The 72089-nt window shown below is 32.5% G+C and overlaps 5 protein-coding genes across 9 annotated transcripts; 3 read left to right on the plus strand and 2 right to left on the minus strand.

The window, feature by feature from the left end:
- The first annotated feature begins 654 nt into the window (after positions 1 to 654).
- Positions 655 to 8274, plus strand: LOC133030785 (protein TIME FOR COFFEE). Of its 4 annotated transcripts, none has more exons than XM_061103669.1 (12): positions 655 to 1271; positions 1379 to 1828; positions 1927 to 2099; positions 2190 to 2538; positions 2824 to 3265; positions 3383 to 3443; positions 3564 to 3656; positions 3825 to 4134; positions 4233 to 4299; positions 4379 to 4445; positions 4550 to 4927; positions 5029 to 8274. In XM_061103669.1, exons 1-12 carry the CDS (start codon positions 1175 to 1177, stop codon positions 7513 to 7515), a joined length of 4974 nt encoding a protein of 1657 aa, XP_060959652.1. In that variant the 5' UTR covers positions 655 to 1174; the 3' UTR covers positions 7516 to 8274. The 4 variants fall into 4 exon arrangements, with proteins under 4 accessions (XP_060959652.1, XP_060959651.1, XP_060959654.1 ...); XM_061103668.1 differs by having other exon boundaries at positions 657 to 1271; positions 2187 to 2538; XM_061103671.1 differs by having other exon boundaries at positions 657 to 1271; positions 2190 to 2508.
- Positions 8275 to 32873: 24599 nt separating this feature from the next.
- On the minus strand, positions 32874 to 38477 carry LOC115722257 (vacuole membrane protein KMS1). Of its 2 annotated transcripts, XM_030651419.2 has the most exons (9): positions 38291 to 38477; positions 38070 to 38170; positions 36792 to 37003; positions 36328 to 36406; positions 35733 to 36032; positions 35158 to 35315; positions 33919 to 34035; positions 33574 to 33756; positions 32874 to 33469 (listed from the first exon to the last, which is right to left on the minus strand). In XM_030651419.2, the coding sequence occupies exons 2-9, from the start codon at positions 38131 to 38133 to the stop codon at positions 33308 to 33310; spliced, it is 1275 nt and encodes a 424-aa protein (XP_030507279.2). In that variant the 5' UTR covers positions 38134 to 38170; positions 38291 to 38477; the 3' UTR covers positions 32874 to 33307. The 2 variants fall into 2 exon arrangements, with proteins under 2 accessions (XP_030507279.2, XP_030507278.2); XM_030651418.2 differs by having other exon boundaries at positions 38070 to 38471.
- Positions 38478 to 39069: 592 nt separating this feature from the next.
- Positions 39070 to 41615, plus strand: LOC115704607 (uncharacterized). Its single transcript, XM_061104672.1, has 5 exons — positions 39070 to 39333; positions 39578 to 39622; positions 40023 to 40070; positions 40156 to 40893; positions 41016 to 41615. Exons 1-5 carry the CDS (start codon positions 39070 to 39072, stop codon positions 41427 to 41429), a joined length of 1509 nt encoding a protein of 502 aa, XP_060960655.1. The 3' UTR covers positions 41430 to 41615.
- Positions 41565 to 43750, plus strand: LOC133031223 (uncharacterized). Its single transcript, XM_061104673.1, has 6 exons — positions 41565 to 41574; positions 41615 to 41814; positions 41920 to 42263; positions 42361 to 42487; positions 42632 to 43146; positions 43226 to 43750. The coding sequence occupies exons 1-6, from the start codon at positions 41565 to 41567 to the stop codon at positions 43425 to 43427; spliced, it is 1398 nt and encodes a 465-aa protein (XP_060960656.1). The 3' UTR covers positions 43428 to 43750.
- Positions 43751 to 43861: 111 nt separating this feature from the next.
- LOC133030786 (uncharacterized) lies at positions 43862 to 44677 on the minus strand. Its single transcript, XM_061103672.1, has 2 exons — positions 44524 to 44677; positions 43862 to 44428 (listed from the first exon to the last, which is right to left on the minus strand). The coding sequence occupies exons 1-2, from the start codon at positions 44656 to 44658 to the stop codon at positions 44000 to 44002; spliced, it is 564 nt and encodes a 187-aa protein (XP_060959655.1). The 5' UTR covers positions 44659 to 44677; the 3' UTR covers positions 43862 to 43999.
- Between the last annotated feature and the right edge of the window lie 27412 nt (positions 44678 to 72089).

A 72089-nucleotide genomic window follows, 5' to 3' on the forward strand; every position in this document is an offset into this window, starting at 1 on the left:
ATATTAACGGTCTCGATGAGGCGCGCTGATCGACGCGCAAGGGCCACTTGGTTCGGCACCAGGTAGGTTCGGATATCTGGTTCGAAAATAAATAATGCCACGTCATCAAGCATCCAACGGCCAGTAAATGTTCGTGTGACGAGTAAGAGAAATATCTAGTTCGTTCAATTATTTTTTAATTAAATGCTTTTCATTTGGGCCCTACAAAGTCCAATTATAGGAATATTAAATAGATATCGTTGCTGATAATTTTTTTTTTTTGGTTAAGAATCCTAAAAATAAAATACAAAACGTGGAATGAAAATAATGAATTTGACCGGTTGAAATGATATTTTTTTGCGGTCACCTAGATTCCTTGTGATCGTCATGTTGCTTTTACCAAGGTCTTTGCAACCGGGTATAGCCGGTTCACCACATTATAATACTAATAAATAATTTTTACTTTTATTTTTATTTTTTAAAAGCATCGATTATTGGTTCGTGTACTGCAGTGTTCTCACTTTTTTTAAAAAAATGAGTAATTTAATATTTTTTAGTATATAATAATTTATCTATGGATATATTCTATTATATTTAGTACCAAATCGGTAGTGAGTAGACATGGAAGCTTGATGGGGAAGAAATGAGTTGACACGTGGCAGTACTGACATAAAAGGTTGAGAGTCGCTTAGAGTAAAATAATATAGGGTTGAGATATTGCCATGTCGGTTTGAGCTATTGACAGCCGTTGGATAAGTCTTAAAAGGACGGTCTAGATTGAAAGATGATAATCTAGGTCTAGATCTCAGCCGTCCGTTAGGGTTCGGAGTGGGTTTCGCTGATAGTGAAATAGCGAAAAGATGATGAGATGTGAGCACAAAAGGAAGACAGAGGGAGTTGGGTAGAGAGAGATAGGGAAAAAAAACGAAAAGAAAAAGAGATAGAGAGAGAGGGAAGGAGGAGGAGAAGAGGGAAGAAGATAAGTGAAAAACTAAGATCTTTCTTCGGGGAAGTAAGGAGGAAGATCTTCAGGGCTGATTGAATCAAATTCTTCTTTTGTTGCAATAGATTGGTTTCTTTTAAGACCGGTGGTCGTGACTCCATATCCGGATAATTTATGTTAGGTTTCCGGTGATGAGAGTTGGGATTAGTTATCTGGGTATATTTGATTTGGAAAGAGAAAGTAAAACCAGGGATGGATAGAAATAGAGAAGCAAGAAGAGCATCCATGGCGGCCACAAATGGCTTGTCAAGACGTAGACACAGAACTGGGAGTTTGAGAGACTCTCCAGGTTGGAAATTTACTAGATCTAAGTGCTTTGAAAAAAATACCCAGTTTTTGAAGTTTAATAAAGCGACTCGATTTTTTATTCTCTAATGTTATTTATTTTTTTTTCAGAGGAAGATGGACCAGTCGAGTTACAAGAAACGGCGAGACTAAGGGATCGAGGGAGTGGGAAGAAAGATCGAGATCGTGATCGGGATCGAGAGCGTGAACGAGAGCGAGACCGTGATAGAGACCGAGAAAGAGATCGTTTAAGCCGGAGCAAGAGGAGAAGAGGGGATAGGATGATGCACGGCAACAGAGAAGATGGTGTGGATGATAGCTCTGAGGAAAGCGTAAACGATGAAGAAGAGGACGAAGATGAAGACGGAGGTGGTGTTGGCGGTGGTAGTGGCTCCTTAAGGATGCTTCCTCCCACGAACCCACCAGCGTCTTTATCAACCTCCTCCATGCTTCATCATCAGCGGAAGAGCTTCCCACCGGCGAAGAATTTTAGAGGAGCGCCGGCGTGGAAGGTTGCAGACGAGATGATTGGTGTGTCGGTACCCAGAAAAGCACGGTCAGGTAGAGCGGCGGTGGAGATTTGAGTTTTAATTGCTCTATGGGATTTTTTGTCTGTTGAGATATGAGTTTGACATTGAGATTCTGATTTTTTTTTTCAGTTTCTACTAAGAGGTCGCACGAATGGAGCTCAGCGATTGGTATTGTTGGTGAACAAGTTCACCGGCAGGCTTCGACATCTCCAGTCCGACCGAGCGTTTCGGCGGTGCCGACTGTGGGGTGTCAAACTCCCGTCTCACCGTCTTCTTCCAATGCTTCGGTTCGGAAGAAGCTGGTGGGTCTTGGTTTCTTCTCTCAATTCTAGTTTTTCCGTGGATTTTGTTAGCTTCCGATTTTACTGACGACTTCTCTGCTGTTGTAGAAGTCTAATGGACCAAAACTCCGACAACCAAAAACGACGACGTCTTCGTCTAAGTCGCCTTCTTCAGCTCAGGACGAGATCGAGATAGAGATCGCCGAGGTCTTGTATGGAATGATGAGGCAGCCACAAGGACCCACGAAGCAAGATATCATGGCTTCCGATTCAATAAAATTTGAATCAAGAGAAACGAACCACAAATCAACAAGTGAAGCAAACAAATCCTCTGGTGACTCCAAATCCAGAGTTTCATCTCCGATCTCGGGCTCACAGCAATACGGAATTCCTCAATCATCGTCTCGTTCATCTCTGACTGCTGTTGAAGGTGCGGTGCCCGCTTGGGCGTTTTGTGTTGGTGGGTCTAAATTTGAGCTCTTGTAGAGCTCAATTTTTGCTATTCACTATGTTGTATTCTCTACCTCAAAAATGCTCCGCTTGACTTCTGAGAAACTGGAAAGGAAAGGAAAAAAGAAAATGGAAGTTTGGGCCTCGTAGTTGGATTCCTAGTTTTTTTTTTCCACTTTCTTCCTTGTGGTTTCTCAGAAAGCAAAACAGAGTACCGCCTTGGTCGTTTATGACTGTTCTTGAATCTTGATGGAAACGATTAAGCTGATAATTTGTTTTTTTTCCGAATTTGCAGCACCCAAGAGAAAAAAGCCTCGACTGGTTAAGGGTGACTCTAAGTATGAAGAAATGACCAAATCTTCCTTTTTAACGGTTCAGATCAATCCCAATCCTTCTACAAGCCGGCTTCCAGCTGATCAGACGGAGAAAACAGAGACCTCATCTGCTAATTTGGAGAAAGCTGGTGGATCAGCCACTGAAAACGGAGTAGTTGCCTCCAATATAGCTCAATCCCACTCTATATCCGCTATGTCAGAGGCGGGGACAGCCTCTGCTTCGGCGGTGCAGCCCGAGCCAATTAAGGTAGAGAACAGCCTCGTATCAGAGTCGAAGCTGGTTTCTGATAAATTAGAGAATCGGGATTTGGGAGTGAACAAAGAAGAACCTCAATCGCCCAAGAAGGAATTTTCTGGGCACAGATTGGACGACAAGCGCGAGACTTCAACTGCTACTAAACCGTAAGCATACTCTTATCTTTATCTATCTCTCCCCCCCAAAAGAAAAAGATTCGAATTTTCATCTTCTGAATAAAAAAATCTCGTCTTAACTTTTCACCTGGTGTTGTTTATTTTCAGGAATTCAACAACTTCCGATGTTGAGAGACAGCGAGAAGAAAAATTCCAGATAGATCTGATGGTGCGGATCTTGTTCTTGCTGCAAGATTTTTTTTTTTATTCTTTTTCAAAAAAAAAAAAAAAACTCATAAATATTTCTATATTAATTTTTTAATATGAATTATATATTAATTTTTCGCAGGCACCACCTCCGTCTAGATCGTCTCCGGAAAGAGATAGTGAGATTGATTTTGTGGCTGTAGATGCTAAAGCTATGGCAGTAGATACAGAAATGGTGCGTGTGGGGCCCACTCTCTTTCTGCCAGTTGCAATCAGATAGCTTTCCTTTGTTTTACTGTTCTAGTCTGATGATAATGCGCCTAGAAATTAATTAGAATGGGGTCTCTCATTCATTCACTCACTCCTTCTCTCTCTCCCTCTATGTATTTATTTCTTTTAACAGGAAACAAAGCCTGTGATAAAAGAAGATGCCAAGGCATTGAAAACCAGTAGAGAAGAGGCTTCAAATGTGGAACCTGATAAGTCGAAAGCTATTACTCCTATTCTTACTTCTATTCCCCCAGTTGATGAAGAATCCAAGAAGCACCAGCCGCCTACAACTGTTGGCAAGGAGAGGAATATTGATTTGCGGCTTGATTTGGAAAAGGTTGATAGAGATACAGCCGCTGCTGCCCTCGTCCCCGGCAATAAGCAACAACATATTACGAGACAGCAGCAGCAGCAGCAGCAGTTACACGCCAGTGACAAAAATGGTAGCTAAATTTGAATGTTCTGTTTGTTTTTTAGCTCTATTTGCCTATTGTTTTCCTCCTGGTATGCTGATTTTTTCACTTTCCGTTTTCTTCTCCAGCTCAATCAGGCCCTCTACCAATGCCAATGTCCATGGCTGGCTGGCCGAGTGGGCTTTCACCAATGGGGTACGTTGGTTTTGTTTTGCTTTGTTTTTAGGTTCTTTTCACCTCTTTTCTGGAAAAATAACTTGGTTGTTATTAGCAGATATATGGCACCTTTACAGGGAGTGGTATCTATGGATGGAACATCTGTTTCTTCTGCTGCTATACAAGTAAGTCAATTTTTCGGTTCAACTATTTCTATCTTCTTACTGACCATTCTGAGCTTCTTTTCTTGATTCTTTCCTCATGAGAATTCTCATTCTGTTTCTGACAGTCACCGCCTTATCTCTTTACTCAACCACGGCCAAAGAGGTGTGCTACCCATTGCTACATTGCAAGAAGTATATGCTGTCACCAACAAATTGCAAGGATGAACTCTTTCTGGCCAGCAGCAGCCGCTGCAGCAGGTTCTGGTTCTCTATATGGGGCCAAGGCTTGTAATCTCAATGTTTTGCCGTCGCCAGATTTGCATGGAAACATTTCTGGCCGAGGATTGAACGCAGTTCAGGACAAGGGTCAGGGTCTTGCTATGTTTGCTGGCCATACTGGAAAAGACAAGTCTTCCCAGGCATCCAACGTTGTTGATGCTGCCCAGAGAAAGCAAATTATGCTCCAGCAAGCTCTGCCCCCTGGTGCACCTAGTAATATATTGGTACGTCTTTCTTTTCCGTCTCTTTGTTTTTAAAATGACGTCTTATTCTTCTTTTTGGGAATGGTTTCTTATTCTTGTTTGGGTCTTTTTTGGTATATCAGCAAGGCCCTGCTATCATTTTCCCTTTGAGTCAGCAGCAGGCGGTTGCTGCTGCTTCTGTCAGACCTCCTGGATCTGTGAAGTCTCCTCCAGCTCCTGGAAATGCAAATACCTCGAGTGCATCTAATCCTACTACAGCAACAGCACCGGCAATGACCTTTAATTACCCACCTATGTCTGGAAACGAAACTCAGTATCTTGCTATCAATGCCTATCCGTTTCCTATTCCTGCACATGTTGGAGCTCCACCAGCTTATAGAGGGAGTCCTCAGGCAATGCCTTTTTTCAACGGCTCATTTTATTCTACCTTCCATCCTTCACAACTTCAACAGCAACAGCTCTCTCATTCACAGCAAAGTCAACAAGGTCACCAGAACCCAAGTATTTCTAGTGGTTCTTCCTCGTCTCAGAAACATTTGCAGAATCAACAACAGAGGCCGCCACATCCCAGTGGTGGTGTAAATGGTGGTGGAAGTCTACAAGGCTATCCCACCTCGAAAAACCAGTCTTCACAGCCCCTACAGCTTCAACAGCAACAACAGCAGCAGCAGCAGCAGCAGCAGCAGCGGCATCAGCAAAACCAGCATATTTCGCATGCAGCTCGCCAGCTTGAATCTGAGATGGGTGGTGAAGATAGCCCTTCAACTGCTGATAGTCGTGTTTCACGACCAAGTATGAGCATTTATGGACAGAATTTTACTATGCCTTTGCATGCGCCAAACTTTGCTTTAATGGGTCCTGCATCTATGGGCAATGCAAGTGGCCCAAATGGTGCTGGTGGCAGTAATGGGGAAAAGAAGCAGCAGCAACAGGGATCGAAGAGTGTGGTAGAGCCGCCTCATGCTTTTGCCATGTCTTTCGCTCCCATCAATGGTGCTGCAAATGCTCCCGGCATTGACATTTCTTCTATTGCACAGCAGCAAGCTATTTTAACAGATGTTAGACAAGGATATCAGTACATGGCAGTTGCACAAGCTTCAGCACAACAGAAGAAGAATTACCGTGGTTCCGAAGATGGAAAAAATGGTGGGGACTCTTCTAATTTGGAAGAAGAAAGAAAGAACATGGCAGGGAAGGGTTCATCAACGTTGGGGCAGTCTATAGCTTTTTCGAGGCCAGATTTGTCCGATGTATCTGGTTCGACAATGCCAGGTAGTTCTGTAGTTGATAGCTCTGCGAGAAATATCAACCTTGGCTCTACTCAACATCGACCTGGTTCCGTTATGACTGCCACATCTAATGCCCAGCAGCAACTTCATCGGACTCATCAACAGCAGCAGTTGCAGCAGCAACAACAACAGCAGATGCTTCAGCTCCAGAAGCACCACCACCATCAGCAACAGCAACAACAACAGCAGCAACAACAGCAGCAGCAGCAGCAACAATTCACCAATGCAGCATCCCGATCCAAGACACCAGCAACAAGTAATGGCAATGTGTACTCTGATCACCACAACAATTCATCAATGGCTGCTAAGTTCCCCAATGCCTTATCCACCTTTCCCTCAAACCTTGTTCATAGCAATAATAGTCCAGCTCATTCTCCTCAGTGGAAAAATTCTGGAAGGTCAACGACTTCTCAAGCTCCCTCTCCATCTATGACCTCATCAACCTCATCTTCCCTTAAAAATCTATCTCAGCAGCCAAATCGCACTCAACAGACACATACACAAATATCTTTTGCAGCCAATCCTAAACAACCAGGGCAATCTCAAGTGCTGCAGAATAGCAATAGCAATCAATCTCCATCTCCTCCAATAATGGTAGGGTCCCCCACGACTTCCTCGGTGTCAAAAAGTGCTGGTGGGAGCCCAAGGACAACTACTTCCACATCCACAGCAAACAAAGTTGGCCAAGCTTCTTCATTGTCATCTCAGCAGGCCAAGAACTCCCCATCCGTCTCCAACATGAAGTCTTCTCCTGGTCCTGGAAAAAATGTACAGTCAATCCTTGGCAATCCACACATCACCTCTTCCTCCAGCACAGGATCCAAGAATTTAATGTCGCAGCAGCAGCAGCAGCAAATGCACTCTAAGCAATCACTACAGCATGCTCAACTATATTTCTCTTACAACATTCCTAATCAAACACCACATTCTAATAGCAACACCCCAACTACAGCATCTGCAGCTGCTGCTGCAGCAGGAGCTTATTATTCTCAAAGACGTCGACCTGAGCAACAACAGCAGCAACATAGTGGATCAGGGACATCGTCAAGTGGAATGTTAACATTGTGTCCTTCGGTTTCTCTAGGGAACACTAGCACATCTGATCCTGCCAAGGCTGTGGCGGCTGCAGCTGCTGCTGCTGCTGCTGGCAACATGAAAGGTGGTGGCTTACCTTCTCAGGCACTTATGCATCCCCAATATGCTGCTGCACAATCAGGGAGCCCACATCAGCTTTTGCCGGCTGGCTTCCCTTATGCCCATGCTGTTCCAACTGCAGTTCAGGTGAAGCCAACCGAGCAGAAACAACCTGCTGGTGAGTAAGAATGATGTCAATTAGATCTTTTTCCATTGCAACCCCATTTCCACAATGGCAATTCTGTTTTAAACAATAAAAAGATAAAAAAGAGTTGCGGAAAAAGGTTGTTTCGGTGGGGGTTGCCAAAATTTTGAAGGGAATGACAGGTTTTCCCCCAGGGAATGATAATTTGCATGACTTCTGGCAGCCTGAGAAATGAAATATTGCAACCTTTTGAAGAAGCACAACCAAGAGGAAGCAAAAACAAGTCAGAGCTTGAAGAAGCCACAAACCATATTGGCGCTTTCTGACAAATGGGGAAGATAAAAACAAATATATTAGCCTTTTGGAATGGAATGTGCTTGAAAACTTGGAAGTGTATTTATCTACGTACACCCTTTTGTGTTTATAAAATCTGACAGGGTTGATGGTGAAAGTCTAATTGAATTTGATTGGTACGGTGGGTGAAGAGGATGGGGAATGCTTGGAATAGAGCTCTGATAAATGTTTTCCTTTTTGTTAATTCAAATATATATATATGGATGGAAGAACAATAGAGAGGGTAAGAGCAAAGACCCACCTTTCTTTCTTTTGGGGATGTAACGAAGGTTTCTTTTTATTTCTTCTTTTACTCATCTCAATTACATTTTCTTTTATTGTCCTCACTCTTGGAGGTCTAATTTTTCCAGGAAAAAAAACCCTCAGCTTTTGGCGTATATATTTATTATTATGTGTATCCCAATGTGTATATGTCTTGGCACATATTAAAGCAACCCTTTCTCAAATTTTCTTGCCTTATTTCGTTCCCTGTTGAGGCTGGTTATTGATTGGTTATTTATTAGAATTCAGAGATGGAGAGAAATGTGTATATATTAAGAAGAAAAAAAAAAGAAATAATACAAAACAAAACAAAAATGGTGTCTCTTATTCATGTGGGCTTGCCTTTGAAACTTTATTCCAAATGAAAAATCTGTCTAGATAGAGTAAATGCTTCCCCCATTGATAAAGTAAAAGGAAAATGTTATCATTGATGATGAGGTCCTCAATTTCATCTTTATTTATTTTTCTGGATTTTTTTTTCTTTTTCTTTTATCTTCTGTGTATTTGGTGATGAAAAAGAGACTGAGATAATGAGCAGGAAAGTTGGTGAGGTGGATGAATAAGAGCCTGAGAAAGTTCAAATGGTACAAACTCCAATTTGAGACTCGTTGTTTGGTTTTATATGGGGGTGGATTCATGTGGGCCATGAGTTCTCATTTCATTTTCTATTTGTCTTTGAATGTTATAATTCTACCCAAAAATAAATAAATAAAAAACTTTTTTGCATAAACAAATAATAGTTAATATTTACTCATTTGACAAAAGTTAGTTGTTGAAAAGGGCACGTCTCTTTATTGTCTGTATCTGACACGTGGATCTTTCATCTTTTTTTTTTTAGAGAGATCTTCTCTCTCTAATCTCTTTATATATCTATCAAAGAAAAATCTCTCTCTATATAGCTTTATCTTTCTTGTATGGCTTATTATATTAGTATATTAACTTTTTTTTAGTTATTATTTTAATCATTACTTTACTACTACGACTCACCAGTCACCATTATATAGAATAAAATAACAATTTAGGCTGGATTATTCGGGTTAATCAATCATTTGCCCCTCAAAATTGTAAGTTGACACATTCACCCCTCAAAATTTCACTATCGAGAACAAGGTGGTTTTAGTCTTCCTCTTCCGGAAGAACCAACCACTCAATTCTATTTAAGTAACGTTTAATTAGGAGAAATGAAAATATAAAAATAGGAATGAGAATGAGAATTAAAATAGGAATAAAATGAAATAAAATTTAAAATGTATAAAAAAAATTAATTAAAAAATTATTAAATTTTTTCAAATCTTGCATTGGAATTAGGGATGACAATTATACCTGCGGGTTCGCGTACCCGCCCTTAATGGGGCAAGTACGGGGGTCGACTTTCGGGAGCGGAGGTGAGTATGGGTTTAAAAGTTCATACCCGAGTCGAAAACGAAGCGGGGGCAGGAGAATAGATACCCGTCCCGAACCCGCCCCAATATGATATATATATTTAAGTTTTAAAATCATAATTGCTACAATTAAAATAAATTCATACTTTAGGCTTTCTATTGATTACACTCTTTTTTTTACAATACATACTATTCCACTTAAGTTTACTGTTTTATTAAGTTTTTATGATATTTTTTTTTAATTCTCTTTGAGACATCATTTTTTTTTTCAAAAATATATATGTAATGAGTACGCGATGGGAATCCTTCTCTCGTGGGTAATCCCCGCCCCGTCCCTACTTTAATTTAAACGGGTATTGGGGCAGGTACTGGATTTAAGAAACGGGTATAGGGGTGGGGGAGCGATTCCCGCCGCGTTTACATCCCTAATTAAAATGGTCTTTCTTTCCATTTTAAAATAGAATAGTCATTCTACAAAAATAATGGTAATTTTAAATGTAACCAAACAAAAAAATAAAATAAAATTATTTTCTTTCTATTTCATTCCATTTCATTACCTCCAACTAAACACCACCTAATTCACTATTCCATTCCATTCTATTCTTTGTGAATTATGTATGGTGTATTGGTGTGGGGACATAACATTTCCCTTCTGACATTTCATGTCTCTGAACTATAATATACATACAAGGATGACTTTGTGTGTATTACTCTTAACTATACACGTGTTCGCATTTTCTTCTGCTTCACTATCTCATTAAAAATACATTTTTATTTATTTATTTTTAAAAAATATATAGCAAACCTTTATTCCACTTAACCTCAACTATTCTATTCCAAGTATATATAGCTTGTGATGGTACAAAAAGAAGAGTTGATTAGAACTCCCTTTTGTCTGTTTTTTATGTAGGCTTGAGATTTTTCTTTTTAAATAATAAATTAATATAGAAAAGTGAATAATTTACAATGATAAATACTGGAGAGAGACATAAAATCTACCTATACTCATGTGTAAACCAATTTCAACCATACAAGTTTAAATGATGTGGTCTCAACTAAAATTATTAATGGTTAGAATTGATTACACATAAGTATATACGTGTGTAAATTCTGTGAGATTCTATCATTACTCAATTTGTAATGTATACATAAAATAAACATCCTAGAGAGTAGAGTCTAATAAATGAGATTTCTTGATTAAGAAAGTGTATTTATCTAATAATTTTTTTTGTATTTTTTTTATTAAATTCTCTTTATATCATATTTTTGAGTTAAATGGTTGAGATTCGATTGAGTTACACCCTAAACACATACTCTAATACTCTCTCAATATGGTCACTTGAGCTTGCATGGTTTCCACTTTTATCCTTAACATTATGTTAGCTAGGTTAATGTCATAATATACAATGCGGAAATAAGCAGGGGAAGAATTTTGTTACAAATATGACTGAAAATAAAATCATAATGATCATCATATATGAAATTACATTGAATATTCAAAATTAATTTTCATTTGACTACTCCCTATGAGTTCTCTCTCTCTCTCTCTCTCTCTCTCTCTCTCTCTCTCTCTCTCTCTCTCTCTCTCTCACACACACACACACACACACACACACACACATTGTAAATGGATTTTTTTTTAACTAGGAACTCAATGTAAGTGGATTGGTGATTGGTCAATCTTGTTGTAAGTTGAGAAATTAGACTGATATATAATATATATATATATATATATATATATGTTAGGAGTCTTAGGAGATAAAATTCTATTTCAAAATAATTAGCCATGATTATAAATTTTTTAAACGTGAGACATTGTTATAAGCTTTAAACTATTTTATGATAAGTTTTCCATTACTTTCAATTATGATCAAAATTATTGAAAACACATAATAATAATAATAATAATAATAATAATAATAATAATAATAATAATAATAATAATAATAATAATAATAATAATAATAACAACAATAATTTACGGCATAAATATTAAATTTAAAATACGATTGCAAATAAATATTAAATTTAATTTTTTACGATAATAATACCTAAGATATAATTCTGAAATTTCTGTAAGTATATGACGATTAAATATTAAGTAAATTTTCAAGTATCAATTTTTGATTGGTCTAAGTCATTAAATTTTTTTACTTATTTTTAAATAGTTTAAATATACCAATAAGATAATGACACGTGAATAATGAATTGATATCTAACGGCTAGATGCTTACGGAAATTTTAGAAATATAATTTAAGTATTATTACTGTTAAAAATTAAACTTAAATATTTATTTATAATTAAAAATTAAGCATAAGTATATATACTTTAAATGACTCTAATAATAAATTATTATTGGCATTATTATCAAAATGATGGAAACAAATTGATGATTGCCCAAACAAATTAATTGACATCTCTAAAGACCACTACAAAATTGATAACTAGATTTTGCTAAATTTAAAGCAAAATAGACCAGTGACTTCAACCAACAAAAATAAATAAATAAAAAAAGAAAGAAGCAAAATAGAGCCAAAACAATTAATTGAGAGCAAATTGAAGGAAGAGTGGGTTGATGACTTGTCCTAAATCAAATATAGGTAGGTGGCTAAGGTCTAAATGGCCCCTTTAATAAAACTAGTTGAGTTCCCTTATATATACGAAGAAACATGCAATATCAATGAATCAATCTTCTTGTCATTAAGAGAAAATGACAAGTATTTACATAAATCGCTAAACTAGGACACATAGGGGTGTTCATTCGATCTAATCCACACTTTTTTGATCAAACAACATTCAATCCGCACTAAGTGCGGATTTCATATTTTGGATCCAATCCGATTTGCATAAGAGTTTAAATCCAATCCAATCAAATCCGCAATAGTGCGGATTGGATCGGTTATTTTTTTAATAATAAATTATTTAATATTTTATAGAAAAAAATTAAAAAAAAAGACTATTGTTTTTTAATCTCCAATAATAATCTATTTTCATCTCTATTTATATACAAATTAAACCAATATACATATATATCAATATATATACTTATCTTTAGATTTACACTAAAATATATATGTATCTAATTACAAAAATAAATAAACTAGTATATATATATTTAAACTTTATGTGTATGTGTCTATGTGAATAAGAATTATTTTTCTTGTGTTTTTATTACAAAATAAATAAATTGCACCAACTCAATATATTACTAAAAAAGATTAAGAAATGAGAAGTTTGTGTCTTTTTTTAATTAATATATATTACATATTATAATTTTTTTAAAATATATATAATTAAGTGTGGATTGGATTTGATCGGTTACTTTTTGAGGTCAAACAACATCCAATCCGTACAAGTGCGGATTTTAGATTTTTCAATCCAATTCAATCCGCACAAGTGCGGATATCCGCATTTTGCGGATTAGATTGGATTGAATCGTACGGATTGGATTAGATCGGATATTTTGTGAACACTCCTAAGGACACATATCATTTTCTTTTTTGTTTTTCTTTTTTATTTTGAGGGGTAGATGGAGAACATTTTAATATATATATATTTTGCTTAGTAAAACATTTTAATAGTTGGTTTCTATTTATTGGGAAGACACTCACAAGTCCAACCCTAGGAAAAAAAGCTCCCTCTCTCTCTCTCTCTAATTTGGATGGAGAATTTTATGTGATTTATAATGGTATGGACCATGTGAAAGGGCCAATCCCAAAAGAAAGAAAGAGAGAAGAAAATTACAAAATAAGATTTCTTTGCGAGATCTACAACCCCATCATCCCAAAGGTTTTAAAAAAAGTAATAAAATAAAATAAGAATATGGTGAGAATATTTGAAATGTTTCCAATGCTAATATTTATATATATATATAAAGATTATTTAATTGTTGAGATTGTTCCCTTTGTATTTCATTTTGATAATATGAGAAAGACACTTGCATTTCTTTCTTTTTAACTACAAAAAATGGACCCTACTTGAGGTTGAGAGCATCAATAAATTATTTCCTTATCATATATATTAGGAAATGTAAAACCCATGCTTGCACCATACATATAGTTTACAAATCTTTATATTGCCCAAAAAACCTGATTTTTTCGAAAACAAGTGTGTTTTCAGACACCCAAATATGTAAATGACACAGCACTGACCTGATATGGGCCCACCAACCACTTATAATATAAAGAGTAAAAAAACAAATCTGAATGTGTTGTACTAACTCTACATAACATATATATAAATATTTATTTATTATATACACAAATGATTTGGCAACTTGAGAGGTTATCAGTAAGTGACAACCTTTTTCTTATTATTGTTTTATTAAATAAAGAATTATTTATTATAAGCAGCTTGATTCTCCCTGTCCCACTTCTATAGTTCCCATAGTACTAGCTACCTATCACATTTTTATTGGACCTTTTAGTTTGGTAAGAATATAAAACTACTCAAATTTTTTCACATCAGAATTTTATTTTCTCTTTTACCAATTTAAGATTCAGTGTATTTTTCTTTTATTTTTTGAGAGAATTCATTGTGTTTGTTAAGAAAAAAAAGAAGATTTTTGTGTTTAATTTTTGTTTCTTAAATAATAACTATTGGATAATGATAATGATAAAGAGACCAAATTATTTTGCAAAAGGAGTAGTAGTAGTTCGACACTATTCATAAAATTATGGATAAAAATCTATTTTGGCCATGAAAAAATCATGCCCATTAACTTATATGTGTAACGCCCTAAATAATTAGGCACGCTACCCAAAATACTTATGAAACCCTAATCCCCTAAACAGGATTACTAATCAAAATAGCGCAGAATTTAAACTTTTATATTAAACAGAAAGAAAATAAACTTGTAATATATTTAAAACTTTTAAAATAGTTGGGATCCCAAAAATATTTACAAACGCTATTACAAGTCATTTATTTCTAGCCGACCTAAACGGCAAAATAGAATTCAAAAGTTCATCACTGATAGACCCTTAACCCGCTTGGTCTGATATGGCTTGAACATGTACATTCTTCATCTGCCTCCTCAAACTCATGGTTGATCGCCCACCGACTTACCCTTTCCCGCACAAGAGAGCACCCGTGAGCCAAGCCCAAGAAGACAAGATAAAACATATCAATAATATGCTCATCATACAATATAAACAACAATGCTATTCAAATTTGTCTGTGTGACACAGACCTGCATGTTACGCTCACATGCCTATTTATGTCTACGTGGCGTAGACCTAAGTATTGCGCTCACATGCCTATTTATGTCTACGTGGCGTAGACCCACGTGTTGCTCTCACACGTCTATTTACAATAAGGCCTTAGATCAGTTCATCTCGGTTCTTGTTGCCGAGTCCAACCTGGTTATGCCTTGAGCGCATAACCCTTAGTCTCAACATATATATTTATCATATAATTATTGGTGCCACTGCACTATTTGTCTATTTGCTATGTAATTCCGCGTGTTACGCTCACACGCCTATATATGTCTATGTAGCATAGATACCTACGTGTTGCTCCCACACGTCTATATATGTCTATGTAGCATGTACACTACGTGTTGCGCACACACGTCTATTTACAATAAGTCCTTAGTAAGGTTTATATCGATTATAATTACCGAGTTTAACCTCGGTTATGCCTCGCTTCGCATAACCCTATTCATATATATATTTACGTAATCCATACATTACGTTCTTTCAAAGGGTTTATCCTAGTAATATACTAGTCTAACCAAGTTATGACTTATGCACATAACTCTTGAAATATATGCATGTATTCAATAACATATCAAAACACAGATAGAATCTTAGGGTAAGAACCCTAAATTACATACCAAATAGTCTATCATATAACATATCATTGCATGCTCAAAATATCACTTATAGAGATTAATAACTCTAATTCATGCTTTCACTTGATTAGCAATATTATTGTACATCATGACTTTCTTACCTTCACATAAATTCTAGGGTAATAACCCTAGACTGCATTACTATCAAACTCAAGGTACTGATTTACCGAGTCTAACTTAATTATGCCTTGTGCGCACAATTCTTTATTACAATATATTTAGCATGGCATAGCATTTACACATTAATAATTACTGTGGTAATAACCCTAGTGCCATTAAACCGCTCACTTTAGTGGTAATAACCCTAATCTCTATTTCTAATTATCACCAATATAATATTCAATATAAGCACCACCGTGCATATCTCTACGTGTAACTACTGTCTTACCCGCTGTCCCGTAAAGGCAGAGATTCCGAATCCCCGGTGCTCCCGACTGTGTCAAAGCCGTAATCCTAGTCACACAATCCAGGATTTTCACAAATAGGGTTAACCCCTGATTTCACATTCATAAAATAAATTCATGGCATTTCAAATACAGATAATCACATAGAGCTTGAAAAGAGCTTTCTAACGGTATAAAGAACGTCCCAAACGGAGTCCCGAGTCAAAAGTTATGGCCGAAACAAAATTCAGTATTTCCCGATGAACTCCAACCGGAATTCCGGATGAACCAACCAGAATTCCGGTTGTCTGGGCAGAGAACACGAAATTTCTCAATCTTTAAACCCCCAAAACTCACTCAAATCATCCCCAAACATTCCCAAACTTTCCGTAGCATCAATATATGTCATAATAAACATATTTCACAACTTAAACACAACAATTGCACTAAAAATCAAAAAGTGCCATTAAAGCACCAAGCTTGAGTTCCATGAACTCAAGCTTGCTTTTCACAACCAAAATCACAATTAATCCACTTACAGCAGCTAGACAATATTATAGGATTAAAAACATATATTTATGCATCCAAAATCCCACAATTTAGTTCATAATTTCAGATTGTAAAAACACATAAAATCCATGCCTTAACTCCATAAAATTGAAGCTCAAACCCAAGAAGCTCAACTTAACCAAGTTCATAATTCCAGCTGCAAACACAATCAATTCACAAAGGTTTGACCTAGAAAAATACTCAATAATCACAACCAACAACTCAAAACCACATCTTGCAATTTCTCACTCAAAATCCACAAAGTTCAACACCAAAATTCAACCTACATCAAGAACATGCAACTCTAAATTCCAAACATGCTTTTTCAACAATTAAAATCAACAAGAATCACAGCAATAATTCTAAATCACTTCAGCTAGAAGATACCTCAATTCCAAGCTTAAAATCCTTCCAATTTCAAGCTTCAAAGCCAAGTAATTCACTCAATATCTCAACAATTTCACTTGAAGTTCAAGAAAGGGTTAGAGAGGGAGAGAGGGTTCGGTTGAGAGGGTGAAGCCACCAGAAAATTATCAATCTATTTCCCTCAAAAATCACATTTTCCAAACATAGTAATTAGGGGTCAAATGACCAAAATGCCCTTAGGGCTTAAATACCCACATACACCCTCACAAGGGTAAAATAGTCATTCAATACTCAATTAATTTCAAATAAATTTCAGATTATCATTTATCAAATAAAATGCCAAATAATCAATTCAATTTACATTTCGGGCCCGAACCCGGTTCGGCTCGAAATTCCCAGTTGTGACTATACCGCGCTAACCTGTCAGAACACACCTGAAAAGACAACACATGCATACTATATAATAATATAGTTCTATTAAGCACGTAATTAAATTAATTTCATCATTTTACCCTTCTCGGGTCATAATTACCAAAATGCCCCTGGCTCACCAACGGGGTCTATAATATATTAAAATTCATATAAATCACATATATTGAACTATATAATAATATAATTCCTCCATTATACATAATTATCTAGTTAGGGTTTTGCTAATCCATTTCTTAATTCCGGGTATTACAATATGAGTATTACTTATATTCCTTAAATTTTAAACAGTTTTTTTTGACAGCATATTCATTCAAACGAAACAAATAATTATTACAAAGGATTTGGCAAGTCTTGCCGAATAGCTTGATTTACACACGGGAGAGAAATTCCAATCCACATGGTACTAATTTTGTTAATTAAAGCATGATTGGCTAATACATGAGTTACAACATTTGCTTCACGAAATACAAATGAAAGATTGTCAACGTTAGCATAATTCAAAAGATGTCGAATATATGTTCAAGCACTCTGTCAATGTCACGACAACCATCCTCCTTTTGTTGGATTAATTGGATCGCTGCCATACAATCAGACTCGATGAAAAAATGTGGGATTCTTCGTTGTATTCCAGCTTGGAGACCTGCGTGAATCGCGAAAAGTTTAACTTGAACAGAAGCATACTCACAAGGTAGAACAGTAGATGATGCATACACCTCCTGCCCCTGATGGTTTCGTATCACACAATCGATTCCAGAGCAATTTGTACATTTTTTTAACCCCTGCATCAACATTAATCTTCATCACACCAGCAACTGGTGCTTCCCAGCGAGCAGTTGGCCTTGCTTCTCCTCTATTTTCTTGGACACGTTGTCTTTTAAAATCATCAATATAATTAGTACACCAGTCCAAGATCTCAGTTGGTTTCGGCCTCACACCACCATGTTTGGTTTTGTTACGAATGAACCATAACTGCCATGACAAAACCAGAAATAACTCAAACATATTTTGAGCCATATGTTGTGACAAGTTGACCAAAAAAGATAACACATCTTCATTCCCAACTCTTCGTACTTGTTGTTGCAGTCCAGAATTTTTCCACACCCCCGAAGTGCTTTACAATACCATAAGGCATGAAACACATTCTCACGTGCACCAGTAGAGCAGTTGGTACAACTAGGATCAATTTGTAATCCTCTAGCAGCTAAAACCGAGTTCGTAGGTAACCAAGAATGGGCCAACTTCTAAACAAAATGTCTCACTTTGGATGGAATTTGCAATTTCCACAAGTATTTCCACCATGCTTCCATTTTAGTCTCATTAGATTAGGTCACCACTTTCTTGAAAGTAGCTGCCATACAGTAGCCACTCTTGACAGTGTATTCTCCATCACGTGTATAATGCCAAAGAATATTATCGTCGAGATCCCATCCCATGCATGGAAGCTTAAGTATGACTTCTCCATCCTCCTCATTGAAAATAGCTCTAATGAAAGTCTCATCCCAAACTCCCTCAGCATTTTTCAGATCAATAACATACAACCCCCTAGGGATGCTCGACTTGTCATATATTTTGAAATATAGAGGTCTTGGCATCCATGGATCCTTTAAAATGCGCACCCCATTGCCGTTACCAATACGCCACCAATAGCATCCCAAAATAATTTTCCTCCTCCAATGGAGACTTCTCCAAACAAATGATGCATTAGATCCACATTTAGCTTCCAGCACACCTCCATTTGGGAAATAGCTAGCCTACAAAACTTAACTACATTATGACAATGGAAAATGGATACATCTCCATATTTGTTTAGCGAGAAGCGCTTGATTAAAAAGCTCCAAATCACGGAACCCTGACCCCCCTTGCTCTTTTGGTTTGCGTAGAATAGGCCATTTACACCAATGTATGCGTTGATTTGTACTTGAGGATCCTCACTAAAACTGTGCAGCCATTCTGTGAATATTATTAATAGTGCTTTTTGTCAATCAAAAACAGCTCATTGTGTAAGTCGGGATGGCCTGAACAATGGCTTTAATGAGCACCTCCTTCCCAGTCATAGAGAACTATGACCCTTTCTAGCCACGCAGCTTGTTCCAGATCCTATTTTTGATCACATCAAATAATTGTTTTTTATTTCTACCCACAAAGGAAGGTAGCCCCAAATATTTGCCATGATTATCTACCACCTTCATGCCCATAAACGTAGCCAAATTAGTCTTGACAGCAACCGATACCTTTCTTCCAAAACTAATTTCAAATTTGTGAAAGTTGCCAACTTGGCTTAAAGCTTGTGAATACTTCTCCAAAACATTTGTGAAATGGTGACATGCTTCCCTTGATGCATCAAAAAACACTAGACTGTCATCCAGAAAGAAGACATGAGAGACCGTTGGACCATTTCTACCAAATTTTATGCCCATAAACTGCCCATTTATTTCCACTTTCTGCAATAACCCCACGAAAGCTTGGAATTATGTTCTCGGATATCTAACCTATAAATCTGGAAGGAGTCTCATGGAATGATAGTTGCCACCCAGAAGGGAGTTCCCAGATATTATACCCAAAATTCGGCCATCATTTCAAAGGAGGACACGTGTCAAATTAGGAAGAATATGAATTAATGTATGTAACGCTAATTAAATTTGAAAATGGAATAACTCATTAATGCGGAAGTAACATAGTATATTTACAACTTGCTGACTGAAAGATCTTGCACGAGATAAAGCTATACAAACTGTTGTCACGTGCGTTAACAAGAAATCATATGCCCTCGAATGTGTGAGGCGAGGCATCAACCTCGTTACGCATGACGCGACATAGGTGAGATATAATGACTGTTAAGACACTTAGCGTATAATGCACAACATACAAACTAAGTGTAATAGTCGGGCAAACCCAAACAACTAATAGCGAGGCGTCCATCTCGCTATAGGAAGGCACGCTTCTGGTAACTTCACTAATCAACTCTAGACATATTTCAATGAGATTCATAGTCTCATTGAGGCAGTTCTCTCGGATAAAAGCTGACATCCAAATGATGTTGGCTGTTAAAGTTCACCTTGTCGCCAAGAGTTGCGGTTGTCAGATGGAGCATTATGTCTTCAAGCGTAGAAGCGACAAGACTTACATTATTAACCTCGAAAAAGATGTGTTAAAAGCTCTAGCTCGCTACCAAGATTATCGATCATGTGTTCCCATCGAGGCATCCCAGAACGTTATGATTTACAACGTGTTTCATACACGATTACCTTGACCCGGTAAAAGTGGACCTATCACAGCTGTGATTTTCAAATATTAACCGTATTTATTTTACGTGGTATGTAATCAAACTCCACACTTTCAGGAGATAATTGTTGTAAAGATACCAGTCAACTATGTAATTAACGGCCCTATGATGTAATTATAATTAGAGGCAAGTCGGACTGAAAAAGTAACGAAAAATTCATAAGAGAAAAAGCCCTAGAACTATATCAGAGATCTAATAAGATTGACTCGTGGACTATGCAGAATTTTAACTGCAAAACCACGTAAAAACTTTAGTGTTCTTACTATTTTTGCTTCACTATTTCTATTTTCTGTGCAAGTCTATCACCATTTAGGCTCAAATCTAGTTAACAAAAATATGCGTTAACACTAGATGACTATCATGTCCATTCCAAGTGTAGTCCTCAGGAAAGTTAGCCTTCCTCTGGAAAGGAGTTTCAGATGGATGGCTCTTCTTCCTGGAAGGGAGTCTCTAGTAGTTAAATCCAGCTACCTCTATCCTATCTGAATGCTCCTTTAACGAGTAACTTTGGTCTAGTTTCCGGAAGCCGTCATATACGCTCCCGGATGCACTTTTATGTTGACGTGGAGATCTCGCTGAAAGGGGAGTTGGTTAAGTTGGTTATTTCCTAACAAACTTAACAATCTCGCTTCTTGCAGCCACTGACTTTAGGATCTTGATTCTAAGCCTATATATACCACCAACACTTATCATTTTAAAGAGAATGATTAGATTGAGTTTCGAGAGAGAGAGAGAGAGAGAGAGAGAGAGAGAGAGAGAGAGAGAGAGAGAGAGAGAGAGAGAGAGAGAGAGAGAGAGAGAGAGAGAGAGAGAGAGAGAGAGAGAGAGAGATATAGAGAAAAGAGAGCTAGATAGGGTTTGGGTTTTGTATGAAGAATCTTCTGTAGATGAAGAAGATTCTTGGGTAAGAGTGTGAGAGTTGAAACACTTTGAGAGAACTCATCGGGGAATCAATCTCGACTGTATTGTACCTGTTCTTGCTTAATCAATAAAGAGGATTTGGTGGTGTTCTAAAACTAGAGTAGAGCCATAGATCACATTGATCTATCGGACTTGAACTAGTATATATCTTGGTATTGATTTCTTAGTTTTACTACTTTAATTATTTCTGGTTATTCATACTCTGTTCAATCCTATTTTTCCTCTGATTACTACTTGTGTTTGTTAATCTTGCCATTGCTAATCGTTGATTATTTAAAATTTAGTTGATTTGATTTTGCACCATTAGTTATAATTTTCCTACAAATATAATTTCTTGAAGTATGAAAATTAGAAACGCTCATACGGTAGAAGCAAAAGTGATGCCCACTTAAAGTCCCTTCAATTTGTTATTCAAACAATTAACTGTTAGAATAATTGTATGTAAACATGAAGCATATATGATCATGTATGAAGTGCGAAATTAATCAAACATACATTGATTATGAACAAAGAATCGAAATATCTCTAGCCATTGATTCTTTGAGCTTTAGTCCTACACTAGTTTTGGTTCTGCAAAAGAAAAGAATGATTAGTGTGGGTAATCGGGCTTCCAAGCTCTCTATACTCTCTTTAGATGGATTTACTGTGTTCACATAATCAGTAGTGAGCTCGGGGACCTTGACCCTATATTTATATAAGTGAGACCTTCCATCAAAGTCTCTGCCACAATTACACTATAAAGAATCTTACTCTTAGTCATAACAAAATTTGTGACTAAAAGCAAAGAAATTGTGAGTAATTATAAATTATCATTTTTATGTTGTGACTAAAAAGTCCGTGGCTAAAAGTATTAGTCACAAATATTACAATTTGTTGTGACTAAATGTACTTTTTTAGTCACAGCTTGTTGTGACTAAAAGTAAATTAGTGACAATTTCTATCTAAAAATTATATTTTAGTCACAAGTAACATTTTATTGTGACTAAAAGTCATATTTAATCACAAAAAATTTATGTTGTGACTAAAAGTTTGTCACTAAAGGTAGCTATTTTTTGTAGTATTAATTGTCAGAATATTTTGACAATCAATTAAGAAGTAAATTAATTAGTAAATCATAATCTGATTATATTTAGAATATTCACTCTTATCACATTTTGATTTGTAATAATATACAGTCAACAAGCAGTCAGTAAGATAAAACAAAATCGATTTAAATGATTTTGTACTAATAATAAAAATATTCTAATATTAAATAGAAATATTTTAATATTAACTTTAACAAAAAAATAATTCATAGTAGGGTTGTTCATATAAATCGGAAAATCGCGATTTAAATTCGGACCACGACAAATTGAACCACTGTAAACCGTAACCGGAGAAACCGTTTTTGGTGGTTTGGTCAATCCGGACCGTTTACGGCGTAATAGTTCGGTTGCGGTTCGTAATAAATAATTAATGGTTAAACCGGACCGGACCGTTTATAATAAATAATGAATTTATTTATATTTTTTTATATATGACTATGTCTAATTTTGAACTTTTTTGTGTGTTAAGTTTTTTATTGCATGAATTTTGAATTTTTATGGTTAAACTGGACCGGACCGTTTATAATAAATAATGAATTTATATATATCTATATTTTTTATATATGACTATATGTCTAATTTTGAACTTTTTAGTGTGTCAAGTTTTTTATTGCATGAATTTTGAATTTTTATGTTATGTTTGACTTTTGAGAATGTTTTTATATCGTTATTTATATGTTATAGATTTATTACTTATCATGTTAAATATATATTTTGAAAAATAAAATTAAAAACTTAGTAAAAATAGTACAATTACTTAAAAAATATAAATAATTATAAATTCCACTTAAACTGTAGTTTCGAACCAAACCAAATCGTTCTTAATGGTTTGGTTTGAAAAATTTATTGGTCTGGTTCGTTTTCTAATATTCGAAAAACCGTTATACTGGTTTGGTTCAAAAACTATGAAAATTCGATCCAAACTAATCCGTGAACACTCTTAATTTATAGTAGGAGTGGAAGAATCGTAACAATGATTTTTATTCTATTCATTTGTTAAGTGATATTTCTTATTTTGGTAGTTGATACTTTATCTTACTTGCTGTCGGGTTAAATTTGATGTGCATAGAAATTCAAATAGATTAATTATATCTACAAAATCTAATACATGACAATTTTTATGGCCAAACCTCTCATAATCATTTTCTAACTGCATGTAGTTTTTTTATATTTATTTACTCTTAAAGCATATGTACTTTCATTAATTATTAAATTATATTCATTAACTTAAATAAGTAATATACATATAAATACTTTGATTTGTATCAATTAAAGCAAATAATACATAAAATGTTATAATTTATATGGGTAAATGAGTCAATACCTAGCCAAATAGGACATAACATAATATTCTTTAATTTCAGAATCTTCTGGGTGTTATTCCATTATTACAAATTAACAACACTACATACATAATTATATCATAATGAGTTTTATATTTTAATTAAAATTATACTATTAATATATATAATATTTCTTAATAATAATCTTCTTTTTTGGACCACCGAATACTTAAAATATAAAATAAGGTTAATTAAGAGGAGCACCAATCAAATGAAGATCTTAGCAACGTGAACACAAATTTCAATAACAAAACAGATTGGACTACTTATATAAATATAATATAGATATATTTAATTAAATAGTATTATTTAGCATTAATTTTAGATAATGCTGATGTAGATTAATTAAAATATAATACCATTTAATATAGTAACATACTTGATTACGGAACTCATGATGTTTGTCTTGTCTTATTCTAATATTATAATTAAGTAATATTATTATATAAATTAGGGACTTTTTCACTTTTATATTTTAATATATATATTTTTTTATATTTTATGAAATTTCACATAAATTTTTTATAATTTTTTTTATAATTAACGGAGCAACTTAAATCACAATTAAAATTCATATAACAACTTACATGAAAATTACCGAAATAACTCAACTCGTAAATTTAAAAAAAAAATTAAGAAATAATATATAAAATACTTTCCCAATAAACTAAACTATGTATCTAATAGAATTTAAGGGTTTATGCATTATAGTTTTTAATTTCTTAAAAATATATAGTCTATTCCATGTTGCCTTACATATCCACTAACAATCCTTATTTTACTTATAATATTATTATATTCCCTTAAAAAGAAACATTATTATATTAAAGGTGGGGAAGGAAAAAGGAAGTCTTTAATTATTTATCTGAAATACAATTGTTTAAGCAATTAAAGCTTTGAAATCAATTTGTGGAAGGACAAGGAAAATTTGTAATTAATGGGTGTCTCTCTAATCATATGATAATGCTTTAACTAATACCAATCTAGAATTAATATATAAGCTTTTATTGGCTCTTCATTACTCCTTTCAGTTTTTTACTCCCAAAGGAAACTATGCATGTACTACTCCAAACTTTTAAATTGATTTATGTGATCTTGTTTTGGTCTAATTTCACTTTCTTTCTTTTGATATTTAATTAGAGAAAATTATTTGGGACGACACTTTACCCAGAAACCAGTTTACTCATTGGTATCCTGCTCGTATAAGTAGAGTATTACTTATTGAATTAGTGTTTAGAGTAGGTCCGTAAGAATATAAAAATGTGTACCTCATTCGGGTATAGGACAGGGTACGGGTATAGGTATAGGTGTACCCTGCCCCATGGACAATTTACAACCTATCAAGCACTTGTATAACAAAACAAGCATGCTTCTCTATTTATAGAGATTCAAACCATTCTCTATCTATTTGACTTATTTTCTTAGGCAAAAATAATCTTAACCTATTCTTTACATCCTCTTTAATTTTGTGTACAAGAGTCATTACTGTTGGACTTTTTTCATTTCATAAACTATCATTTCTATTTTACTACAATCTATATACCATAGCAGCCATAACAATTGCATATACTTATTTGCAAAATCTACTTAATCTTGGCTGAGTTATCCACTTGATCAACTGAGGGATTGTAATGAGCTTTGTGTGCCATTGCGGCCAACTTTTAACCTCCAAAATACACTTGGAAACTACACTGACAGTCAAAGAATAAATGCTTAGTAGAATCTGTTAAAAATTTATATGAATAATATGAAGCATATATGACTGTGTATAAAATGTATAATTAAATCGAACATATACATGATATAACTAAAAGATCGAAATACCTCCAACCATTCATTCTTTGAGCTTCAATTCCACACGATCTTTGGATCTGCCAAAAAAAAAAAAAAAAAAAAAAAAGAAAATTAGTGTGGGTATTTTGGCTTCCGAGCTCTCTCTACTCTCTTAAGATGAAACTTGTTGTTTTAACAGAATGAGTGAGAAGTTTGGGGATCGGTACCCTATATTTATAGGTAGGATACTTTATCAGTATCTGTGCCATATTAATTGTAAAAATATTTTAACAATTAATTCGAGAAATTAAATCAGAAAACAAAATATTGGGTATATCAAAATCTGACCATAATTAAAATATTTAATTAATTATCATAAAATTAATAAAATATAATATTACTAAGTATATTTGATCGTATTCATCTAAAATCAATTGTGATAGATTTTTTTTTACTTTATTCAGAATGTTCTAATATTCGTCCACTTAGTCAGCATTTAGATTTACCTCTCAAATCCAATATTCATCACTACATAATAAACATGAATCATAGCGATATGTCCTCATTATATGTCGAGTATTATCTTCCATATATTACAATATATGCATTATATAACAATGTATTTTATGTAGCAATGTACTTAAGCGAATAAACTCAAAATCTTATGTTTATTCTGGTCCTCTGAAGATAATTTTCTCAAATAAAATTAAGGTGCACATGAATATGAAAAAATATTGAAATTAGAATTCCGTTTGAATAACTTTAGTTATAAAACCAAAAACTACGTAAGGAGTTACTGAATCCCTTAATTACTTTATGAGCATTGAATTTATGTTGTGGCATGTCTTTTGACAAGAAAATTGCGATTAGTTAATTCAGTGTTGCAAGCTTAATGACTACTTATGCTTCTTTATGGTTAAAATACTTAATGTCAATATGCTATACTTAACTTAATCCAATATTTACTTTAAGATCTTTGAATTTATGTTGCAACATGCTTTTAGTCAAGGATATTGCAATCACCCAATTCACTGTTGCTTGCTTAATTACTACTTACACTTATTTATGGCTAAATACTTAATGTCGATATGCTAGCTTCGACCAACACTTTTATAGTTCTTAACCATAAATACTGTAGCTGAATTTGTCACAAAATTTTCTTAATGGCCTAAAAATGTAACTGAACTCTTGGCCTTGTATGAAACTCTATAATACACCATACAAGATGTATTCTTAAAAATAAATCTGATTTATATAATGGAAATAAAAATTAAGGTTCTCCACAATACAACTTACTAGTAATCTTAAAGACGTAATCAAATGTTGATTTACGTGAATCAACAAAGCAAGTGAAGTACGTTGAAATCTGATTAATTAACTATATTTCCAGAATGTCAATTTATTTCAATAAAATATGTATGAATATAATCTTTAGTATCTCAAAGATACCTCATCACTTTGTATGAAAAAATAAAGCAGACTTAACTTTAGTTATTCTGTTACTACTTAACAATCCTAAAACAAATGCAATGCAAAGTCTTATTCAGACTCTTAGGCATACATTAGGATTCTAAAATAGAAGCAAATGAATGTTCTCAATTTATTCTCATTCTAGATTATTTTACAGACGTTGGTTTGAATTGAATTTTTCACTCTTAAAGATAAAAGTAACACAAGATGAATAATTCATAAATTTATTTAATCAGAGATGATGTGACTACTTTCTAACTAATTAAAATTATATATGTTATTTATATTCTTTATCACAAAATAATAATTTGAGATATGAATTATTTCACCTTACATAGAAAACTTTTATCATCACTTTCAAGTAACATATAATTTATATATAAAATAAATACTACTCACATTGACCTTCTAGCATGTAATTAATTTCATAATGCTCTTTTTAAACCTAACAAAAAAATGACATAATAAAAATACCATTTGTGAGATGTTTATTTTACTCTGTAAGTAGATTTCTTAAGCTTGCATATGTTTACCACTATAAGAGGAAAATCTTTATAATTATCTGTATACCTTCTCTTTTAATTCACTGTTTGGAACCGACTAATGAATTGAAACGACCAAAAAATAATAGAATCTTCTATAAATACAACTGAGAATGCAAATCTCATTTGTTATTGATTCTTAGTTCAAAATAAACTTCTTAACAATAAATCTAGTTTTATATCTTTATGTTTCTCCATATTGCTTAATGAGTATTTATTAGTGAAAAAATCTATGATTAATGTTCTCCACCCCATTACGTAACTTTACTAAGAGACTACATTGCTCATTAGGATATTCATTTCTTCATTCATGAAATATTATACCATTAATGTGTGTCTTAAACTAATATTGTAGTTGTACTCTTATTGTACATAATGTAAACACTAGAAACCATTGATATTTTTGTTCTAATAAGTCATCTTAAGGATGAACCAAACTCTCTTAAAAAGCGAATGGTTCAACATGTATGTTGTTTAGCAATTTGCAAGCAATTACTAATAATATGACTGGCTAGAATTTTATCAGTGACTTGTGGATCTTTAATGATTAATTGTGAAATCTCAATAACAATTAAACTTAAGGGTTGTTATAAATCACAGTCAATTTAATACTTAAGTTGGAAGTTTGAGAAAATATAGATTATCTTTCTCAAAAACTATGTTCATGGATCGATTACTCCCACTAATCAAGTTAATTCTTAATTCTGCAATTCTAGTATTGTGAGATGGATAATAAAATATGTAACCTTTAGATCTTATAGTGTTCTAAGTGAAATGCCCATTTATGGTATTTGGATCCAGATCTTTCCTTTGATAATTGTATACTAACTGTATACAAGTATTTTTAAAATGTGTACATATCATGAAATTGGTTTCCAACCTTATCACCACTCAAAATATGTTTGAGAAACAACTTTGGTTAGAATACAATTCGATATGCACACTACCGTTGAAGAGTATCAACCAACAAAAATTTAGGAAAGTTTGGAGTTTGTTATGCAGGCTCCATCCCGTGTCCAATAATGATTAGTTTTTTAAACATGTCACACACCAATATTTGGGTGTGTGGGTAATGAACCCATACCTTTTAAGAAACTTTGCAAATGGACTTGGAGTTTATCTATCCTCACATAATTTAATGCAATATTCTCTATCTATAATTGATCTCACTATCTTAATATGCAAATTGCATTTTGTTATCCCAAAATTTGTCCACCTGATGTGGCCCCTCCACGTGGCAAAAAGTAGAAAATACGTTGAAGATAGGTCAGCACTAACTTGTCAGGATTAGTGTCAAGCAGCCTCTCAATCTTTAAGATTCCATGGGTGTATTATGGTGGACACAGGCAAAGACAGATGTACAAACCTGCCATAGAGGTCCTGGCCGTACACAGCCAAGTGTGACAACTTCAAAGCACCGGGCAGCGTTCAACATGGCTACACTGCCAAGTGTACATTATTCTCACAAACCTTTCAACTTGCCTTTAGCATTCCCACGACTTCAAAACAGTTCAAACTGCCCACAAAGATAGGGACTCTCCGTCAACAAGTAACAACCCTATTCCTTAAGGATTGTTATTATTTATTTTGTATTTCAAATATACTTTGTAACTTCCCTATTTTCTAGGGATATCTCTATGTACAGCTTGTAAGTGCTACTACTATATAAAGGGTAAGATACACATGCTCACACTCACGTTTAGAACTTCAAGTACGCTCAGAAGCACTATAGCAATAAGTCCTCTCTATTTTTTCATACTTCTCACTAGCCAAACACATTCTCATTGTAATACTGAAGAGAGCCTAGCTAGAAATTATAAGGTTTCAGTCTGTACTCTGTTTGACATTATCTCAAGAGTGAATACAACTAAAAAGGGAGTAGGTCATTACCTAAACAAAAACGGTTGAACCTCTATAAATCTGTGTCTTTTACATCTATCCTTATCATGCACGTGACAGTCATAAGCGAGATTCGATCCTATTTAGACTCAACATCAATTGGCTAAATCCACAGTAAATATCTTGGTACTTTCATTGAGAGTCCAGAATTTTCATTCAAGAAGCTCTCATATTCTTCATGGATGTCACAAGACGTGAAAATTCGACTGAACCACGAGACCCTATGGTCGTGGACCCTAATGTCTAAGTGCCACCTACCGTGGACAATCCAAACTTGGCTAGCCGACCACCACGTTTTGGTCAGCTGTCCGAAACTTCCACCACGAAGGTCCAGCCAAGAGAGTAAGTTCCTGCTGGACCCATTGTCCAGCAAACAACTGAAATTACTGGCACAGGAGTGGGACCTCGTGTCTATGCTGGTGAGATTGGACCTAAGATTGGCAACCTTGAGAGAATATCAAATGAAGAGAGATAATATGGCTGACTACATGGCACGAAGCTGAGAATTTCTCCGCTCCTTCAAGAGATACATCATCCATCAAGTACCATAGGATCAAAATTTATTCGCAGAAAGTTTGGCAAAGCTGGCCACAGATACAGAAGCAAAAATTTCTGACATCATTTGGATTGACTTTCTACCCGTGCCAAATATCCAAGCCCCTGAAACAACAAGTGTCTTTGATTACTTCACCTTCTAGATGTGACCAATCGTCAAGTACGTAAGTAGTGGGGAATTGTCCACAAAAAGGGTTGCAACAAGAAGATGTAGTATCAGGTGCCTTGGCACGTTGTGATGGACAAAAAATTGTATCAAATGGGTTGTTCGTGCCTTACCTCTGATGCATAGCCAGGACCGAAATAAGTGCAAAAATTCATAAAATGCACGAGGAATTTTATAGAGATTAAACAACAAGGCTCAATTTGTCCAAGAAAATCCTTAGGCAAGGATATTTTTGTCCAATAATAAAGAGCGACTGCATATATTACTTTCGCAAATGTGACAATGATCAAGATATGTGAAGGTCTCGTAGCCTCCCCTAACGGAAACCACTACAATGACTAGTTCCTAGCCTTCTATCTAAGGAAACGATCTGGTAGGAACCCTTCCGCCCAGGAAGGGTGGGCTAAAATACGTCATTGCAGTTGTCAACTACGCCAAGTGGGTAGAGGTGGGGCCAATTAACACCATCACCTCTGAGAAGGCTTTAGACTTTGTCATTGAAATTATCGTATGTGGTTACAACCTCTCACAAAAAATATTTTCTAACAACGGGAAGCAATTTGGTAGTATCCACTTCACCTAATTTTATGAAAGACACAAAATTGTCAAGAGCTTCTTTGTAGTTGCAAGACCACAAGCTAATAGACAGTTGAAGGGTGTGAACAAAATATTAAAAGAAATGTTGAAGAAAAATCTCAATGCAATGGCCAGTAAAATTGTCCCGTGTACTCTTGGCATACTGAACCAAAGAGTGGACTTAAACAGAAGATACATCGTATTCAATGATTTATGGTGTAAGGTTGTAATTCTAGTGGACACCACAATCTTATCTCACTGGCGAGATACATACGATGCAATCATAAACCATGCTTTACTCCAGGAATCTGTAGACCTCGTCGAAGAGCTCCAAGAAGCATCACAAGTTTAACTAAAAATGTATGAAGGAAAATTCGCCTAACGTTTCAACTCAAAAGTCAAAAGTCCTCGTTTTGAGAAGAGTTTTTCCTGCAACCCAAGATTCGAAAGTCAGGGTGCTAAGACTTAACTTTAGAGGATTTTACGGGATCCAAAATGAAGTATATCTAGAAACATATCAATTGAAACGGCTAGATGGAACAAAGGTCCTGGGGGCCTAGAATGTTAAACACCTATGCTAGTACTACCAGTAGTCAAGAGGTTTTAGTCTTATCTTTTCTTTTCAGTATTTTTATTTTCAATTAATGTACGCCCCAAAGACATTCCTGATTCAAATGGTGTGAACAAAATACATAAAAAATAATTTCAAAAAATAAATCTATTATCCGTAAAATTTCTAAGTAATATTTTTTCATCTACCAAATTACTTTGCGAGCCTACTATTACTTTCAAGATTATCACATGGTTAATTTGTTTTGTAAAGATTAGAGATGGCAATTCGTGTTTCCATATCAAATTTGTGTTCGTGTTATGCAGGTTGATATATTTTATTGATCAACCCTAACTCGACCTGTCATGTTCACGTGTTGATTTATCAATTATACTTATCTACGTTAGATGGTAATCAACATGATTAGTATCTCATATTTGATTATATCGTTGACTCATTTAAATAATATACTTAATAAAAATATATAAAATTATAAATAATAATAATGATTAATTAAATAGTGTATCCTAAATATCAATACAATAAATAAAAATATACTGTTGTGTATTCATATAAATATAATAATTTAACTATAAATCAATACTCTTAATAATATATTGGATGTAAGCGAGTAAATTCATGCTGACTTCGTGTCACACGGGTTAACCTTAACCCAAGCCAAATAATTATTGTGTTATTCGAGTTCAACTTAATTTCGACTTGTGTCTAATTTGTTTGACTCTAAGTCGCAATATTTCATATCGAGTTCGTATTATGCTATCGAGTTCGTGTCATGTTATAGCAACAATATTGTATCTTTTTTAATTTTGTTTTTTTTTTTGAGAAAAATAATAAATAAAACTTTTTTTCAACGAAATATTTCTTACTAATTTTTTTTTTGAACAAATATCTCTTACTAACGTTATTAATATGTATATATGATTTTTTTGTTAACATAAATATTTGGAGTTCATAAAATCTCAATCTAATCTAATCTCTATAGTGCGAATTAGATTGAATTAGAAAATCTCAAATTTGCACTTATACAAATTGGATGCTAATTAATAGATATAAAACTAACTAATTTGATCCAATTCACACGTTTATATATACAATTAATATTTTGATGTAAAAAATAGTAATTTAAAAATCTAATACTTGTAATATAAATATATATTTCAAAACTTAATAAATCAAACGCATATTACATTCTTATTAATAAAAAAATATAATGTAAATAAAAATACATATTTCTTTATACATATATTTCTTTTTTTCTTCCTTCCAACTTATTATTTTTTGTTTTATCTGTTGTTGCGGACATAAAATAATAATAATTTATTTTATTTTGTTACTAATTATGTAAAAAAAAAAAATTAATAAACATTAAATAATTCAATATTAATAAGTAATAATACAAAATAACTAATCTAGACCACAATTTTCCAAATTGAATTATATTAAATTTGAATTATCATGCAAAATAAATTAGATCCAAAATATGAAATCGGTACTTAGTGCAAAATAGTGTGAATAAAATAGGATGAACAACTCTAATAAATATAACTAAAGACAGGAAAAGGGAAAAAAAAATATCCTGTTAAAAATCAAGAATAGAGCTTGGGTGTTTGCCTATGTTCTGAACACAATAAAATATATGAAAGATATTATCGTGCTTTGTAAAAAAATATCAAATATTTCAGTTTCCAGGATTCAATTCAACAATTTGTTGAGAAAGGGTAAAAAACCACCCAAAAATAACACATCCCCCAAAAAATAAAACAGAGAATGGCTTTTCTTCTTCTTCTTCATCATCTTCCTATACAAGCTTCTCACAATGACACTTTTATGCATGCAGAAAAGTTGGGGTGTACTGTAGACCAATTATGCCTTCTTCCTGCTCAAGTGATCAAGTAACTGCTTGCTACATCATCATAATCATCATCTACTACTAACAATTTCTATCACTAAAAATGGTAACATAGAAATAATAGAATGTATTAATTATATTTAAGAGTAAGAATCAAAGTTCCTCGCTATCAAGCAAGCAAAGAACATGGTCAGCCATGGCCAATTCCATTTTGATGCCTATGATTTACTTGTTAGCACCAACATCTCCATCTCCTTCTCCTGTTGTTTCTTCAAATACCTCTGCGCAGTTGCGTTCACAATCTTCACAAAAAAGTTCACGAGCATGAGCCACACCACCGTGTTCCATATTGAAGTGAATGAGAAATCCCACTTTTTCACCTAACAAGATTTTATATGAAAAATAAATAAGAATATGCATTAGGTGAAAGAAGACGTAATAAAATGGATGTTTTTCCCTAAAAGGTGAAGGTCAGAGACCAAACCTTGATATTTGAGGACACGGGTGTGGCTGTGGCTGTGAGATACTTCTCTTTCACTGCGTTGAGTTTGGAAATTACGTTGGGGAGCACTGATGCTAAACCAGGGATGAAACTAAGAAGCCAAATCAATTCATTCTCTATCCAATTAAGAAGTTGATTATTACAAACTCCGATTATGAAAACCGTCTGCAGGAAAGTACAAGCCAAAGGAGGACAATTTCAAAAGAGTTTCAAATCAAAGCCAAGTCCACAGAATAATAAAATTTCATATAAGCAAATCAATAAATTGCTTCTGTTTAGGGAAAACGATCATAATAATGTTCAAGCTGACAAGGGGAACTGACAAACCTGTATGTGAGTCTTGATAACTGCCTTCCCCAACAATGTTGCAAGAAAAAATGTCCAGAATGGAATTCCAAATTGTCCACACATGATGCCAGCAAGGTCAAATAGAGGATTTGGCACCTGATAACGTATCCAAGTTAGCAGGCAAAATAAATCAATGGAAAAAGATGACATAACGATTAAAATGGGTGGCATATAACTTGAAATAAGCACAAAACTCAATACAGCAGAAAGAAAAAATTTCTAAGTGCCTGGAAATAAGTCCAATCGACTCATTAGAGTACTTTATGCTTTCATGGAATTTGGATCAAATGTGAGCAGCACCATCAACTTCTAGGTCTTGTTTGGTGTGTGTGTGTGGGATATGATAGTGCATTGGATTGGATTATGAAAAATAATATAAAAACAAGGAAATAGTGAGTTGGTTATCATACTAAGTTACAAATTTGCCAAACTAAAGATAAGAAGAGGAAGATTGTGTAATATTAAAATATCCTAAATTCCTCGACAGCTTATTATCTCTCTTTAATTTGCTAGTAAGGTTAATTTTACCAATACGTTCTCTAATTTCATACCAAAAGCATATGACAAAAATTGTCAAATCCAATTCAATCATATCATACACCCCCACCCTGCCACCCTGTAAATGCAACCTTATGGATTGATCAATTGTCCCTAAATCAGAACATCTGGCTTTTCCTTGCCATGGCATACAAATGGTCCACTAAAACCATTCTAGTTCAAGTTCAGGCGAAAAATAAGTGGAAAAATAGTTGAATATTAATAATGGTAAAGAAAGAGTAATAGTTGAGCATTCCACGAATTCAGATACAAAACCCGTGAGAATAGAGGCTAAGTTGCTGAAAAGAGAAAGCATTGAAGTCAATGTAGAAGCTACATTTTCATTGTAAAAAATATCTCCCCAAGTCTTGAGGATAAGGTACACAGTAAAAAAAGACAAAAGAATATCAGTTCAGGTGCATAGAGCCATAGACTGTTGATATCTCTACTTAAATGTTAAGTAAACCAGAAATAAAAGCAGGAAACAGAAGAAGGAGAGATAGACACAAGCAATTCTGTTTGGTGTACCTTACAAATAAACAAGAATGATTTGTTGTAATAGGGAAGTGAGGACTTAAATTGCTAGTTAAAGAATAAGCTATATTTTGGAACAAATTTTTTTTTTTTTTTTGAATGAAACAAATTTTGTTACTAATGAAGCAGAATAAAATCCAGACTAACCGAAGCAAGCACTAAGATGGTGAGGAAGTTCAAATGTTGAGCATGCGATAGAAGCCAGCGCTTGATTTTGTTCAAATGAGTAGCTATAAATCCACTATCCTCATTTGAAGAGCCATCCAATTCTTCCATGGCATCCAACCTATTACCAGACATGCTAGCTGCATAAAATGGAAAGTTAAAAAATTATGTCTCGTGAATCTGGAACAGTAAACAAAAATAACATTTCTTTTTTACTAATATATTTATTCCGTTTGGGCTATTAACAAGCAACTTTGATATTTATGTAAGTAAAAAGCATTTGTTCCTGACAAGATCTTTATTAGCTTTAACTGAAAGACAGAAAATGGCCAAGATACATTGTGTACAGGCTATTCAACCTCAGTCTACCTAAAGGAATTATGATTCCAAAAAGAACCACAATATTCAAATGAAATGTAAGTTTTATGTTCACTATACAAATATAAAAGGCATATGTGATGTTAGCTTGTCAAAGTAATTTTGCAATAATCCTAGGATTAAATTTTAAACCACAAACAACTTATGGAAATTGCAAACCTACTGTTTCATCTCCGTACCTGCCCGTGAAATAAAATATGGAGGAAGCTCCCCTATTGCAGTCCCAATGCCCCATAGGACAGCCTCTATCTGGACCTGTGCTAATATGTTCCTAAGAGGAACCCGCAATCCATCGACTAACGGAAACAGTGGGGGTCCAAACTCAGAACAGTCCTTATCAAGCCACGATGGACCTTTTTTCAGTTGTATTGTGTCATATGGAGCAGTTTTTAAATCAACACGTCCACACTGCATTGCTTTAATGGTGAAGAAAGCAATATGAGGACCGAGGTAGAGGACAAAAGTGTGCAACCCAGATCCTGAGAGACATGAAAATATATGTTACATTTTGCAGTGATAAATGCTATAAGGTCATGAAAAAAACAAAAAAATACCAAACCCAAAATGTACATTATGTCACTATGCAAAACTTTCATTGCAAATGTACCAAAGCTAGTATAATGAAATGAATTTAAGAAATGGCACATGCCCTTTCTAATCTAACAGTCCCTAGCCAATGGATGGAATTTCCTCAAAATCTAAATTTTGGTAACATTAGAATTCAAATATATTAGACTACCCTTTGTCTTTTTCATCTATATGCAAAATGCTTACCAAGACCAATAGAAGATGCAACTCCGAGAGCAATCCACCACAATCCAAACTGAAAATATTTTACAAGCTCTTCTACATGCTGTATAACAAGTGTCAAAATTTATTATTTGAGAAATGGCAGATATACATGAAAGAAAAATAGATGCCAAGATAAAGCAAATGTTAATTACTCTTCTTCAATATTATGTGTCCGCTTATCCTATTTAGAGAAGGTAAAAAAAAAAAAAAAAGCTTAAGAATCTTTTAAAGCAAAAAAACAAAATCAGCTTGTATCTGTGTTGGGATTCTATAAGTAGACAGGTCCATCTGAAAGTTATCCTATTATTTAGGTGAAGTGGTTTTCAGGTAAGTCTTTATCTCAAATCCTAAGGAAAACATGCGAAAGTGTACTATTAAAAAAGAATGCAGAACTTTTTGCATAGATTTAGAGGGGAAGGAAAGGAAAAGCCCTATTCCATAACTACCTTCTCATGAGGCCCATCGATGGTCATAAGAAGAATCCCAATAGCCAATGCAACAACACTCAGAAGCATAAGCCAACCACCTTTTGCCAACAAATATGATATTGATCTCTTAATATATTGCAATACAGCCAAAACAAAAAGCTTCATAGTTCTTAAGGGTTGTGTTGCCAGTGCCAAGTTTTCTAGATCCTGCTGATGCTTTTCAGCAAGGCCTGCAAAATAAAATAATTCTTCAGAAAATAGGAGTCAAAATGAATCAATTACAATAACAAAGCCTAAAGTCTCTCTCTCTTTTTTTTTTTTTTTTTCCCTTTTGTAGCCTAAAGTCTCTCTTTTTTTTCCCAGTGCCCCAAGTTTTTGATTCGAATTCGAACCTTGGAACAATGCTTACCAGCACTTTCCAACTTTCCTCTTTACCACTAGACCACCCCTTAGGGTTAAACCTAAAGTCTCTTTGAAACAGAAATCACTGACTAGCTCATTAGTAACCCAATGTTCCAAGTTAACAAACCGAATACAGCTTATGTTAGAGTTAATGGGGTCAATAAAAGGGGCTGGCTGGAGAAAAAAACATGAACAAGTACCAGATGTGATTCATTGACCATCCGGGATAAATTTTACTTCTAAATTTCCAAGAAGAAAACTTTACGAGAGAACTTTAGGATTCAACTGTACAGCGTTCTATGATTCACATTTATAACCCAAAAAAAAACACTAAATATTCCTCAAATGTACCACATTGTTTTCTATATAAATAATAATCATTAGACAGTGTTCCATTTATGATGTACCACATATAACACAAATAAGAAAAACACACAGTACAATAAAAAGGAATGTTCAAACGTAAGTAATAAAAGTGAAATTTGATCAGCATATCTACACTTTTTTAAAATACATATATATGTTTGTGTATATCGTAATAGGCAAAAACGTTAACCAAGGCTTCCTAATAATCTCCATATTTCTTTGGTAACTCAACAGCTTGGGTAAGACCGTTTACATCAATAAAGGTCTACTTCAGTCTTCAACCAGCTATAATATGATATTTTCGTTTATACCCAATTCCAAAAAAAAAAAAAAAAAAATTGATTAAAACAAGAAAAGATTCAAAATTTCAGAGACCAAACAGAAAAAATTGAGACGAATTTTATTTAACAACGAAACTGAAACAAAAAACGATTAAGGAAGCTATACAGATTCAAATCAAATCAAATCAAATCAAATCAAAAGCTTGGGGGCAAAGGAGTAATATATACAAAATTTTGAACAGCTTACCTGATGTAGACATGTCAGTTCCGAGGGAAGAAGACGATGATGGGGTTCGTTTTCGGGAACCCATTTAGCTCTTAAAAAGCTTAGATCGCAAGCTCTATATTCTATTCATACATGAAATCAGACTATTATAGAAAGGAAAAAAAAAATCCTTGTTTCCCAGAAAATGGGCAATAGAGAATGATTAGATGAAGGCGAATGAAAAGGTTTGAAGTTAGACCCACCCAGGCTTCGTTACAGAAGAATTTGAGATCTGAAATAACGAAAAGTTGTGAGAGGACAAACAAGTTAGCGTGTAAAAAACCACATTTTATCGCTCTATCTTTCTTTCTCTCTCAAGAGGTTTTTTTTTTTTTTTTGAGCGAATTTCTCTCTGTTTTTTTTTTTTGAAACCACTCTTTCCCCTTTTCAAAAGTATACCTTTTTTAAAAAATAAAAAATTCATAACCAAGAAAAAAAATAAGAGTATCATAATAAAATTAATTATTTTAGGTTTAAACAAAAATCATTTAAGTTTACAAAATCATAATTAATTATTTATGAAATAAATAATTTTGAACTGAGTAAAAATATCTAGCATTAAAATATTATTATTATTATTATTATTAGAAATTTTTACATGAAAAATCCTTTTTACACACTTTATTACAAAATTACCCTCACACGCCTATTACTACATTTCTACTTACAAAGTTATTTTTATTACACATTTACCACTTACTCATCATACCATGCATACACGTGTGCTCTCCCCATGCATCATCAATCAAATCATACTCTCTTCCCTCTCTTTTTTCATTTTGTTTTCATTTCATTTTCGATTCTTCATTTCTGTTCTCTAAGTTCATTTTGAATTCAAGTAACCTCCATTAACCACCCATAATTTATCACGTTTTTCCCTCTTATTTTTGGTTCATCCACGAATTTTCAACTTCCTCTTAGCCCACGATTTAGCAACTGTTTTTCCCTCTCTGTTTCATTTTTTTTCAATCTTATTTATACCATGGCAATCACTCGGTCATCTTCATCCCCTTCTCCAGTTCTCAAAAAGAAATCAAAAATGGGCAAGAAATCTTTGGCCAACAAATCCAAGGGTAAACGCCCAATCATTGATGATTTTGATTCTGATTTTGAAGCTCCAATGCCGAAGCGTGTGAGACCCCAGTCTTCGAAGAAAACGAAGCTGAACTTGGAGGAGCCCACGCTTCCAGAAATTTCTGGGAAAAAATTTCAAAAATCTATTACACATGCTGAAGATCGGACTGAGGTTGGTTTTTAGTTTTATTTTCGTTTCCCCCTTTCTTCCATTTATGCTTTACCCAGATTTTGGCGTTTTCATGTTCATTATGCTTTGTGTGATTTTAGGGTTTCATTTGCGCATTTTGTTTCATGTTTTTAAATTTTTTAGTTATTTATTGTTGCTTTTGATCATTTCATTTGATTCTGGTCTGGGTGTTGTTCTTTAATTTTGTTTTGTTTTCTTTATTTTCAGTGTTTTTTTGTGCTTACAGGTTATGTGTTTTGTTTTCGTTTTTGGTGTTTTCAATCAGTCTTCGGTAGTTTCTTTTCAGTTTTTTAATAGTTTGTTACTGGTATGTTTTGATGTGTTTTCGATTTTCATTAGGTTTAGTTGTTTGCTGTTATATTTTAGATTTCAAAACGATTTTCAAATCTTTGCTCTATATTTTTCTATAGTTGTATATGTTTTTTAGTTTGTTTGTTGTTTTAATATAGTTTTGTTGTTCTTCTTATACTGCATTTTTCGATTTCTTTTAGGGTTAGTTGTTTACTGTTTTTTTTATGTTTCCAAACGATTTAAGGTCTTTGCTGTTATTTTCTGTGTAGTTGTTTGCCATTGATAGTTTGTTTTTAGTTTGTTTGTAGTTGTATTACAGTTTTCATACTGTTTTATTCAGGATTTATAATTTATCTTGGCCCTTTTTTGTTATGTTGCAGGTTTGGGACTGTAAATTTAGTCCTTCTGATTTTTACAGATCTAAGTGTGTATGCACCGTGTGTTTATTCTGTGATAAATAATATTAAAAACACTTTATCTGTTAATTTGCTTTCTTTGTTTCGTCAAACTCAGTTTGGGCATTTTCTGGATATGCCTGAGTTTGTTTTTCATCCACAAGTCGTTCATAGTTTATTACTAAGGGAAGTTTTACAGCCTAATCCTAAGGAGTTTTGGGCTAAGGTTGTTTCACGGCGTTGCATACGGTTTAGTGCCGAAGAATTTTACCTGATTTCTGGTTTAGATTGTTTCGGTGATTGCAACAAGTTGTTGTTTTCACAGGAAACAAATCAATTGGTAGAAACATGTTTCCGTGGTGTAAAAACTATTGACAACAAAGCCATCGAGGATGCTTTTTTGGGTAGTCGGTGGGGTTTGGATGAGTCTATTGGTTTGAAAATGGCTGTTTTGTATTTCATTCAGTGTTTTCTTCTTAGCAATACTCCTGACAAAGAAGTGTCTAGGTTTGTTCTAGATGTAGTTGATAGCGGTCGGTGGGATGAGTATTGTTGGGGTAGGGAATCATTTGAATTGACAATTGACTCATTCAAAGGTAGGATTGAGCATGGGATCATTATGAAAAATAGAAAGGCAGAGAAGGGAGGCCAATATGATGGCTGGTATAGGGCATTGGGATGTCCTTGGGTTTTCACTGTTTGGTTTTATGAATGCTGTCCTGCAATGGTGAACTCTTTCTGTAAGAGAGTTTCATCTTCTATTCCCAGGATTCTGAACTGGAGCAACACCATCGTCACCAAAAATCCAACCCTTCGAGACTTGAAGGGCAAGATTTTTGATTTACCTTTGGAGAAGGTACTTTACAGTTTCTTTACTGTTTTTTTCCTGTTTCTTTTCAGTTTTATATATGTTGTTGTTTTTTGGTTTTTCCAATTGTTTTAATTTTTTTTCATATTATGTTTGATTATGCTGTTCAGTTGAAGATAAAAAACATGCGTCCTACTGATGAAGAGAGGCAGCAGCTTCAACTTGACGGTCTATTTATCGATGAATCTATTGATGAACGTGGTGTAGCGAAGCAATCCTTCGAGGGTGGCTCATCTTCAAAGAAGTCTGATTCAGCAGATATTGATTGGATGAAATCTAAGCTGGAGATGCTCAGTTCGAATCAATCATCATTGGCCGAGGACTTCATTTCGTTGAGGTGTTTTGTTGATTTTAATTTCAAATCCGTAATGACTGTAATTAAGGATATCCAAGAGAAGGTTAATGCCATTCATCGTCGTCCTTCTGACGAGGTATTTATTCTTATTTTATTGTTTAGGTTTTTTTATATTTTTTTTTGTATAGTTTCTTTACTGTTTTATTTAAGTTTCATTTATGTTGGTTGATACAGGGAAAGTCATCGGATGAATTAGTAACTCAAGATTCTGATGATGATGCTGATGATGATGATGATGATGATGATGCCGAGGATGATGAGAAGCAATTGCCTGATCCAGAAAATATTGATTCCGACTCCGACGATGGTGGTGAGTTGGTTAAAGTTGGTGGGGATGCTGATGATGCTGACAAGGCTGTTCTGCTGTTCCTTCTGCTGATGTGAATCCTTCTGAGGATGTTGGAGGGAGTGATAAAAATGTTAAGGATGTTGAGAAGCCGAAGGGCGATGAGTCTCGATTGAAGGGGGACGATTTCTTTGATGGGTTGAGCCAGCTTGTAATAGATGATGATCAAGTTGTGTTGGCTGGCTTGGAGGCTGTTGCTAAAATCAATGTAAGTTTACTTTTAATTGTTTTCAAAAAAACTAGGTTTCTTTTTGGTTGCTCATTAGTTTCTAGTATGTTTTGCAACTGTTTTAATGCATTCTTTATTTTTTAGGTCCCCGCACCCAATCCAGATGTTGTTGGTGAAAAGTCAGATGCCCTTCATACTGATGAAGAAACTGAGGATACTGTCTCTGATACACCTCTGTTGGATAAGAGGAAGCGTGCTCCGGCCTTGAAATCTCCATTTGTTGATTTCGGGTCTGCTGATGTCGGGAGCACTCCAATGGAGCTTATGTCCTCAGGTTCTCAATCAGCTGGGGATGATAGGGATTTCAAAATGGTGACTTATGTGAAGGGCCTTTATGCTCTTAATGATGCTTTTGCTGATCCCGTATCTACCGAGATTGAGGCAAAATTTGACTCTTGGATTGGTGAAGGATTGCTTAAACATCCCAGGTGACTGTTTTTTATTAAATCTGTTTTTGTATTATTTTTTTTTCCAGTTTTATTCCTGTTTTAATGCTATTTTTTTGCTGTTTTTTTGTTGTTGTAGGCATTATAATTGTTATGAAGACGGCGCAAAGAAATTTACCCCGGGTTTTAGGCTAGGTGTTGATTATGTTGAGGATAAAACTTGGTTTTACCATTTGGCCACATGCGACATGTTTATGAACGACTCGGTAAAGTTTCCAATTTATATTGTACTTATGGTAGTTTGTTTTTAGTTGCTTTATAAATGTTTTTTAGTTTTGATACTACATTTCAGTTTTTTTACAGTTGTTAAACCTTTTCATTTGTGTTTCTGTGTTGTTTTTTTTTCTCAGCATATGAACACCATATTCTATTACCTTCGGAAAAAAGGTAAGTATTCTTCCGCTGTGACGTTGAATTTCGCAACTACTGATTGTCTTTTTGATGATTCCATCCAAGCATTGTACCACAAATTTAACAAGGCCAAGTCAATGAAGACTAAGATGTCACACATTCACGCTGCCCACCCAATTGCGCATTACATCCGAGGTATGCGCATTCCCTGTTCCAAGCCTTGGTATGAAGCCGATCACGTGCTTTTCATCATCAATTTAAGAAGGGAAAGTCATTGGGTTTTTGGGCGTCTTGACGTGAACGAAGGGACGTTATTTCTGTACAATTCTTTGAGAACCGCGAAGATGAATGCCGCAGCTAGGAATGCGATGAAGGCTTATTCCGTGTTGCTGCCTTTGTTTTTCGATTTACTTGGGTTCTGGAAGAATAGAGCACAAGCTCCTGCCTCAGTTTCTGACCCTACAGCTCCATTCAGAATCGTGGAGCTTAGTGGTCTTGCGTCTCAGCAGAAGAAGTGAGTGTTTCTTTTAAGTTTCTTTTATGTTGTTTTTTAGTTTCTAATCTGTTTATTTTTTCTCTATGTTTTTTAACAGTGATTGTGGAGCATATGTTGCTGCCTTTGCTGAATTCTTTATACACGGAAAGGATGTCCCTGCAGACTTTGACATCGAAGTTTATCGAACCCGACTTGCTTCACTTTTCTACTCGTACGGACAAAGGAAAATTGACGAAAGTATTGACAGCGAGGATGAGAAGCAAACCAAGTCTTCTAAGGCATCTAAATTGAAGAAATAGGATCTTTTAATTTGGTGGCTCTATTATGTTATTTGTTGAATCTATTTACTTGACAAGTTTTAGTGTTGTTGTTTCAATGTAGGTATTATATTTGATTTTATACTATGTAGCTGGTTTAAAACTTTTAGGATATTTGACATTCACTCCTTATAATATCTTTATTGTATAGGTTTGTATTTCCCAAAGTTGTGTGTTTTTTTAATTGTTCAAGTTCTTATATACGGTCGCACAACTATGGAGAAACTATTAACCAACTAAATACAAACTATGTTTTCATTTTTCCTAAATAGTGCTATGAATGTATATTTATTCTTCGTATTCCATTAACTCTTTTCCCTTATTCAAGTTATGTTTTATCAATTATTGACTGACTGCCTTTAAAACTGTAAAGAAGAAGTCATTCCGGTACTTAATATTTTACAAAGGGTCGCAACTGTAACAAAACGATTTTGAAACTATTAAAAAACTGTTTCAAATTTCATAAAAATGAAATCCCATGTATTTAGAACATCACAGATCAACCTGTTTGAATTTGCACACAAAATTAAACAATTCAAATATTTCATATGTATCTATTTTATTGCTTGATTGTTGCATGTCTTTCGATTGTGTCCGTGTTGTCCACATTTGCCGCACCTGTTATGTTTTTTTGTATCCCATTCAGATAAAAACCTTCGTTTCCTTGGTCTTCCAGATCTTATTTTTTGGTTTGGTGGCAGAACAATGATATCTTTTATGTTTTGTGGCACATCCCAAGTTGTGTGATTGTGTACCGGATATGTTGAGCCGCTGTATGTTTCAAGCCATGTTCGCGTGGTGTAATAACCCGAACAGTAGTTGTAAACATTCAAGTTCATCTCTTTTATAACAGCAAGCGCATGAGCACACGGTAACTCATCAAGTTGGAATCTGTTGCAACTGCATGTTTTCTCCTTGAGGTTGATGACCCATGATCTGGTTAGTTCAATGACTTCGAACATGGTCTCGTTTATTGGTTTTACCTGCGGATTAAGTGTAAAACTGTTAATATGTATAACAACGAAAAACAAACTATAAAGAAACTAAAATGCAACTAAAATATTTAACATGTCATTACATTTTCTGTCAATGATTCCACAAAGTTGTCGACTAATTTCTTTTCTGCTGTAGGTGTTAAAAATGTTGTTGTTTTCTGTGCTTTTTTCCTGTTTGTGTATGTCCATTGTTGAATCAATGCTCTCAATGACTCCATCAGTGTTGTGATTGGTAGCTCTCTACCTGCCAAGTTTGCTGCATTTAGAGATTCAGCAATGTTTGAAGTCATAGTTGAATACCTGTTGTTTTTGCAGTGGTATCTTGACCATTTGTGGTATCCAACTTGTTGTAAATATGGTCTTACACGGATGTCCAAGCTGTCCAACTCGCTCATATGGTATTCAAATTTCCTCTCTGTGTATGCTCTGGCTGCAGCGAAGAATGGTTTATCCAGCTTGCTTGCATTCTTCTTGAAGGTTGCTTTTAGGTTGCTTAACAGGTGGTATACACAATAGCAATGTGTGATTTCTGGAAATACTTGACAAGCTGCCTTACTTATGCTCTCATGTCTATTTGAGATCAAGCACTGGTCCTCTCTAATCCCATATGTTTCTCTCACTTTTGTGAAAAACCATTGCCATGAGTTGTTGTTTTCTGAATCCACAACAGAAAAAGCTAGTGGAAAAATGTGCCCATTTGCATCCTGTGTACAAGCAGAGAGCAGTGTACCTCCATATGTTGATTTAAGGAAAGTTCCGTCAACAACTATTATAGGTTTGCATTTCTTCCATCCTTTTATTGATGCATCCAGTGCGACAAACAAGTACTTGAAGCTGTTGTCATCCTCTGTTTCCATGTGCACTATTGTTCCGGGATTAGTTTTTTGCAACATGTGCAAAAAACCGGGCAGCAACCTGTATGATTCGTTGGCTTTTCCTCGTAATTCTTCTTGCGCGTGCTCTTTGCTTCTCCATGCTTTCATGTAGTTCATTCTCACCCCATACTTGTGTTTCATTTCTCCTCTGATGTCTTGTGGCGTTTGAGTTGTTTTTATGTTGGTGAACCGTGGCTTGATGTAGTTTCCAATCAATTTCGTTGTAGCTTGTCTCTTGTCGGCAAATCTGATGTTTAGATCACAAGTGTGTATCACCTTTCTGTCGTACTTTCGAATGATGAATGACTTTGTTGGCCCGTTTCTGGATGCTGTTAGTGCCCACTTGCATTTTGGATCCAAACAACAAATCTTGTATGTTCTTGCACATGATTTTTTAACTCTGAATTGGAAGTTGTTCCTAATTGCATAGAAACCAAGCACACTCTGCAGTGTTTCTTTGTCTTTGTATATTTGTGCTTCTTCTATTTCTGGATGATGCGGATCTGTGATTAGTAGTTCGTCATAATCTGTGATTTCTGGTTCCTTTTTTCTGTTGTTTTCCAGTTGCTCAACCATTTCCTCTGCCACAAGTTTTGCATAGTCCATGAAGTCAAAACTTTCTTCCCCAAATTCCAGTACTCTTGCTTCAATTATATGTTGTTGATTTGTTGAGTCTTCTGTTGTTGCTGCATTGTATTCGATTGGTTGGAAGGCGCTTCTATGTGTAATTAATGAATTGTCATTTCCAAAGAATGTTGCATCGATGGTTGTTGTGTTGGGTTTTATGCCCTAAATAAAACTCATTTCAATATAATCAGATTTACTTATTAATATAGATCAGAAATAACATTTAATGTTGCATGGTTCACATGATTTATTTCATGATTATATGTACATAATGTATAAATTCATCTGAAATCATTTTCACATACTTGATCCTGTTTATTGTGTCGTCAACACATTGGAAAGTAAACATGACTATGTGAATAAAGTTTCCTAGATTTATCAGACATAGGGTTTTACTGATATGATAATCTACAACAAGAGTTTACTTGTATTTGGAGAAATACTATGTTCTTTCCAGAGCATTGGTTAAAGTAAAGCTCAGGTTGGATGCATGGAGTATGCATCGGAAGGGACCGATATTGAACTTTGACTTAGATTTATTAAACTTACCGTAATATCTATTCAAGTCAATATCGCCTAGTTGATCCTAGATCAAATGATCTTAATCCTGATATGATTAGGCTCAATCTTGAAAGGCTATTCGTGTTCTTTGATTTGTTAGTTAAGCCTACTTTTAGGTCAGGGTGATACGTACATTTTGGGAACACGGTAGTGCAATTGAGTGGGAGCGCTATCATAAACATGGAATCTATAGCTTCTATCTGGCGAATAGTAAGCAAAGGATGATCTCCTTCGAGCTTGACCAAACGAACATAAATGGTGGAGTACTCATTTCACATTTGAAATATCATTTATACGGGGTCAAGTGTTTTAAGGAATAAATACATTGTAGGGTGTAACGGTAATTTAATCCCTTTACAGTGTAGATCATTCATATAGAGGATCATTGATCAAATTAGGATTATAACAATGGATAACTAATGATGTGTCTATATGGTGGAACATATAGAGCATTCTATATGCTGAGAGTGCAATTCTAAGTTCTATGCGTGGATTCAACGAAGAATTAATAAGTTAGTGAATTTTAGTGCTAAATTCTTGATCTACTTATTGGAAGCTCGGTTATATAGACCCATGGTCCCCCCACTAGTTGAGATAATATTGCTTGTAAGACTCATGTAATTGGTTTTGACTAATCAATTATAATTCACAAATTAGACTATGTCTATTTGTGAAATTTTCACTAAGTAAGGGCGAAATTGTAAAGAAAGAGTTAACATGGGCATATTTGTTAATTATGATACTTTGTATGGTGCAATTAATAAATATGATAAATGACAATATTATTTAATAATTATTTATAGTTATTAAATAGTTAGAATTGACATTTAAATGATTGAATTAGGAAATTGGCATTTTTGAGAAAAACAGATACAAAAGTGGTAAAATTGCAAAATTGCAAAAATCAAGGCCCAGTCCACCTAGCCTAGGGCCGGCCACTTATGTTATCTTTTTTAAATGTTTTTTTTCATTATTTTAATGCCAAATAATTCAAACCTAACCCTAGTGGAATGCTATAAATAGATAGTGAAGGCTTCAGGAAATTTACACTTAAATTTTCTATTTTTCCTTCAGAGAAAAACCTGAGCCTTCTCTCTCCCTATCTTTAGCTGTCACTTCTTCTCTTCCCTCTTGAGAATTTCGAAATCCTTAGTGATTACGTAGTGCCCACACACATCAAGTGATACCTCAATCATAGTGAGGAAGATCGTGAAGAAAGATCATCAAGAAAGGAGTTTCGGCATAAAAGATTCGAGAAAGAGATCCAGGTTCGTATATTGATAATGCTCGCTACGGTAAAGGAATCAAGGGCTAGATATCTGAACGGAAGGAGTCATATTATTCCGCTGCACCCAATGTAAGGTTTCTTAAACTTTATATGTGTTTAATTTATCGTTTTAGAAAGTTCTTATTTAGGATGTTAATAAACATACTTGTGAGTAGATCTAAGATCCTGGTAAAATAAATTCCAACAACTGGCCTCAGAGCCATGGTAATTGATTTACTTACATGTAATTTGGACTTTAAAACGATTGTTTGTATGTTCTTTGGATGGTATCATGTTGTATTGAGTGTTATTTGATGATTGATTGATGATTGTGAAATTTTCGTGAAAAATAATTGTTATTTCGGTTCTGGCATTATTTTTATTGGATAGTATGGAAAAAATTAAGCAAGTTAGCCTTTTACAGAACTCAATTTGGATTTTATTTGAATTAGTTATGATTTTTTGAAGATTTGACAAAATCGGTCACATTGATAGTTTCATGATCGCAGAACTGTCCGTACAGTTTCGAATTTTTTCAATTTTCTTCAATTTTTCATACTTTTTCATGGAATTAACTTCCAATTTTTTGTATGGTTTTGTATATATACTATTACTATTCCTAATTCAATTCTAATTATCATTTTGAATTAATTTAAATTTTTTTTAATTTAATTCAAGATATTAGTGTAATTTGAATTTGAATAGAATTAGTATTTATCTTTTTGCTTAAAAATCTATCTTATTTTTAAATTTGATTATATTTTTTTTTAAATTTAAGGTCAGATATTTATAATATCTTTTAAGATATTTATAATATCTTTTAAGATATTTTAAAAATATCTTATCTTTTAAGATTTTTTAATTAAATCTTTTTAGATATTTTGACCATATTTAAATTTAAAATAAGATATTTATAATCATGTAATTTTTAAATGATATAAGATATTTTGCTAATTTTTTAAAATTTTGTTATTTTATTTATTTAAATTACATTTAAAATTTGAAAAAGATATTTATTTATCTTTTCTAATTTTTTATTTAATTTTTATTTATAAAATAACATTTAAAATTTAAAAGTAGTTAGCAAATTTTTTTTTGAAATGATATTTAGGTTGGTTGAAACCTAATTTTTCAAAAATTGTAGGTTTAATTTTAAATTTAAATTTTTTAAAAAATTTTCGAATTTTTCAAATTTTTTTTTAAATTTTTCGAAAAATTATTTTTTTTATTTAATTAATTATTTTCGAAATTAAATATTTAATTTAAAATTAAATAAATCCTACATCCAACTATCCAACTAACCTTGTTGCAGGAGTATGTGTTTTAGCTTATGTGTAAGTTTTTAAAACCTATTATTACTTGATTGCAAATAGCCATGGTTACTTTTTGCCAGATCTAATGATCTGATGGCTCCCTTGGTCAAGATAATAATTTGTAACAGGTATATTTACAATCTTCTTTCATCTGTGTATAACCTGAAGAACATGATAGGACCCATCCAAAGTGTGCCTGTGTGAGCCTATGTGTTTAATTTCATTATAGATGCATATAGGTTGTTGTTGCTAAAATAAATTATCATTGTTCTTGATAGAATTTATTTAGGCCCATTTAGTTATTGGGCTTATTCAATTAATAACAGTTGTTCTTATTAAGGTTAAATTCCTCTCTTTTGGGCCTTGTGTGAGAGTTGGGAGCCATAGAAGTGGGTACGACATACTGAACTCAAAGCACTCCCTCACACAAACCACCCCAATTGTGAAGGCCCATTTGCTCGATTTGAATGATCGTACTAGGTTAATTACACTAGTTTAACCTAATTAAAATTGATTAGCAACATAATTAATTTCATTTATTTTGAAATTAATTTAAGAAAAATATAGTTTAAAGAATTATTTTTTATTCTAAGCTAAACTATATGTATTTTCTTGTATTTAATTAAATATAGAATTATAACCATCTAGATTCTTTCTGGAACTTAATTTAAATTTTTCATTAAATATTCCTATTTAAGTTGATATTTAGTTATCTTCAACTAACCAACTTAAATCTGAATATCTTTTGAATTCAAAATTTCAAAATTAAGTTGAGGAATTTTAGGCATTGGTTATTCAGATTCTTTAGATATTTTTTAAGTTAATATCTTTTCGAATATTAACTTAAAATGGAATATTTTCAAATTAAGTGGTTACAACTTAATTTTTGATATTTAATTAAATTTAAATTTGAAAAATATTTAAGTTCTAGATTTTTTCTAGTCAACTTAAATTAGATATTTTTTCAAATTTTGTGGAAAAGATACTTAGTCAAATAAGATATTTTCTAGATAGTTATTTCTAGACTACTTATTATTTCTAATATTAAATAGGAAATATTATACATTGTGAAATTAATTATTTATTAATTAATTTTGGTACAATTTACTTTAAGTATATTTTTCCTAGTATTAAACTAGAGATTAATAATTAAGTCTTCTCTACACTTAATTATTTATTTCTTGAATTTAATACATTTAATTAATTTGAAAATTAAATATCTAAGTTGATTTTTATCATCATACTTAAATATTTCTTTTTCATGACATTTAATTAAATAGAAAATTATTTTTAGTTGAAATTTAATTTTTCAACTAAATTTAAATAATTTTCAAAATATATTTTTTCTTTATTTTATTAATCAATTTTTTTCGAAATTGCATTTCTTAAATGCTAGAATTTCGAATTTTATCTTGAAAAATAGATTAAGTTGTAAATTAATTATTTATTTTAATTAATTTTGGACCAACTTAAATCAATGATTTTTTCATTTATTGATTAATTTAAAATAAATTGAATTAAAGTATATTATTAGAAATTGAATTAATTAGTCAAAGGAAAATCTAGATAGATGATATTTTTGCTTGAAGTATTTTTCTAGTGTATTTAATTAAATAGAAAATTAATATTTAAGTTGATTTTCATCATCATACTTAAATATTTAAATTTTTCTTATATATTTAATTAAATAGGAAAATTATATTTTTTTGTTGTAAATTAATTTTATTAATTAATTTTGGGCCAACATTAAATTAGAATAATTTTTCCAGGATTTATTTTTTTTATTTTAATATGCATTTTTCGAAAATTGTATTCTTATATACTTTAATTTTTCGAAATGCAATATATATTTATAGAAAATTAAATTTGAGTTGTAAATTAATTTAAATTAATTTTGTAACAACTTAAATTGAATATTTTTCTAAATATTTATTGGAAATTATTACTAAGATGGAAATAATTCATGTTATTTTCATATCCATCTAAGTAAAATTTATAAATATTAAATTAAAATTTATATTTAGAATTTTTCATTCTAAATTGGAAATTTTAATTAAATAAATATATATTTAAAATAAATAGAATAAATAAGGAGAATCAATAGAAAATACAACTCTTTTCAAATAATGAGCTTTATTATAGAGACATTCGATCTCCATTGTGGGTTTTACACCGCGTTTGTTTTAGTGAGTAATCCTCCCTAATGGAGGAACGTTCATTAGCAATTTCGCACCGTTTAACCTCGCATGATAAGTAGTTTGTAAGTGTTTTGTATGGTATGGATCACCCTAATGGTGGCGACCATACTTGACTTGCAAATTATGAAACAATGGTGGAAGCTCATAAGATAGAATTGCCTTGACTCTCGCCTAAACGGGACAACGCTGAATTCCAATCTTGATCGAATAAAAGGTTGCTAGAATGTTTAACATTTTAGACGAGCTGACAACTCTATTCAATGAATGGTAGCTTTGACTCTCGCCTAAACGGGACACGGATATCGCCTTGTTGAAAACCTTGGAAATTATTTAGTATTGTAAGTTTTAGTATTTTCACTTGTCATTCCTACTTACTATATGTTTATAATTTACGAATTGTGTATGAATTTATATTGAACCATGTTATTTTCTGTTATTAAGTTGTAGTTTAATTTCGAATCTTCATTGTTGGTCTAACTTGGCTTGTTTATCTAATGAGATAAATCCCTAGTGGATTTTCACCATTAGACATTCATAATAGTGTTAGATCTCGAAAGATAAATATTGTATATGCGACATCTAGCTGTTCATCAATTGATGACACCTTAGACTAGTATTTTTACGATATGAAACAAGAAGATTGTATAAATAAGATTACTTTGACTTTCGCTAATCGAAGCATCGTTGGATTCTTATTTATAAACGAAATTATCCTAATTCCTCTTAGCTTATTCATTTTGAATTAGCTTCAAAACATATCATTGGATGAATGGTCTATAAATCATTTCATGTCATTATATTTTCTCTTAAGAAAATGACGCATATGATTATAATCCCGAAATTCTATTCCCAATTGATATAAATCCTCAATCTTAGAAATCTCCTACTTGTATGGGAAAATCTGACTTAGAGTTTGTATTAGTAGTGCTGGTCCAAGATAGAATTACTCATTATATTTGGTATAAATTTAAGTCTTTGACTTTAATTTTAGATTCCAAATAGAAATTTTCTTAAATTTCTAATTCCAGAATACAATACAGTTACACTTTCTCAAGTGTTTAATATCCATCTTTTATTAATGGATTAAAAACCGTATGGAATATGAGTTAGGTATTCTGTGACCGGGATCCACTTGAAGTATTCTAAGAACTCTTCGATGTAACTAAACCTATGTCATCATAGACACTACCACATTTTCTTAATCTATGGCATTTGTATCTTGTTCATAGTGGATTTGACAAGATCAATCTCTGCAAAGAGTTAATATGCCTATATCCACTGAAAGTAGTTCATCTCATTCGCAGATGAATGTACATTCATGGGTGGATATGAGTTTTTCGTTGTATTCTTAAAACGATAACTCTAGATTATACCTTATGCAAAGAAATTTGAAATGTTTGAAAAATTTCATTAATTTCTAGCAATGGTTAAACACCATTAAGGTATGTGGTTAAAGATCTTGCGAACTGATAGGGGTGGAGAAATAGTTAGTAGATATGCGGCTTCAAAGATCATTACATTGATTTTTGAATTATATCCAAACTTACCTCCCGTAAATTTCGATTTGCATATTGATGATTAGTTACTAGTCGTTGCCTAAGTCCTTCTATGGTAATACAATTTCAGAATGATGTAATGGTTGTATACTTAATGTAAATCATTACTAGATTCATGGATGACCTAATCAAAATCTTAAGAAAGGCTAGAACTGTTAACCATGGTTTGTTAGCTTTTCTAAGTGATTAGGGGTGGACCATCCCATTGTCAATAGATAAGAAAGTGTTTGTTCAAACAAATACTACTTTTCTAAGAAAATGACTAAGTCTGAAAACAAGTAGCAAATAAAGGAGATATTTAATTCTTGATTCCAAAAGTGTTCTATCATCTTATATGACATATGATGATCCCACTGCCTCTGTTGTCTTGTCACAACCAAAGAGGTTAATACCATTTAGTTTTCTTCGACATAATTCGCGGTACCTTGTCGTAGTGGGAGAGTTTCTAGGAACTCACCTTCTTATGACTTGGGAGACACTAGTGATTAAAATCCATTGTGAGTTTAAACAAGTAATGGATTGTCAAGATAAGAAACTAAGAAGAAAGCCAATAGAACTATGGTTTAATCCATTCACATGGAATGACCTAAAGTTTTCTATTACAAGGACATAAAAGGAAATTTTCGTTAATAAGTCTATTCTATGGACTTAACAAAACTTCCTGTTCCTAGTATTATAGGTTTGAGTTTATCTAAACCTATGGCTTGTGGTATACCTGGTAATTACTTACTCTAATGCAAGCAACTTACTTTAGTAAGATGCTGAAGCATTTTCTTTCTAATGGCAATTTATAGAAGCTTCACAACTTCTTAGGTATAGATTTTATTTATCTAAGGAAAAGTCTTAACTATTCCAGAAAAGATAAAGCCATGAAAGAATTTCTTACATCAACAGTGAGAGGTCTTAGATATGCTTTTGTATGCCTTAGACCAGAAGTGGGAGTAATGAGTAGGTATCAGATTAATCCAGGAGAAGAACATTGGAAGACAATCAAGTAAATTCTAAGATAAAGAAGAGGAACTATATGTTAGTCTATAAGGGTGTGTTTAAAACTCTTAGACTACACCATATCAGATTTCGAAATTTGCCTATGTGCTAGTAAATATTTCTGATAAGATGGTGGTTACTCTGGGGGTGGAATAGTGATTTTGGAGAAGTGTAAAAACCTATCTGAAGTCTCTAGGTCTACCAGAGAGAGACTGAATGTTAAAGCTGCAGGAAAGGTACTTATTCAGTCTAAGGAAAGTTCTATACATCTTTGGCACCATTCCAAATTGCCTTAAACTACTAGTGTTAATTTCCTGATTAACCAAAAGTAGTTGCCAAAGGTATAGAATCCAGTATCCCAAGAGAGTAGACATATAGAGAGGAATTTCACATTATCAATGATTTTGTGATTAAAGGAAGAGTAATAGTGGAGAAAAGGTTGTGGTTAATTCAACCTTTCAGATCCTATTACGAGGAGTTTACTACTACTACACTTGATTTGTATATCAAGGTGTTGAGATTATTTGAAACGCACTTTTTGTTTTATATTAGTGCAAGTGGGAGTTTGTTGGGTTTTATGCCCTAAATAAAACTCATTTCAATATAATCAGATTTACTTATTAATATAGATCAGAAATAACATTTAATGTTGCATGGTTCACATGATTTATTTCATGATTATATGTACATAATGTATAAATTCATCTGAAATCATTTTCACATACTTGATCCTGTTTATTGTGTCGTCAACACATTGGAAAGTAAACATGACTATGTGAATAAAGTTTCCTAGATTTATCAGACATAGGGTTTTACTGATATGATAATCTACAACAAGAGTTTACTTGTATTTGGAGAAATACTATGTTCTTTCCAGAGCATTGGTTAAAGTAAAGCTCAGGTTGGATGCATGGAGTATGCATCGGAAGGGACCGATATTGAACTTTGACTTAGATTTATTAAACTTACCGTAATATCTATTCAAGTCAATATCGCCTAGTTGATCCTAGATCAAATGATCTTAATCCTGATATGATTAGGCTCAATCTTGAAAGGCTATTCGTGTTCTTTGATTTGTTAGTTAAGCCTACTTTTAGGTCAGGGTGATACGTACATTTTGGGAACACGGTAGTGCAATTGAGTGGGAGCGCTATCATAAACATGGAATCTATAGCTTCTATCTGGCGAATAGTAAGCAAAGGATGATCTCCTTCGAGCTTGACCAAACGAACATAAATGGTGGAGTACTCATTTCACATTAGCTGAAATATCATTTATACGGGGTCAAGTGTTTTAAGGAATAAATACATTGTAGGGTGTAACGGTAATTTAATCCCTTTACAGTGTAGATCATTCATATAGAGGATCATTGATCAAATTAGGATTATAACAATGGATAACTAATGATGTGTCTATATGGTGGAACATATAGAGCATTCTATATACTGAGAGTGCAATTCTAAGTTCTATGCGTGGATTCAACGAAGAATTAATAAGTTAGTGAATTTTAGTGCTAAATTCTTGATCTACTTATTGGAAGCTCGGTTATATAGACCCATGGTCCCCCCACTAGTTGAGATAATATTGCTTGTAAGACTCATGTAATTGGTTTTGACTAATCAATTATAATTCACAAATTAGACTATGTCTATTTGTGAAATTTTCACTAAGTAAGGGCGAAATTGTAAAGAAAGAGTTAACATGGGCATATTTGTTAATTATGATACTTTGTATGGTGCAATTAATAAATATGATAAATGACAATATTATTTAATAATTATTTATAGTTATTAAATAGTTAGAATTGACATTTAAATGATTGAATTAGGAAATTGGCATTTTTGAGAAAAACAGATACAAAAGTGGTAAAATTGCAAAATTGCAAAAATCAAGGCCCAGTCCACCTAGCCTAGGGCCGGCCACTTATGTTATCTTTTTTAAATGATTTTTTTTCATTATTTTAATGCCAAATAATTCAAACCTAACCCTAGTGGAATGCTATAAATAGATAGTGAAGGCTTCAGGAAATTTACACTTAAATTTTCTATTTTTCCTTCAGAGAAAAACCTGAGCCTTCTCTCTCCCTATCTTTAGCTGTCACTTCTTCTCTTCCCTCTTGAGAATTTCGAAATCCTTAGTGATTACAGTAGTGCCCACACACATCAAGTGATACCTCAATCATAGTGAGGAAGATCGTGAAGAAAGATCATCAGCAAAGGAGTTTCAGCATAAAAGATTCAGAGAAAGAGATCCAGGTTCAGATATTGATAATGCTCTGCTACAGAAAGGAATCAAGGGCTAGATATCTGAACGGAAGGAGTCATATTATTCCGCTGCACCCAATGTAAGGTTTCTTAAACTTTATATGTGTTTAATTTATCGTTTTAGAAAGTTCTTATTTAGGATGTTAATAAACATACTTGTGAGTAGATCTAAGATCCTGGTAAAATAAATTCCAACAACTGGCCTCAGAGCCATGGTAATTGATTTACTTACATGTAATTTGGACTTTAAAACGATTGTTTGTATGTTCTTTGGATGGTATCATGTTGTATTGAGTGTTATTTGATGATTGATTGATGATTGTGAAATTTTCGTGAAAAATAATTGTTATTTCGGTTCTGGCATTATTTTTATTGGATAGTATGGAAAAAATTAAGCAAGTTAGCCTTTTACAGAACTCAATTTGGATTTTATTTGAATTAGTTATGATTTTTTGAAGATTTGACAAAATCGGTAATTGTCTGATAGTTTCCTGCGATCGCAGAACTGTCCGTACAGTTTCGAATTTTTTCAATTTTCTTCAATTTTTCATACTTTTTCATGGAATTAACTTCCAATTTTTTGTATGGTTTTGTATATATACTATTACTATTCCTAATTCAATTCTAATTATCATTTTGAATTAATTTAAATTTTTTTTAATTTAATTCAAGATATTAGTGTAATTTGAATTTGAATAGAATTAGTATTTATCTTTTTGCTTAAAAATCTATCTTATTTTTAAATTTGATTATATTTTTTTAAATTTAAGGTCAGATATTTATAATATCTTTTAAGATATTTATAATATCTTTTAAGATATTTTAAAAATATCTTATCTTTTAAGATTTTTTAATTAAATCTTTTTAGATATTTTGACCATATTTAAATTTAAAATAAGATATTTATAATCATGTAATTTTTAAATGATATAAGATATTTTGCTAATTTTTTAAAATTTTGTTATTTTATTTATTTAAATTACATTTAAAATTTGAAAAAGATATTTATTTATCTTTTCTAATTTTTTATTTAATTTTTATTTATAAAATAACATTTAAAATTTAAAAGTAGTTAGCAAATTTTTTTTTGAAATGATATTTAGGTTGGTTGAAACCTAATTTTTCAAAAATTGTAGGTTTAATTTTAAATTTAAATTTTTTAAAAAATTTTCGAATTTTTCAAATTTTTTTTTAAATTTTTCGAAAAATTATTTTTTTTATTTAATTAATTATTTTCGAAATTAAATATTTAATTTAAAATTAAATAAATCCTACATCCAACTATCCAACTAACCTTGTTGCAGGAGTATGTGTTTTAGCTTATGTGTAAGTTTTTAAAACCTATTATTACTTGATTGCAAATAGCCATGGTTACTTTTTGCCAGATCTAATGATCTGATGGCTCCCTTGGTCAAGATAATAATTTGTAACAGGTATATTTACAATCTTCTTTCATCTGTGTATAACCTAGCAACATGATAGGACCCATCCAAAGTGTGCCTGTGTGAGCCTATGTGTTTAATTTCATTATAGATGCATATAGGTTGTTGTTGCTAAAATAAATTATCATTGTTCTTGATAGAATTTATTTAGGCCCATTTAGTTATTGGGCTTATTCAATTAATAACGGCTTGTTCTTATTAAGGTTAAATTCCTCTCTTTTGGGCCTTGTGTGAGAGTTGGGAGCCATAGAAGTGGGTACGACATATCCGAACCCAAGACTCCCCCTCACACAAACCACCCCAATTGTGAAGGCCCATTTGCTCGATTTGAATGATCGTACTAGGTTAATTACACTAGTTTAACCTAATTAAAATTGATTAGCAACATAATTAATTTCATTTATTTTGAAATTAATTTAAGAAAAATATAGTTTAAAGAATTATTTTTTATTCTAAGCTAAACTATATGTATTTTCTTGTATTTAATTAAATATAGAATTATAACCATCTAGATTCTTTCTGGAACTTAATTTAAATTTTTCATTAAATATTCCTATTTAAGTTGATATTTAGTTATCTTCAACTAACCAACTTAAATCTGAATATCTTTTGAATTCAAAATTTCAAAATTAAGTTGAGGAATTTTAGGCATTGGTTATTAAGATTCTTTAGATATTTTTTAAGTTAATATCTTTTCGAATATTAACTTAAAATGGAATATTTTCAAATTAAGTGGTTACAACTTAATTTTTGATATTTAATTAAATTTAAATTTGAAAAATATTTAAGTTCTAGATTTTTTTCTAGTCAACTTAAATTAGATATTTTTTCAAATTTTGTGGAAAAGATACTTAGTCAAATAAGATATTTTCTAGATAGTTATTTCTAGACTACTTATTATTTCTAATATTAAATAGGAAATATTATACATTGTGAAATTAATTATTTATTAATTAATTTTGGTACAATTTACTTTAAGTATATTTTTCCTAGTATTAAACTAGAGATTAATAATTAAGTCTTCTACACTTAATTATTTATTTCTTGAATTTAATACATTTAATTAATTTGAAAATTAAATATCTAAGTTGATTTTTATCATCATACTTAAATATTTCTTTTTCATGACATTTAATTAAATAGAAAATTATTTTTAGTTGAAATTTAATTTTTCAACTAAATTTAAATAATTTTCAAAATATATTTTTTCTTTATTTTATTAATCAATTTTTTCGAAATTGCATTTCTTAAATGCTAGAATTTCGAATTTTATCTTGAAAAATAGATTAAGTTGTAAATTAATTATTTATTTTAATTAATTTTGGACCAACTTAAATCAATGATTTTTTCATTTATTGATTAATTTAAAATAAATTGAATTAAAGTATATTATTAGAAATTGAATTAATTAGTCAAAGGAAAATCTAGATAGATGATATTTTTGCTTGAAGTATTTTTCTAGTGTATTTAATTAAATAGAAAATTAATATTTAAGTTGATTTTCATCATCATACTTAAATATTTAAATTTTTCTTATATATTTAATTAAATAGGAAAATTATATTTTTTTGTTGTAAATTAATTTTATTAATTAATTTTGGGCCAACATTAAATTAGAATAATTTTTCCAGGATTTATTTTTTATTTTAATATGCATTTTTCGAAAAATTGTATTCTTATATACTTTAATTTTTCGAAATGCAATATATATTTATAGAAAATTAAATTTGAGTTGTAAATTAATTTAAATTAATTTTGTAACAACTTAAATTGAATATTTTTCTAAATATTTATTGGAAATTATTACTAAGATGGAAATAATTCATGTTATTTTCATATCCATCTAAGTAAAATTTATAAATATTAAATTAAAATTTATATTTAGAATTTTTCATTCTAAATTGGAAATTTTAATTAAATAAATATATATTTAAAATAAATAGAATAAATAAGGAGAATCAATAGAAAATACAACTCTTTTCAAATAATGAGCTTTATTATAGAGACATTCGATCTCCATTGTGGGTTTTACACCGCGTTTGTTTTAGTGAGTAATCCTCCCTAATGGAGGAACGTTCATTAGCAATTTCGCACCGTTTAACCTCGCATGATAAGTAGTTTGTAAGTGTTTTGTATGGTATGGATCACCCTAATGGTGGCGACCATACTTGACTTGCAAATTATGAAACAATGGTGGAAGCTCATAAGATAGAATTGCCTTGACTCTCGCCTAAACGGGACAACGCTGAATTCCAATCTTGATCGAATAAAAGGTTGCTAGAATGTTTAACATTTTAGACGAGCTGACAACTCTATTCAATGAATGGTAGCTTTGACTCTCGCCTAAACGGGACACTGATATCAGTTTGTTGAAAACCTTGGAAATTATTTAGGATTGTAAGTTTTAGTATTTTCACTTGTCATTCCTACTTACTATATGTTTATAATTTCTGAATTGTGTATGAATTTATATTGAACCATGTTATTTTCTGTTATTAAGTTGTAGTTTAATTTCGAATCTTCATTGTTGGTCTAACTTGGCTTGTTTATCTAATGAGATAAATCCCTAGTGGATTTTCACCATTAGACATTCATAATAGTGTTAGATCTCGAAAGATAAATATTGTATATGCGACATCTAGCTGTTCATCAATTGATGACACCTTAGACTAGTATTTTTACGATATGAAACAAGAAGATTGTATAAATAAGATTACTTTGACTTTCGCTAATCGAAGCATCGTTGGATTCTTATTTATAAACGAAATTATCCTAATTCCTCTTAGCTTATTCATTTTGAATTAGCTTCAAAACATATCATTGGATGAATGGTCTATAAATCATTTCATGTCATTATATTTTCTCTTAAGAAAATGACGCATATGATTATAATCCCGAAATTCTATTCCCAATTGATATAAATCCTCAATCTTAGAAATCTCCTACTTGTATAGGAAAATCTGACTTAGAGTTTGTATTAGTAGTGCTGGTCCAAGATAGAATTACTCATTATATTTGGTATAAATTTAAGTCTTTGACTTTAATTTTAGATTCCAAATAGAAATTTTCTTAAATTTCTAATTCCAGAATACAATACAGTTACACTTTCTCAAGTGTTTAATATCCATCTTTTATTAATGGATTAAAACTGTATGGAATATGAGTTAGGTATTCTGTGACCAGGATCCACTTGAAGTATTCTAAGAACTCTTTGATGTAACTAAACCTATGTCATCATAGACACTACCACATTTTCTTAATCTATGGCATTTGTATCTTGTTCATAGTGGATTTGACAAGTTCAATCTCTGCAAAGAGTTAATATGCCTATATCCACTGAAAGTAGTTCATCTCATTCGCAGATGAATGTACATTCATGGGTGGATATGAGTTTTTCGTTGTATTCTTAAAACGATAACTCTAGATTATACCTTATGCAAAGAAATTTGAAATGTTTGAAAAATTTCATTAATTTCTAGCAATGGTTAAACACCATTAAGGTATGTGGTTAAAGATCTTGCGAACTGATAGGGGTGGAGAAATAGTTAGTAGATATGCAGTTCAAAGATCATTACATTGATTTTTGAATTATATCCAAACTTACCTCCCCAGAAATTTCGATTTGCATATTGATGATTAGTTACTAGTCGTTGCCTAAGTCCTTCTATGGTAATACAATTTCAGAATGATGTAATGGTTGTATACTTAATGTAAATCATTACTAGATTCATGGATGACCTAATCAAAATCTTAAGAAAGGCTAGAACTGTTAACCATGGTTTGTTAGCTTTTCTAAGTGATTAGGGGTGGACCATCCCATTGTCAATAGATAAGAAAGTGTTTGTTCAAACAAATACTACTTTTCTAAGAAAATGACTAAGTCTGAAAACAAGTAGCAAATAAAGGAGATATTTAATTCTTGATTCCAAAAGTGTTCTATCATCTTATATGACATATGATGATCCCAATCGCCTCGTTGTCTTGTCACAACCAAAGAGGTTAATACCATTTAGTTTTCTTCGACATAATTCGCGTACCTTGTCGTAGTGGGAGAGTTTCTAGAACTCACCTTCTTATGACTTGGGAGACACTAGTGATTAAAATCCATTGTGAGTTTAAACAAGTAATGGATTGTCAAGATAAGAAACTAAGAAGAAAGCCAATAGAACTATGGTTTAATCCATTCACATGGAATGACCTAAAGTTTTCTATTACAAGGACATAAAAGGAAATTTTCGTTAATAAGTCTATTCTATGGACTTAACAAAACTTCCTGTTCCTAGTATTATAGGTTTGAGTTTATCTAAACCTATGGCTTGTGGTATACCTGGTAATTACTTACTCTAATGCAAGCAACTTACTTTAGTAAGATGTCAAGCATTTTCTTTCTAATGGCAATTTATAGAAGCTTCACAACTTCTTAGGTATAGATTTTATTTATCTAAGGAAAAGTCTTAACTATTCCGTAAAAGATAAAGCCATGAAAGAATTTCTTACATCAACAAAGTGAGAGGTCTTAGATATGCTTTTGTATGCCTTAGACCAGACACACTGCTTGAGTGGGAGTAATGAGTAGGTATCAGATTAATCCAGGAGAAGAACATTGGAAGACAATCAAGTAAATTCTAAGATAAAGAAGAGGAACTATATGTTAGTCTATAAGGGTGTGTTTAAAACTCTTAGACTACACCATATCAGATTTCGAAATTTGCCTATGTGCTAGTAAATATTTCTGATAAGATGGTGGTTACTGCGGGGGTGGAATAGTGATTTTGGAGAAGTGTAAAAACCTATCCGAAGTCTCTAGGTCTACCAGAGAGAGACCGAATGTTAAAGCTGCAGAAAGGTACTTATTCGGTCTAAGGAAAGTTCTATACATCTTTGGCACCATTCCAAATTGCCTTAAACTACTAGTGTTAATTTCACCGATTAACCAAAAGTAGTTGCCAAAGGTATAGAATCCAGTATCCCAAGAGAGTAGACATATAGAGAGGAATTTCACATTATCAATGATTTTGTGATTTAAGGAAGAGTAATAGTGGAGAAAAGGTTGTGGTTAATTCAACCTTTCAGATCCTATTACGAGGAGTTTACTACTACTACACTTGATTTGTATATCAAGGTGTTGAGATTATTTGAAACGCACTTTTTGTTTTATATTAGTGCAAGTGGGAGTTTGTTGGGTTTTATGCCCTAAATAAAACTCATTTCAATATAATCAGATTTACTTATTAATATAGATCAGAAATAACATTTAATGTTGCATGGTTCACATGATTTATTTCATGATTATATGTACATAATGTATAAATTCATTCGAAATCATTTTCACATACTTGATCCTGTTTATTGTGTCGTCAACACATTGGAAAGTAAACATGACTATGTGAATAAAGTTTCCTAGATTTATCAGACATAGGGTTTTACTGATATGATAATCTACAACAAGAGTTTACTTGTATTTGGAGAAATACTATGTTCTTTCCAGAGCATTGGTTAAAGTAAAGCTCAGTTGGATGCATGGAGTATGCATCGGAAGGGACCGATATTGAACTTTGACTTAGATTTATTAAACTTACCGTAATATCTATTCAAGTCAATATCGCCTAGTTGATCCTAGATCAAATGATCTTAATCCTGATATGATTAGGCTCAATCTTGAAAGGCTATTCGTGTTCTTTGATTTGTTAGTTAAGCCTACTTTTAGGTCAGGGTGATACGTACATTTTGGGAACACGGTAGTGCAATTGAGTGGGAGCGCTATCATAAACATGGAATCTATAGCTTCTATCTGGCGAATAGTAAGCAAAGGATGATCTCCTTCGAGCTTGACCAAACGAACATAAATGGTGGAGTACTCATTTCACATTAGCTGAAATATCATTTATACGGGGTCAAGTGTTTTAAGGAATAAATACATTGTAGGGTGTAACGGTAATTTAATCCCTTTACAATGTAGATCATTCATATAGAGGATCATTGATCAAATTAGGATTATAACAATGGATAACTAATGATGTGTCTATATGGTGGAACATATAGAGCATTCTATATACTGAGAGTGCAATTCTAAGTTCTATGCGTGGATTCAACGAAGAATTAATAAGTTAGTGAATTTTAGTGCTAAATTCTTGATCTACTTATTGGAAGCTCGGTTATATAGACCCATGGTCCCCCCACTAGTTGAGATAATATTGCTTGTAAGACTCATGTAATTGGTTTTGACTAATCAATTATAATTCACAAATTAGACTATGTCTATTTGTGAAATTTTCACTAAGTAAGGGCGAAATTGTAAAGAAAGAGTTAACATGGGCATATTTGTTAATTATGATACTTTGTATGGTGCAATTAATAAATATGATAAATGACAATATTATTTAATAATTATTTATAGTTATTAAATAGTTAGAATTGACATTTAAATGATTGAATTAGGAAATTGGCATTTTTGAGAAAAACAGATACAAAAGTGGTAAAATTGCAAAATTGCAAAAATCAAGGCCCAGTCCACCTAGCCTAGGGCCGGCCACTTATGTTATCTTTTTTAAATGATTTTTTTTCATTATTTTAATGCCAAATAATTCAAACCTAACCCTAGTGGAATGCTATAAATAGATAGTGAAGGCTTCAGGAAATTTACACTTAAATTTTCTATTTTTCCTTCAGAGAAAAACCTGAGCCTTCTCTCTCCCTATCTTTAGCTGTCACTTCTTCTCTTCCCTCTTGAGAATTTCGAAATCCTTAGTGATTACAGTAGTGCCCACACACATCAAGTGATACCTCAATCATAGTGAGGAAGATCGTGAAGAAAGATCATCAGCAAAGGAGTTTCAGCATAAAAGATTCAGAGAAAGAGATCCAGGTTCAGATATTGATAATGCTCTGCTACAGAAAGGAATCAAGGGCTAGATATCTGAACGGAAGGAGTCATATTATTCCGCTGCACCCAATGTAAGGTTTCTTAAACTTTATATGTGTTTAATTTATCGTTTTAGAAAGTTCTTATTTAGGATGTTAATAAACATACTTGTGAGTAGATCTAAGATCCTGGTAAAATAAATTCCAACATGTTGTTGGGTTGTTGATGACATTCACACACATTGGGTATGTTGTGAAGTCGGGGTCTTTCAGTTTGAGTTGTATGTAGAAATGCAGGCTTTGATCATCCTTTATCCTCAATGGTTAGTATCCTTCCTTCACTTGATATTTCAGTTGCAAAACAGTGTTTTCTTGGTTGCATTCCAGGGCATCTTTGAGTTTCTGTTGCAAATCTTCATAGTTACAATTGGCAGAAATGTAGTGTCCACTGGCTTCATAATTTTCATAATTCATTCGATCATCGAATTTTCCATTGTAGAAGACTAGGAATGGAATGTCTTTCCTTTCCTGTGTTTTTGCAATGGTTATTAGTCCGAGGCAACGAATTTTAAAACTGGTTTTATTATGTTATGAAATAGAGTACAAACTTACTTCTATCTCTGTTCCTTTGTTCAAGCATTGTATTTCCTGTCCTGATTCCTGATTTTGCCATTTTTTTGGTTGTTAATAAACTACAAAGAAACGAGAATAAAACTATTAAGAAACTTCATTTAAATTTTGGGAAACTAACCATTTCTCAAACTGTTCTGTCCTCTATCTTTTCCACAATAAATTCCTGCAAAAAACGTAATGAAACTATTATTAAATGATTATGCAACTGTAAACCAACTGAAAAACCACAATTATATCCCCAAAATTACATAGTTCTTACGCATTGTCATTTTTCATCATGTTTATTCGAATCAGATCGATTTACAACTATTATAAAACTAATTTGCTACCATTAACATACATCTTACCTTGTATATATGCTAGCTCTTGGTACTTGTCATATAACACTTCTTCATGATTTCTAAACCATTTTCAAACGATAATGCAACTGTAAGCCAACGCAAAAAAAATTAAAAAAAAGTTATTAGTATCCCTTGTTTCCTTAATCAGAATCAGTTCTTGTTTATTGGTTTTACCATATGAATTGCCTGTTGCACACCATTGAATCAACCAGAATGCAACTAAAAATGCTGTGTATCATTGTTGAAAAAAAAATTCAGTTCATACCTTTTTTTTGGATTTGAGGGGGAGCTCCAGATCTGTTCAATACAGATTTACATTGCTTCAATCTGAATTTTCGACGATCGTTTGAGTGATATTGCACTATAAAAACCGAAATCAAATGTTGAATTTCAGTTTCTCCACGGTTGTCCTGCTCTTTTTTTAAAAAAATTTATGTTTAGATCGTTGGATTTGATCGTTTCCTATTGAAATTCGACGGGATTTACAGCTGTTTTACGTTCGATCTGGTTTCATTATGGTTGCGTGGCCGACTGCATCGATGGAGCTTCATTCATCCTCTCCGTTTGTGACGTGCGGCTGAAGGTAAGGGCAAGTGGTATTTTTGTAATATTTTCCTTTTGGGCTGTACAAATGTTCATTGGGCCGGCCCACAGTATTGTTGTAATATTTTTCCCTTTTTAGAATATTCCTGTTTTTTTCCCTTATTATTATGGGATTGGTAAATAAGCTTGTTAAAAAAGAAAGGTAAAATATTTTTAAAAGTTAAAGTGTGAAAGAATTTATTAGTTGTGTGCCGAAATGATGATGCGCTAAGAAAAAAAAGGTCAACGTGCAAGTTAGGTCAATAAATAAAGTAACAAGAAAGATTATTGCTAAGAGCCAATTAGATGCCCGAGTACTAGCACATTATCATGTGAGAAGGTTTATAAATAGTTAGTAATTTCTTTTAATTTTTACCAAATAAAAGGTTAATTAGAATTTTTGCTCCTTAAATTTTGACATGCATCAAATCATGCAACCTGAATTTTTAAGATCGTTAAAAATACCTTGAACTATTGAGATTGTTGGATTTAAAGACTTTTGTTCAATTTTAGTAAAAAAGTCTAACATGGAGATGAAAGTTCAGAGGATATAATTTAGTACATGTCAAAGTTCGAGGGACATGATTTGGTAGATATCAAAGTATGTAGAGTATAGTTTAGTACATGAACAATCACTAAAATAGTAAAATTGAATGAAATTAGACAAAGTCCTTAAATCCAACAATCTCAATAGTTTAAGGGGCATTTTTAACGACCTTAAAAGTTCAGGGGTCATGATTTGGTACATAAAATAAACAGGACATGATATTAAATTACACTATTAGTAATATTACACATCACAAGAACGTTAGACTCCATATATACCCTTTTAACATTTCTCAAAACAAAAAAAGTTTGTTTTAGCATCATTACTATTCCTTTTCTTATTTTATGTTTAGCTGATTTGTGGGTCTAACACCAACCATCAATAATAAGATCAGCAGTTAGAATTTAGAGACAGAAATCTTGCAAATTCTACGAGTTGAATTAGTGATAAAAAAATTAAGAGTGTTCATAAAAAATATAGTTTAAATTTGTGGTGCAATTACAGCTTGCATTTTTTTCTAAATTGTGTGGTGAGGTGCAATTTGTAGTTTTAAATTTAATAATTATTGTTCAAACGCATAGTATTATATATTATAAAAATATTAATTTTTACAATATGCTTTTTTAGGATAATTACAAGAAATACTATTATTTGTAAAAAAAAAAAAATATTTTTTTACATTAATTTTTTTTTTTTGTATTTTTATGGTATTTTATAAAATAATACAAAAATAACGAAAAAATTATATAAAAGTAATAGGAAACTAATATCCAAATAAGAACAAAAAATAACATACAAATAACAAAAAATAAATAATAAATTAACAAGAGTACAACATAAAAATAAATCAAAAGACCATATTTTCTATAAATAAAATCATAAAAATCATAAAAACATTTAAAAATCTGTACAACCGTATTTTTATAATTTTTTTTTGTTATTGTTGTGTACATGTGAAATAATATCTTTTTTCATATATGAAAAACTCATATGTTTACAAAATTCAAGTCATACAATTAAATTTAAGGGAACATCCATATCAATTATTCTTATTCCTTATGTAATATACATACTATTAACATAGTGTTTTTGATATATATATATATTCATTATATAATTTTTTTTGAGATAATTCAATACAATGACTTGATTAGTGTATATGTTAGACTCCATATATACCCTTTTAACATTTCTCAAAACAAAAAAAGTTTGTTTTAGCATCATTACTATTCCTTTTCTTATTTTATGTTTAGCTGATTTGTGGGTCTAACACCAACCATCAATAATAAGATCAGCAGTTAGAATTTGGAGACAAAAATCTTGCAAATTCTACGAGTTGAATTAGTGATAAAAAAATTAAGAGTGTTCATAAAAAATATAGTTTAAATTTGTGGTACAATTACAGCTTGCATTTTTTCTAAATTGTGTGGTGAGGTGCAATTTGTAGTTTTAAATTTAATAATCATTGTTCAAACGTATAGTATTATATATTATAAAAATATTAATTTTTACAATATGCTTTTTTAGGATAATTACAAGAAATACTAATATTTGTTAAAAAATTATATTTTTACATTAATTTTTTTTTTACATTTTTACGGTATTTTATAAAATAATACAAAATAATAAAAAAATTATATAAAAGTAACAAGAAACTAATATCAAAATTAGAACAAAAAATAACATACAAATAACAAAAAATAAACAATAAATTAACAAGAGTACAACATAAAAATAAATCAAAAGACCATATTTTCTATAAATAAAATCATAAAAATCATAAAAACATTTAAAAATCTGTACAACCGTATTTTTATAATTTTTTTTTGTTATTGTTGTGTACATGTGAAATAATATCTTTTTTCATATATGAAAAACTCATATGTTTACAAAATTCAAGTCATACAATTAAATTTAAGGGAACATCCATATCAATTATTCTTATTCCTTATGTAATATACATACTGTTAACATAGTGTTTTTGATATATATATATATTCATTATATAATTTTTTTTGAGATAATTCAATACAATGACTTGATTAGTGTATATGTTATGACGTTAAAAGTTTAATAAGATTTTTTTTATTGTTAAAGCTTTATTTAATTAATTTTTAAATTTTAATGATAATGGCGATCGTGTAAACTCCATTGCATTTTTGTGGTGTGGTTTCTACGATTTGAAGGACTTGCAGTGAGGTTGCTGTTTGAAGAATTATAAAAACCGGATTTACAGTTTGGTTTGAAAAAATAGCCAAAAGCTATATTGCCCACACCTTGAATACCCCTAATAAAAATCTTGCAAATTCTACTAGTTAGTTCACTTTAATAAATGAGTTTAAAATATAAAATAATTAAAAGTAATATTTTATTATGTTGTTTACTAAATTGATTAGAAATAAAATTAATAATATTTTATTTTATTTACATAATTAGAATAAGTAATTAAAATGGTTTAATTTAACTAAATTGATGCTATTGAAAAAAAATATATAATTACTTTTTATTTATAAATTTTTAAGGGCTATTTATCTTTTTATTATTAATTTAATTAATAAAATTATAAGTAAGTAAATTAAGAAAGGGAAGCTTCCTTATAAAAATAGGGAATATCTTTCCATTTTCTTTCTTCATAATTTATGTCGACCCTATTAAACAAATAAATGAAAATTAATATATACAATTAATTATCATTTTTTTTTCTCTAAGAATTCTCATTCCTTTTTAAGTAAACATGCATTAATGGTGATAGTATTCACATTGTAATTCCAATTTAACTATGTAAAATCCAGATGTAGGAGACATACAAGTATTGGCAAAGATGTTAAAAAAAGTATGGTGTTGATGTATTTTTTTTTTTGTTAACTGATCTAAAAAGATTGTAAAAAATAAAAAGACTATGTTGAATTAATTTAGCTAAATAAAATCGCAAAAAATAAGAAAGAACACCAGAGATTTATAGTAGCTCACTCCCATGTTGCTATGGTAATAGGGCTACCCAATACCCATAATTTGATAATAATGGTGGTTGTAATTTTTTTAAGAACAATAAGCCAATAAAGACAAGAATAGAAAACGATCTCTTCTTCTTGGTAAATGTGTATTTCAAGGGTGATATAATAATAAAGACTTGGTGTCGTACCAATATGAAGAATACCAAGAAAAAGATGAAGAGAGAAAAAGGTTTTGAGGAACAAGTGATAATGTGGCCAAGTAAATTAGAAGTCTCAGAAGCGGTCCCTAAACCCTAACCTACCATAATCTATATATAGGCTTAGGGTTTGTTAGTGATCCCCTACAAGTCGAGGTATCTTGCTTTAAATCTCGTATCTGACTCCAAAATAATGAATACAAAATATAAATAAATAAAGATATATGGAAATATCCCATACTCATAGGCAAATATTCACAATCATTGGGATTGTTGTGAAAGTGGTCATTTCCCTTGTCTCTTGAAATCACTTGTGTGGCGTTGTGCTTTGGGAATGACAAAATTGGAGAAAAGTTACCATGGGATGACACACCTTGGATAAGAAAAGTAGAGAGTCACAAGTGTTGTGACATAGCTCTCTCATCAACCTCTTGCGGTCCACACTTAGAAAAACTAATTAATTCCCGAGTAAAGTGTGCCCGCCTGTCTTGTAGCCCATTTTGAGCCTGATAACTTCATAATTATATATGCTATCACTATGAGAAATACTTAGACCCTTCTTAAAAATATCTTTCAAATAAATTTGAACCAAGTCATTTGGATAAAAATTGAGTGAGTTATGCCTACTGAAGGGTTGTAAGTACATTTTAGCTCTAAATCTCACTAGTGCCATGTCATTGCGAGTTATGCCACCTCATTATGGCACAGGTCAGCCATGCATGTTGTTGAACAACTTTGGGTGTGTTTTTACTTATTTTTTATGGTGATTCATATTTTTGGGGGTTATATGATCCCACAACCTCATGTCAACGTCTGAAACCCTATTGAGAGACTTGTGCCATCTTTTCGTGCCAAAAGATGGCACACGTCAGTCAGGTCTTATGAGAAGCCTTTGATGGTATTTCTTGCTTAGTTTTGTCATATGGATGCTAGAAAATCACATTGTTCACATTAGTTCTTGGCCATTTGGTGGGAGAGACATGTGCCATCTTTTAAGTCACAAAGATGGCACAAGTCGACTATAGGTGTTTTACACCTCTTGGTTACTTTTCTCACTTGTGTTTTGGTACCTTTATGTTGGAAATATACTTTGGTCAAAAAACCTCTTCCCCATTTGATGTGGTCGAATTGTGCCACTTTCTAGTGCACAAAGATAGCACATGTCGGCTAGGTGGTTTCTACACCACTTGGTGGCCTCCCTTACTTGGTTTTGATGTCTTGATGATGAATATGTACTTTTGGCAAATAATATCTTTCCCATTTGGTGTGGTCGACATGTGCCACTTGTTTGTGCACAAAGATGGCATAGGTCGGCTAGCTTGATTATTGAGTGAAAAATAGTTTCTTTCACTTGTGTTATACTCCTTGGTGTTGAAGGACTACATTTGACAAGTTTCTTTTGGTGGTTTGAGAGTAGAGACATGTGCCATCTTTTTGTGCCAAAAGATGGCACAGGTCGGCCATGCATTGTGGAGTGGCCTCCTTGTGCAATCTTGACTTTATGTTCAATATCTAGCCTTTTATGCCAAAATAAATTATGTCCTTATTAGTTTCCTTGTCGGATTGGGGTCTTTAGGATGAAAATCCTTGCGCGAGTCCATAAACCCTAGGTTGGGCACACTTGGGTGTGAGTCCCAGCACCAAATGGTTAGTTAATATTCTCATAAGTTTCCTAGAGGTGTCATGGGATCCTCAAATAAGATATCTTAACTTATTTAGCCTTTGTAAATCTTAGTCAAAGTTGCTGGGTTGACTTGAGTGTCTTCAAGGTACTCTTGGCTTGTGGGCCCCTGTGCAAGAGTGGTCATCTTATTTTTTTGCAAAAAATTGGGAATAATATTTGCCCCCAAAAGTATTTACTTGTAAGCCTTCAAGCAATACTTTTGCACTTTTCCCCAGGCTTGCACAAAAAATACTTTTTTGTGGAGTGCATGAATGTTACTTCTCTTTTAGAGATGTGTGCATTAGCACGAACAATGTCATTAATTGTTGTGAAGAGGTGTGCATGGGCACGAACAATGTCCTTGGACTTATATATGTGGAGTTTTTAAGGCACATGGCTTCTCCCTAGAATGTAAGTTGAGTTATATCTAATATCTCATGCGGTACTCGAGTAAAGTTATGTCTCTTGCTCGATTTTGGGACTTTTACAAGGTTTAAAACTTTTTGCTTAAGTTTTTTTTAATTCAGAGTAGAGTTTATCTCTTGCTTTAATTTGAAACTTTTATGGAGTTTCGAAATCTCTTGCTTAAGTTTTGAGCGTTGAATAGAGTTATATCCCTTTCTCAAACTTATCATTGAGTAGAATTAAATATCTTGCTCAAGTTGGTTGGCAAGTAAGGTCTTCTAGTGAGGTGTTCTCAATATGGTGGAGAAAATTTTGGGGTTTAAAAATTTCGCGGAAAATTCTTTGTTTTGCATGGCGAGATTTCCATGAGATTCTA

This window comes from Cannabis sativa, chromosome 9 (assembly GCF_029168945.1).
Source record: "Cannabis sativa cultivar Pink pepper isolate KNU-18-1 chromosome 9, ASM2916894v1, whole genome shotgun sequence".
Classification (NCBI taxonomy): Eukaryota; Viridiplantae; Streptophyta; class Magnoliopsida; order Rosales; family Cannabaceae; genus Cannabis; species Cannabis sativa.

Bases quoted from the DNA above. Each gene is read 5' to 3' on its own strand.
- LOC133031223 (XM_061104673.1), top strand. The intron at 42,264-42,360 runs GTGACTGTTTTT...TTGTTGTTGTAG, and splicing joins GGATTGCTTAAACATCCCAG to GCATTATAATTGTTATGAAG. The intron at 43,147-43,225 runs GTGAGTGTTTCT...GTTTTTTAACAG, and splicing joins CTTGCGTCTCAGCAGAAGAA to TGATTGTGGAGCATATGTTG.
- LOC133030785 (XM_061103668.1), top strand. From the start codon at position 1,175: ATGGATAGAAATAGAGAAGCAAGAAGAGCATCCATGGCGGCCACAAAT. The intron at 1,829-1,926 runs GTAGAGCGGCGG...TTTTTTTTTCAG, and splicing joins ACCCAGAAAAGCACGGTCAG to TTTCTACTAAGAGGTCGCAC. The intron at 4,135-4,232 runs GTAGCTAAATTT...TTTCTTCTCCAG, and splicing joins ACACGCCAGTGACAAAAATG to CTCAATCAGGCCCTCTACCA.
- LOC133030786 (XM_061103672.1), bottom strand. From the start codon at position 44,658: ATGGAGTCATTGAGAGCATTGATTCAACAATGGACATACACAAACAGG. The intron at 44,429-44,523 runs GTAATGACATGT...CTTAATCCGCAG, and splicing joins TGGAATCATTGACAGAAAAT to GTAAAACCAATAAACGAGAC.
- LOC115704607 (XM_061104672.1), top strand. From the start codon at position 39,070: ATGGCAATCACTCGGTCATCTTCATCCCCTTCTCCAGTTCTCAAAAAG. The intron at 39,334-39,577 runs GTTGGTTTTTAG...TTGTGCTTACAG, and splicing joins ATGCTGAAGATCGGACTGAG to GTTATGTGTTTTGTTTTCGT. The intron at 40,071-40,155 runs GTATGCACCGTG...CGTCAAACTCAG, and splicing joins ATTTTTACAGATCTAAGTGT to TTTGGGCATTTTCTGGATAT.
- LOC115722257 (XM_030651419.2), bottom strand. From the start codon at position 38,133: ATGGGTTCCCGAAAACGAACCCCATCATCGTCTTCTTCCCTCGGAACT. The intron at 37,004-38,069 runs GTAAGCTGTTCA...TTTATTTTGCAG, and splicing joins AACTGACATGTCTACATCAG to GCCTTGCTGAAAAGCATCAG. The intron at 35,316-35,732 runs GTACGGAGATGA...CATTTTATGCAG, and splicing joins ATATTTTATTTCACGGGCAG to CTAGCATGTCTGGTAATAGG.